Source organism: Manis pentadactyla, chromosome 10 (assembly GCF_030020395.1).
Source record: "Manis pentadactyla isolate mManPen7 chromosome 10, mManPen7.hap1, whole genome shotgun sequence".
NCBI lineage: Eukaryota > Metazoa > Chordata > Mammalia > Pholidota > Manidae > Manis > Manis pentadactyla.
Genome location: NC_080028.1, coordinates 61,173,137 through 61,245,225, shown reverse-complemented (window position 1 = coordinate 61,245,225; position 72,089 = coordinate 61,173,137). Strand labels below are relative to the sequence as shown.

The 72,089-nt window shown below is 37.0% G+C and overlaps 1 protein-coding gene across 4 annotated transcripts; it reads right to left on the bottom strand.

Annotated features, from left to right (window-relative positions):
* Positions 1-35,185: 35,185 nt before the first annotated feature.
* On the bottom strand, positions 35,186-61,839 carry CPSF6 (cleavage and polyadenylation specific factor 6). 4 transcript variants are annotated; one of them, XM_036899422.2, is made up of 11 exons: positions 61,682-61,839; positions 54,065-54,274; positions 52,698-52,801; positions 49,522-49,667; positions 48,487-48,660; positions 48,250-48,360; positions 47,318-47,822; positions 45,061-45,176; positions 44,417-44,570; positions 42,193-42,385; positions 35,186-35,608 (listed from the first exon to the last, which is right to left on the bottom strand). In XM_036899422.2, the coding sequence occupies exons 1-10, from the start codon at positions 61,739-61,741 to the stop codon at positions 42,196-42,198; spliced, it is 1,770 nt and encodes a 589-aa protein (XP_036755317.1). In that variant the 5' UTR covers positions 61,742-61,839; the 3' UTR covers positions 35,186-35,608; positions 42,193-42,195. The 4 variants fall into 4 exon arrangements, with proteins under 4 accessions (XP_036755317.1, XP_036755318.1, XP_036755319.1 ...); XM_036899423.2 differs by having other exon boundaries at positions 42,193-42,382; XM_036899424.2 differs by lacking the exon at positions 48,250-48,360.
* Between the last annotated feature and the right edge of the window lie 10,250 nt (positions 61,840-72,089).

The window sequence follows — 72,089 nt, the reverse complement described above, 5'->3', positions numbered from 1 at the left end:
CTTGTTTTAAGTGCAGATTGATGAGTATTGGCAAATGTAAACCCCTGATTAATCATCATCGTAATAAACATGTAAAATGTTTCCATCATCCCAAAGTTCCCTTTGCCCCTTCAAGTCAGTACCTTCAGATCCTGGCCCCACGTACCCACTGACCTGTGTTTGGTCACTATAGAAAGTTTTTCTTTTTTAGGATTTCCTAAAAGTGGAATCATACTGTGTATACTCTTGTGTCTGGACTTTTTAGTTTAGTTCAGCATGCTTTTGTGATTTACCCATGCTGATGAGCATATTAGTAGTTCATTACTTTATATTACTAAGCAGCAGCCTATTGTATGGATATACTAGAATTTGTCCATTTATCTATTGACGGACAGTTAGTTTCCATTTTTTAGTTATTATGAACAAATATGCTATGAAAATTTGTTTTCAAGTGTATGGGTGGATATGTTTCCATTCCCCTAGAAGGAGAATTGCTGGGTCATGTGTTAAGTGTACAACAGAGTACTGAACTGTTTTCCCAAGGGCTGTACACACCCAACAGCAGATTCAGCTCCATGCCACTTAATATTGACAGATTTTACAAATTTAGCCATTTTAGTGTATTACAGTATCACACTGTGGTTTTAATTTGCATTATCCTAATAACTAATGATGTTAAAAATCTTTTCATGTGCTTGTCATTATCTATCTTCTTTTGGGAAGTGCAAGTTTAAATATTTTGCCCACTTTAAAATTGGGATAATTACTATTAAGGTTTTAAAAATATATTTTAGATAATAGTCCTTTGCCAGATGTATGTATTGTGAATCTTTCAGCCTGTCTGCAGCTTGCCTTTTTGTTTTTTCAAATAGGGTCTTTCAAATAGAAGATGTTCTTAATTTTTATTAAGTCCAATTTATCAATATTTTCTTTCATGGTTTGTGTTTTCTGTGTCCTATTTAAGCTTATCTTAAAGTTGAAGAGATTTTTGGAGTTTTCTCCTAGAAGCTTTAGAGTTTTCATTTTTGTATCCAGGTCTAGGATATATTTCAACTTAATTTTTATGTATAGTGTGAGATGACAGCAGAGGTTCACTTTTTTCAGCAGGGATATCCTGTTACTCCAGGACCATTTATTGGAAATACTCTTTTTCTCACTGAATTACCTTGACACCTTTGTCAAAAAGCAATTGGCTATCTTGGTATGAATCTGTTTCTGACTTCTGTTTATTCCATTGATCTACATGTCCATTCTTATGACATTACCACACCATCTGATTATACTACATATTGAAATTAAGCATTATAGCATGTCCTGTACTAAGTACATCTTGAAATCAGGTAGGACAGTTCCCTGGTTGTTCACTGGCCAGCTCTAGCTTTACTCCACAAATGCATGGCTTGGTATTCAGCATAGTCTCAAGAAGAACCCTACTAAGATTTCTGGAACTGTTTTCCTGGGTACCACCATCTTCTGTGGAACTCTGATCTGCTTTTTGCTGCCTCAGTCTCCCAGATGTTCAATCTGCCACAACTCTGCTTGGGATCTCTCTACCTGCACTGCATCCAGAATGTGCCTCCAAGCAAAAACTGGGGCCACTACAGAGTTCACTTCACGTTTCCTTCTCACAGGGATCACAGTCCTGGGCTGCTTGTTGTCCAATGCCACAAAGTAGTCATTTAAAAACATTTGTCTCATTTTCTAGTTTTTTACGGATGGAGGGTAAATCCATATCCTGTTATTCCATTATGGACAAAACTGTATTGACTATTCTTACCTTAAAACTGAAGGACACATGACCTTAAATATAAGAGGTGCCATCTAAAGTCATCAACATGGAGACAGTAACTGAAATGCTGAAGTACATGAAATCACCTGGCGTGCAGAGCAGGGACAGGGGAATGAGTCAAGCTGTGAAGTGTGCCAGGTGGTAGAAGCTTTAGGATTTGGGGTAATTTTGTTTCTTTCTTTAAGGTGGAAGGAAAAATTAAGTGTGTGAGTTGAAAGACTGCTCTCAAAGCTTCAGAAGCTGATCTGAGTATGTAATTAAAATTTCAAATCAGTTTGAACATTAGCATCCTGTGGGCTCAATATGGCGATCATACATGCTTTGTTTGGCCAGTGGTGTTTGGTTTTTAAAATTTCAATTGGTCATGAAATTTTTAAAATCTGAGATTTCACATAAAATCTGACAGTTTTCATTTCTCTGGTTAGAACATGTACCATTACTGGGCTTTCATGTCTACAAAATAGACTTTTAGATGGAATATGTGCTCTCTACTTTGCCTGTCTCCATAATTCCTAGCTGGCTTGCTTCTCTCATTTATATCACCTGTTTGTCCCACAAACACATTTCAGTTTGTCTCATTTTTCCTCATGACTCGATTCAGGTTATGTACCTTTGTCAGGAATATTAAAAATATTAGGCTGAGTTCCCAGTGCATCCAATCAGATAGCACTTGATTTCCATTTGTCTTGTTACTGATGATACTCACTTTGATCACTTGATGAAGGTGGTGTCTATAAGACATCTTTACTGTAAAATTAATGTTTTCTCCTTTAGAATTAGTAAGTACTTTGTGGGGATATAGCTGAGACTATGCAAATATCCCATTACTCATTATTTCATCCATACCTTCAATTTGTTTATGTCTGTATAGGCTCATGCATTTTAGTTTTACAAGTGTTAAAATCTCTTATTACCACTTTTTGCAGTTTAACAAAACTGTGGTAAAATACACAACATAAAATTCAACCTCTTAACCATGTTTGAGTGTACAGTTCAGTAGTTATCTATATTCACATTGTTGTATAACAGATCTCTAGAACTTCATCTTGCAACTGAAAAACTGCAACTCTATGATCATTGAAAAGTGACTCTCCATTTCTCTCTCCCCCAAGATCCTTGCAAACACTATTCAACTTTCTGTTTCCATGATTTTGACTGGAAATTTGGAATCATGATTTTGACTGGTGACTACTCTAGACAGCTCATATAAAAGTAGAATCATATAATATTTGTCCTTTTGTGACTAGCTTATTTCACTCAGCATAATGTCCTCCAGGTCCCTCCATGTTGTAGCATGTGACAAGATTTCCCTTCTTTTTTTTAAGGCTGAATAATATTCCATTGTATGTCTATACCACATTTTCTTTAATCATATTGATAGGCATTTGGGCTGCTTCCACCTCTTGGATATCATGAATAATGCTGCAGGAACATGGGTGTGCAAGTGCTTCTTTTAAATCCTGTGTCAATCTTCTGGATATATATGGAAGTGGGATTGCCAGATCATGGCAATTCTATTTTCAGTTTTTTGAGGAACATCCATGCTAATTTCCATAGTGGTTGCACCAATTTACTTAAGTTCCTACCAGCAATGCACAAGGGTTCCTACTTCTCTATATCCTCACCAACTCTTGTTATTTATTTTTATAGTGGCCATTCTAATGGGCATGAAGTGATATTCCATTATTGCTTTGACTTCCATTTCTCTCATGAATAATGGTGCTGAGCATCTCCATTGGCTTGTTGACATTTGTATACCTTCTTTGGGAAAACGTCTATTTGGGTCCTTTGCTCATTCTCTAAATTGGGTCACTTGCTTTTTGTTGCTGTTAAGAGTTCTTTATACATTCTGGGCATTAACCCTGTATCACATATATGATTTACAATTTCCTCCCATTTTATAGATTGCCTTTTCATCCTGTTGTTTCATTTAATGTGCAGAATTTTTAGGTTCAATGTGGCCTCATGAATCTATTTTCACTTTTATTCCCTTTGCTTTTGGGGCCATATTAAAAAAAAAAAGGATCATTGCCAATCCAATGTTGTCAAATTTTTCTCCTATGTTTTCATCTAGCAGTTTTAGTTTTAAGTCTTACATTTAGGTGTCTAATCCATTTTGGGTTAAATTTTGCATATGGTGTAAGATCAGGGTTCAACTTTATTTTTTATTTTTGCATGTAGATATCCAGTTTTCCCAACACTATTGGTTATAAAGATGTCTTCTGCCACTGTGGTTTAGGAACCCTTGTTGAAGATCAGTCAACCATATATGCAAGGATTTATTTCTGGGCTATTCTGTTTCTTTGGTGTGTGTATGTGTGTGTATTATTACTTTCTTGTTGCCTCCCAAATTTGGCCAGTGGAGCACCCATTCCAGCTGGCTGGTGGGTCATTTTGATATGTCTCCATCAGTATTTGAGAACTTTCTTCCTTTCTGGCACAAATTTTGCTGTTTTCATTATTTGCTTTGCCTGTGCAGCCTCAAAATCAGTCATTTCTCTAAGGAGCCTTAATTCCTTTTAGTGGATATGACATTTAGAAGTAAAGATCTAGATGCTAGGTATCCTCATGGATATTAAAGTGTCACTGTTCCCAGGCCCTCTCAGTGGATAGAGATAGGAAATATTATTAGTGTGCATAAAACTGATTAAAAAAAACAAACCACAGGGTTCATTCTAGTTTTCACCCCTTCTGTATTTTTAACTCCCTTTTCAGACAATGAGAAACCTGTCTTCTATTTTCCTTTTTCCTGTTTGATCAGTTCCCCCATAGGTAAGCAATCCCCCAATTCCATTTCTACCCTTTTACCCACATAGATATCTCTTCTTCCTGCTTGGGCTCTGCCACTCCACACCAGGTGACCCTCCTGTAAGGACATCCTCTTCACACCTGCTTAGCCTCTGACTCCCCATGCTGGGTTATGCCCATGCAGATGCCGTCCATGCCCTACAGACTGTGGCAGTCCACAACAGGCCATCTTCACCTTACTCAGGCTCTGATTCCCCATGCTGCAGCCCAGCGTGTACCTGTTCCTCATGCACCTTAGGGTGTAATACTCTACAAGGGTGTTCTTCCATGTGGACACTTTGAACTCTAATCCCCAGCTCCCACCTCCCTGCACCACACACACACATACCTGCCCAGGCTACTCCTTCCACACAGACACCCTGCTCACGCCATCTGAGCTCTGATAGCCGATGTAAGGCTGCCCCCATGTGGGTAGCCTCATTATCCTGCTTGGGCTCTGACACCAGACAAAAGGCCAGCTACTTGAAAGGATTCCTTCTTTACCCTACTTAAGTGAAACCAGGTCACCCATTTCTATTCTCTGGAAGGTTCTATGTAATTGGTGTTATTTCTTCCTCAAAAGTTTTGAAGAATTCACTTGGTAGTTTTTTTGTGGGAATTAGGAAATCCAATCTCTTCAATAAAGGACTACTCACTTCTCATTACTTTGATAAGGTTTTGTCCATTGCATCCAAAATTTCAAGTTTATTAGCATAATTTGTTCATTAAATCCTCTTACCTTTTAAATTATGCAAAACTTGTATTAATTTCCCCCTTTTCATTCCTGATATTGGTTAGTTTTACCTTCTTCTCAATCTCTTTCTCTGTCAGTCTCATTAGGGCTTTATCCATTTTACTGTCCTTTCCAAGTTGGTTATGTTGATTCTGTTTACTATTTCCCTAATTTCTGTGTTTATATCTATAACTGCTTTTTTTTTTTCTGTTGTTTTAGCGTCTTATTGAGGTAGCTGCTTAGATTGGTGGATACCAAGCTTTTTTTTAAAGGACCAAATGATAAGTACTTCATGCTTTGGAATCCATACAGTATCTGGTGTTACTACACTGTGTAGAGTACAAGAACAGCCACAGACATGTGTATATAAATGAGCATGGCTGTGTTCCAACAAACCTTTATTTACCAAAACAGGCAGAGGGCCAGATTTAGCCTCTGGGCCATATGTTGCTGACCTCTGATTTAGATCACTAGATCCCTTACAGCCTGTTTCCACTGTCGGTGTTATTTCTCTTGGCTTTCATTCATGTATTGCCTTCTGGTAAGGCAGGTTATTTTTGATTGCATGCCAGAACTGCACTTGAAAAACAGTAGATAGTTTGAAGCTCTATATGAATTAATCTTCCCCCTGATAACTTACTTTTGCTTTTGCCAGACAGGTAGACTGAAGTCACTCGTAGTACCTTTAATCAAACAGAGATTGAGATACTTTGGATGAGCCCTTTGGGGTTCCAATGAAAACTATACTTTTTCCTTGCCATCTTCAAACTAAATTTTGTTCCTTCAGCCCCATGCAGCTGTTAAAAACTGTTTAGGTTCTAGACCTCTTGGCCCCTACTTTCAGGACTGGCTGAGAGGTGATCTCAAATGCAAGACTCATTTCCTTTACTAGATTTTAACCCCACAATTCCTCATGCATTGCTTGTTCTCTGATGCCTTCAAACAGATATATTTCTCCAGCTTTCCCAGGTGTTTTCAATGAGGAGGCCCAAGCCACCTATTCTGTCATTGCTGGAAATAGAATTCTTTGTATTAGCTGTTCTGGGTCAGTATTTCCCAGTACACAGTGTACTTTTTCCATGTATAGATTTGAGGCTTCAGTTCAAGAAATTGGCTCTCAATTTAGAACTTCCACTATGAATGTTAGACTTTTTTTATTTCTGTAATTTAAAAATTGGTTTTTAAAAGCAGTTCTTAAACATTTTAAAAAACATTTGTACTTTTATCTCACCGTGCTCCTTTCAATTTTATTTTCACTTCTGTTTTTGCTTTTCTTTTATCTCTTTCCTCAGTCTATCATTTCATATTTCAGCTTCTTTTGCTATCTGGCCATCTATATTCTTGTAATTTTGCATTGTTTTCATCCACCATAACAGTAATTGCCTCATTGTTGATTTTAATTCACGGCAAGTTCGGTGGGCCAACTCCTTACATTTTGCAGGGCCTGGGGCAAAAATAGAGGAGACTGACCAATATACCTAAATTCGAGTTATAAATCAAGCTTTAAAACTACCAAATAAAATATTTTCTAATCTTCTATCTTGACAAATATACTTTCAAAACAACAAAAAGATGTATAAAGCTGTGGTTTTTATGATTGAAATTCAGTCAATATCAGAAATAACTAAATTCAATTATTACTACACATCTAGGTGTTCTCTTGATGGACTGGCAATGTTTGCATACGAAAAAAGATGAGATCCATATTTCATAATTACTTATTCCATGAATTTTACTTTTTGCCTTTATTTCAGCACGATCACTAGTAATGCTGTTATACAATTTTCACATAATCTGCATTCCATTGACAGTAATGACCTATAGGATTACAAATTTAAACATAATTTTATTCAAAGTATACCAACTTTCTATAGAGGTATATAAAACTTTGGTACACTTTGAACACAGAAGAGAAAATCAATGCTTGGCACTTAGTGAGAAACAATGCTTTATTATGCAGGAATCTTTTGCATTTGTGCTGAGAGGAAGAATTTGACAAGTTAATTTGTCTTCTCTGTTTCCTAAAATGTCTGACACTGAACTCCTGCCAGCTCTAGGAAGCAATGTCAGGAGCAGTGCAGCCCAGACTTGAATGGCATTTGTACACAGTTGTCTTTTATTTTCAAGATACTGGGCAAAGGATTTGAGAAGCATTTCCTTAGGGCCTGAAGTTATTCACAAGAGCAGATGTTTAGAGCTGCTAAATGCACTGCACTGGCCCTGAGTATCAGATCTAATGGGATGGAGCTGCCTACTTGCTCTTTAACAAATTTGTGTGCCTATGATATGTGGGTCCCTCTGAAGTGTGGGACCCAGAGCAGGGGCCCTTTGTCTGGGTCTAAGGGTGGTACTAGTATTTGGTTATAATTTCCATCTTTCTATGAAATGTTTTCCTAGTGACCTTTTCTTTGTTCTGATGCCAAGTTTTACTGCTCTTCCATCACAGGTTGAACAGTGTCCCCCCCTTCTCCTCCTGCAAAAAGATATGAAGCTCTAACAACTAGTAACTCGGAGGAAGCAAGGATTGCCCTCGTTTTCAGGAGCATGGCCCTACCTACAGCTAGTAAGCCCCTGAACTGTGAATCAATAACTCATGGTTCCATGGTGCTCCACTGCAGCAGCACTAGGGCACTAACACACAGGGCACCCTTGTTGCTCTCTGGCTGGTTTCTAGGTGGAAGTAACTTTGGATCTAAGACGTCACCAGGTTCACTACCCACTACGCTTCATTTTAAGGAATTCAGTCACTAGATTTGCCTATGTGATTGCCCCGAAAAATGAACTTCCCCACAGTATAAGTGTAATTGCTTTTGAGATATAAGGCTTTTGTGTTCTTGTGAGTTTGTGTCCTTGCTAAGTGCTTGCATGGTTAGAAACAGAGGCAATAGATAGACATCAAGTTCTGGTAAAAGTCCATTATGTCCTCCAAGTCCCATATAAGACACAGGCTTACTGTTAGGCTGGAGGAAGGAAAAACAAGGACATGCAAACAGAACAGAGAGATGCCATAGGGGGAGAACAGACCAGACCTCAAAGTCCGTGCCGTATATGGAAAGGGGACAGCTCTTCCTGAATCCCATCCTGATGTGCCAACTAAGACCCAGATGTCAGCCTCCTCCCTCTTGGAAGGAAAAAAGTTTCTAGTTGACTATTATGTCACCTTTAGCTAATCATACCTCTCAACACCCCTTAGGATAGCTTGCCCACTCCTCCCCCTCCTAATCCCTTATAAGCGCCCCACCTCCCTGACTGAGTGTGACTTCTCCGGCTTGTAGTACCCAGGCCACGAGAACATCACCCGGGGGTATTTAAATAAAGTACCTGGTCCTTTGTTGCCTCTCTTTGCCTGCTTATTTCGGCTAGAATTTATCTTACATATGGTGCCGAAACCTGGGAGGAGTGTGAGCGCGAGGCCCTGACCGGCCACCGGCGGCCCTGCCCCCTCCCTCCCCCACCCGAGACCTCAGCCTGCTCTCTGCTGCGTAGATTATTTTCCGGTGAGTCCCTCAGTTTCCCCCGGTCTGCTTCCCTTCCTAACTCCGTTTCACCTGGTCCATCCAAAATCGTAGCTACATCCAGGTCTGGGCATTCAGCCCATCCACTGCGAGTATCCGGTATACTCACCCCTGGCCCTGCGGTGGGGGAGACATCCCTGACCCAGGCTCCCAGGCCGTTTCCCCTGACTTGGTGCACTTGGGACGCTGGGCGCTCCTCTCAGCGGGATGTTTTTTGGGAAGTGAGCGCAGACATGAGGAAACAGCCCGTGAAAGCAGAGGCTCAGACCCCGCTGCGGTGTCTCATTTCTAATCTGGCTACTCTGTTTGTCCTGGGAAATTCACAAATGGAAGTTAGTCTTCCTTTTCTCTGAGGCAGGGCCTCAGTATCCCTTGGACAACCAATCTCGCTGGCCCCCTGAGGGAACTTTTAATTTTAGCTTCCTCACTGACTTAACTAATTATTGCCACCGGAGCGGAAAGTAGAATGAAATCCCGTATGTGCAGGCTTTTTGGACTTTGCACTCCCGTCAAAACCTTTATGTTAAGTGTTCTATAACTCAGGTTCTCCTGGCCCGATCTCCAGTTAAAGATTGTCAGCCTCTTACTCTGCTCAGTCCATCCTTTTCAGATCCGCCAGAAAACCTCAGTCGCCCGCCTCCCTCAGCTCGCAATCCCCTCCCCCTCTCTCCACCACCATCTCTAAGTCCTTTGTCTTCCCACGTGTCACCTCCATCTTAAAGTCCTGCATTCTCAACCATGCCGTTGCCCTGCTCTCCTCTTCCGGTGAGCACCACCCCCTCCCCCTCTCCTTCCACCTTCCCCCCCTCTTCCCCCACCAGAACACGCTCCTCCCGCCCTCTGGTTCCAGAAGCCACAGACAAGAAGCTGAGAAGAGAGACGGCAATTAGATATCAGTAACTTAAGTCTTTGTATCGGTTTGTCTATCTGTGTATATGTTTTTATGAAAAAAGTGTTGCTGACTGTAGCTGTTGTATCTCAGTTCGTACGTTTGTGTGTCTAAGTGTATAAATGAAAAATATTTTATTTAAAAACAAGCACTTGTGAAGATTGAGCATTCTGGAACTTTCAGAGAATCTAGTAAAAAATGTTAAGCATGAATGCTAATTTGAGTTTAGCTGAGGCGGGCATGTCCTTGTTGTTATCAGCTGCCTAAGTTTACCTAAGGTCATTTAGGTCAATGTTATCTGCTAAATCTTTTAGGAGTAAAATGCTTAAAAGCTTAGCTTTGTCTAACATTCAGTAAAAGTTTTGTAAGTAATCTAGCATAGTTGCTAAAAATAAGTAAACAAGCCTAGCAAAGAAATATCTTAATAATAATAATACTGTATTAATGTATAACAGTATATATATATGCAAACAGCCTGAGAATTTTTGTAGTAAACAAAATTCTTAAAGTTTGCTAAGTTATATAGACATATTTTGTGCCTAATAAGAAATTGTGCTATAAAGCACATTTCCAAAAATGATAATATATGTTCATAAATGTATCAATCTGAAGAATGCTAGTGTAACAGTTTACAGTAGCCTATTTTTCAGTGTTCACTGAAGGTTAAAGTAATAGTTTTAAGTTATCAAAGCAGTTTCTTATGCTTAAAGTCTCAGTGAGTTGTCAGTCTTTAAGAAAATGAGATCTTAATATTAATTAGACTAAAAGCTAAACTTTGATAACAACTGTGTAACCTTTATTTGCCTTTGAAGTACTTTGTTGTCATTCTAGTTAATTAGCTAAGTGTTGCTTCGTAGCAACCTATGGTCCTATTTAAGCAAGTGTCTTAAAACTTTTAACAACTTCCCAAAATCAAATTTTAAAAAAGTGCTTTTGCCTCTAGTTCACTCTGATATTTTCCAGAGGGCCCCTGGAACATGTCAGAGAAATTTTTTCTCATTAGAGAAAGTATTTGGCTAATTTAGCTTATTTATCTGATATATAATTACCTGCTTAATTACCTAAGAAGCACTGTCAAAAAGAATAATGCTAAACTTTGTTACTGAATGTTTTGTATTACAGAAGTATCAGAATTTCCTTATGTCAACTGTCTTACAGTAAGCTCTCATCAGATCTTTAACCATTGTCATTTGTAAGTCTTTTATTATTTACAGTCACTGTTTTATTACTCTTAAGCTAGTAAAGAACTAGATTTCAGCAGAACAGGTATTGGTTACATAAGATTAAGTAAGCTAAAGAAGATGACTTTGTGACTTTTTGTTTCAAATGTTGTTGATAAAGTGTTTTAAGCTTTTTCTCTTAAGCTGACAACAGTTTAGTAAATGACTGCCTTTATAAGCAGAATTGAAACTTTATTTTTCTACCTGATCCCTCCAGAATTTAAAAACTCTCAGTAACTATTTTTATATTTCATGGCAGTATATTTATTTGCACAAGTTCAATAAGAATCTGCTTTCCTTGTAAGAGGACCAATTAAAAACACTGGTTATACTACCAAGGCTTTGACTGGAACGTCATACCTGAGAGACACGTGTGTAAACTCAGATATGAACAGACAGCTTTAAGGAACTAAGATTGCCTTTATGGAGCCAACAAAGCCCCTTAAAAAAACTGGCCTGGTACCTTGCTTACAAGAGTTCCCAGCAGCCTTACCAGGTGAGTAAAGAAGGTCACTTTCTGGCAGGTACAGGAACCTCAAGAAGAGAAAAATTCACCCAAATGTACAAGTACTGCAGGCACAACCTGATGGCAAGTCTGGCTTGGCTTTCTGGCCTCAAAAAGCCCTTAAAAGTTCAATCTGAAATTCCTTACAAAAAGTTCCAGCAAAGCACATTTAAAAGAGCCCATGTAATCAATTGCTCTTCTTGCTGCACTTATGCAAATAATCAAGCCAACTGTTAATTATTTTCTTAATCTAGCTACTTCTAATAAAAATAAGGGTGATTTTAGAGAAAAGTAGTGTTTCAATAATGCAGGCTTATCTATACTAAATCCTAATACTAGTCATTGAAATGTAAACTCGATCCAGAATTCCAGACCCTCATAACAGCCTGGCTAATGCCCTTACTGGGCACCTTAATAACAGTTTGTGGTTTACTCTTAGTTGCCCCTTGAGTCCTCAGGTTCCTCCAACAGCAGCTAACCCAGATGACCTGAGTCGCCACCAACCAGATGTTACTTCACCATTACGCACCTCTTCCCACTGAACCCCCTCCTTCGGCCTAACACCAGCCTCAAACCCCCACGATGTCCCTTGTCAGCCGGAAGTAGCCAGATTGAGTCGTCACCCATTATGACCAAAAGGCTGGAATGTTAGGCTGGAGAAAGGAAAAACAAGGACATGCAAACAGAACAGAGAGATGCCATAGGGGGAAAACAGACCAGACCCCAAAGTCTGTGCCATATATGGAAAGGGGACAGCTCTCCCTGAATTCCATCCTGATGTGCCAACTAAGACCCAGATGTCAGCCTCCTCCCTCTTGGAAGGAAAAAAGTTTCTAGTTGACTATTATGTCACCTTTAGCTAATCATACCTCTCAACACCCCTTAGGATAGCTTGCCCACTCCTCCCCCTCCTAATCCCTTATAAGCGCCCCACCTCCCTAACTGGGTGTGACTTCTCCGGCTTGTTGTACCCAGGCCGCAAGAACATCACCCGGGGGTATTTAAATAAATTACCTGGCCCTTTGTTGCCTCTCTTTGCCTACTTATTTCGGCTAGAATTTATCTTACACTTACTATGGGAGAAAAACAGCAAGCTCATTGTTAGGACCATGGAGGCCATCATGAGGTCACTATTCCAGACCGTTCTGTACTCCTGATATTCCCTGACCAACAGTAGCTCACTGCAGGGTGGCTACTCTGTGAAACTGTGCACTTTTTGGGGGCATCAACCTTATGTAAGGCAACAAGTGAAAAAGGGCCTTTCAAGTGCATCCTGGCCATTCTGACTAAATCACCATGACACCTAGTTTGTGCAACACCACACACATCCATTAATACTACCATCCCCTTCCAAACACTTTCCCATCTCCTTGCTCTTTACAGTACTTTCTAAAACACTATTTCCTTTCTTTCCTCCCATTCCCTTCTGAATTTACTCCAATCATCTTTTTCTCACCACTCCATTAAAATAGTACTAATCAAAGTCACCAAAGAATTCCAGAGAGTCAAAAACCATCAATTCCGTCTTCATTTCACTGAACCTACTCAGTAGTATGTGACACACCTCACTCCCTCTTTCGTGAAATTTGGCTTCTGAGACACCCTCCTATATTTTCCTTCCTGTCTTCTTCCCTCCCTCCCTTTCTTTCCTTCTTTTTTAGGCTCTTACCTCATAGCCCCTCTGTCTTCTTGGTTGCATAGCTCTATTTTCCTCATTTCTAGGCATAGGCATACCTATGGTTCAGTCTCCCAACCTTTTACCTGTAGCCATCATCATTCACACTGATCTCACCTGGCCCCACTGCTTTAAATACTATTTAGACACTGACAGCTCCCAGTTTCATCTCCAGCCCTGAAATTATCCCTGAGTTCCAGATGTGTATTTCAATAATTACTTGCTGTCTTCACTTGATGACTTAACAGTTTTGTCAAATTCAACAAACCCAATACAGTAGTTGATTCCCATTCCTACCAAATAAGTTCCCACCCCCTATACAGTCCTTGTTCCCAGTAGAAGACAACTCCATTTTTTTCTGTTTCTTAGGCCAAAAACATTGGAGGTATCTTTGATTTGCCTCTCACATTCACCTCTTTTCCACTGTCTCGCCTGAGGGGGATTTCAGCCCTGTGCAAGTTCACTTTGGATTCGCTGAGACTGAATAACAATGAGACGTTGGGGGGTGAGGTTCATACCGAGCTTTATTCTCATAATGGCAGGTCGAGTGCTAGTATCATGTCTGCCTCTGGCAAGTTTGCAATCCATCTCCATCTCTGCCTCTGCACAGTCCCTGGAGAGAGCACTGCACAGAGCTCCTTATATAGCAATACAACTATGGCTCACCACCAACAGATGTGCAAGCACGTGCCTGTGAGCACTGCACATGCACAGTGGGCAAGTAGATTTAGAGTCATGTGAGGATCCTAGCCATGGTAACTTCCATTTTCCCTACATCCATCAACAAATGGTAGAAGTTGGCTCTACCCTAAAATGTACTTAAAATCTTACTGCTTCTCCACTGCTATTACCTTAAGCTAAACCATGATCATTTTTCACCTACACTAATGCAAAATCATTCCTATGGTCTGCCTGCTTCCACAATTGCTACCTAATGGCCTATTCCTTAGAGAACCAGTGATAAATTGTAGGATTATGTCACTCCTCCGCTCATACCCTTCCAAGTTTCCCATCACACCATGAGTAAAGGCTAAAATCTTCACCATTCCCTGTAAAGCCATATACAATCATGCCAATTCTCCAAGTTGAAGAAAATGCATCCACTGCTTCATGGAAAATTAACTTTCAATTTCTTCACTAATCCTAAAATGAAAGCATTTTTTCACTTTGGTCCTAGAACACTGCCTGGTATCTAGTGAGCAATCTAGTGAGTAATTCCTGAATGAATGAATACACAGAACCCATTGGTAATTAAGGCCTTTAAAATATGACACTATTCACAGCCATCCCAATACCAGCTTCTCTAATGCAACTTGACTTGCCACCTACTGGTAATTACTTCCACACTAAGCTAAAGCCCATTTTGTCCCAGGAAGGTGCTGGTGACCTCCACCTTAAACCAATTTCTTCAGACTCCAATCCAAGTCTGTATTCCAAGGTTTGGAAGCTGTTAGCATAAACAGCTGTTTCTCAAACAGTATTTGAAAAAAAGGAGGCACCACATCACTATAAGAGCAGAAATGGTTTGGCACAGGTATATTACTGCTTAAATGCATAGGTGTTGGGCTGATACCGGCTCACCAGAATGGCTCCAGGAGGCATAAAATTCCAGAACAGTCTGCTCAAAGAGGGAGGATGGCTATCAGCTTACATCCAAGTACTTTACTTGTATTGATCGCTCCATCTAATCCAAGACAATTTTGTGTAGCCTCACATGCAACTTCAGAATGTTGATCTTGTTACTGACTGATCATTGTGAGTAACTGCACTTTCAACACCCAGTTCAGAACCCCATACACTAGTGAGCAGGTAGTTGGCTTCCTCCATGCAATACTGTGTGTAGACTAATCTTAAGGCTGTTCTGAATGTAGTGTCATGAGTTGACTTCTGATGAATATAAACCTTATGCTCTCCTTTGATGTTATTTGAAATAAAATGTATCAAAGAAATGGTAGTTTTAAAATATGTTCCTTCAAACTAAATATGCCCTTTCTATGTTGACAATCTGATAGTCTGTTTCTAACATCTATTTGCTCTCTTCATGCCCTCACTGGATTGTTACTACCCACTTCAAGCTGACTATACCAAAGACATTTTTTTTCGGATATGAATAGGAAATTGCTATAAAGTAATACTTAGGATGTTTTTAAGAAATACCACATTATCTCAAGTACTTGTATCATTTTCTAGGTATGCTGGTAGCTTGAATGGTCTAGTATTGTTAGAATCATACAACAAAAATTGTATTTGTCACAATTTTATTGTAAAACACATTAAAATGCATATTCCAAAATTCAAAAGTTTAAAACACATGGGTACCAACCATTCTGATGAACAAATACATTATGACATCTTAGGAGCCCTTTGTGGGGCCTTCCTTGATTGTACTCCTCCACCTCCCTACCCCCAGTACTATGCTGAATTTTGTTAATGATTACCTTGTATTACTCTTCTATTGTTTCCCTAATATAGGAGTCTACACTACATACATACTCACAGACTATATAAATGGAACACTGTGAATTCTTCTGTGACCTGCTTCTTCAAGTCAACACAATTTTTCTTTATTAGGGCATAACTGATACACAATCTTATGCTCAAGTTTCACATGAGCAACATTGTGGTTACTACATTCCCCCCATTATCAAGTCCCCACCACATACCCCATTAAAGTCATTGTCCATTAGCCTAGTAAGATGCTAGAGTCACTACTTGTCTTCTCTGTGCTATACTTCCTTCCCTGTGCCCCTCCTATATTATGTGGGCTAATCAAAATGCCCCTTAATCCTCTTATCCCTCCCTTCTCACCCCACCACCCCCAGTTCCTTTCCTTTTGGTAACTGTTAGTCCATTGGGTTCTGTGAGTCTGCTGCTCTTTGGTTTCTTCCGTTTTTGCTTTGCTGTTATATTTCGAAGATGAGTGAAATAATTTGATACTTGTCTTTCTCCACCTGCCTTATTTCACTGAGCATACCCTCTAGCCCCATCCATGTTGTTGCAAATGGTAGGATTTGTTTTCTTTCTATGGCTAAATAATATTTCATTATGTATATGTACCATATCTTCTTTATCCATTCATCTGCTGATGGACACTTAGGTTGTTTTCATATTTTGGCTATTGCAAATAGTGCTGCAATAAACATAGGGGTGCATATGTCTTTCTGAATCTGTGATCCTGTTTTCTTAGGGTAAATTCCTAGGAGTGGAATTCCTGGGTCAAATTTCTATTTTGAGTTTTTTGAGGAACCTCCATACTGCTTTCCACAATGGCTGAACTAATTTAAATTCCCACCAGCAGTGTAGGATGGTTCCCCATTCTCCACATCCTCACCAGCATGTGTTGTCGTCTTTTGGATGTTGGCCATCCTAACTGGTGTGAGGGGATATCTCATTGTGGTTTTAATTTGCATTTCTCTGATGATTAGTGGTGATGAGCATCTTTTCATGTGCCTGTTGCCCATCTGAATTTCTTCTTGGAGAAGTGTATTTAGATCCTCTGCCCATTTTTTAATTGCATTATTTGCTTCTTGGTTGTTGAGGTACATGAGTTCTTTATATATTTTGAATGTCAACCCTTTATCAGATATGTCACTTATGAAAATATTCTCCCATACTGTAGGATGCCTTTTTGTTCTACTGATGGTGTCCTTTGTGGTGCAGGCTTTTAGTTTGATATATCCTCACTTGTTCATTTTTGCTTTTGTTTTCCTTGCCTGAGAAGATAAGTTCATGAAAAAGTTGCTCATGTTTATATTCAAGAGACTTTTGCCTATCTTTTCTTCTAGGAGTTTTATGGTTTCATGACTTATATTTAGGTCTTTGATCCATTTCTAGTTTACTTTTGTGTATGGAGTTAGACAGTAATCCAGTTTCATTCTCTTACATGTACTGTCCAGTTTTGCCAACAGCAGCTGAAGAGACTGTCATTTCCCCAATTTTTAAATGTACAATATCTTGTCATCTGCAAACATTGACAGTTGAACTTCTTCTTACCAATCTGGATGCCTTTTACCTCTTTGTGTTGTTTGATTGCTGTGGCTGGGACCTCCAGGACTATGTTGAATAACAGTGGGGAGAGTGGGCATCCTTGTCTTGTTCCCAATCTTAGAGAAAAAGCTTTTAGCTTTTCACTGTTAAGTATGATGTTGGCTGTTAGTTTGTCATATATGGCCTTTATCATGTTGATGTACTTGCCCTCTATACCCATTTTGTTGACAGTTTTTATCATGAATGGGTGTTGAATTTTGTCAAATGCTTCTTTAGAATCTAGGGAGAGGATGATGTGATTTTTGTCCTTTTTATTGGTATAGTGGATGATGTTGATAGATTTTCTAATGTTGTACCATCCTTGCATCCCTGGGATGAATTCCACTTGTTAATGATGTATGATCCTTTTGATGTATTTTTGAATTCGGTTTGCTAATATTTTGTTGAGTATTTTTGCATCTATGTTCATCAGGGATATTGGCTTGTAGTTTTCTTTTTTTGTGGTGTCTTTGTCTGGTTTTGGTATTAGAGTGATGCTGGATTCATTGAATGAGTTTGGAAGTATTCTCTCCTCTTCTATCTTTTGAAAAACTTTAAGGACACTGGGTATTATGTCTTCTCTAAATGTCTGATAAAATTCAGTGGAGAAGCCATCTGGTCTGGGAGTTTTGTGCTTGGGTAGTTTTTTGATTACCAACTTAATTTTCATTGCTGGTAATTGGTCTGCTCAGATTTTCTGTTTTTTCCTTGGTCAGTCCTGGAAGGTTGTATTTTTCTAGAAAGTTGCCCATTTCTTCTAGGTTATCCAGTTTGTTAGCATATAAATTTTCATAGTATTCTCTAATAATTCCTTGTATTTCTGTGGTGTCTGTAGTGATTTTTCCTTTCTCATTCCTGATTCCCTTTATTTGTGTAGATTCCTTTTTTCTTGATAAGTCTGGCTAGGGGATTATCTATTTTGTTTATTTTCTCGAAGAACCAGCTCTTGGTTTCATTCATTTTTTTCTATTGTTTTGTTCTTCTCAATTTTATTTCTTCTCTGATCTTTATTATGTCCCTCCTTCTACTAACTTTGGGCCTCATTTGTTCTTCTTCCAGTTTCAGTAATTGTGAATTTAGACTGTTCATTTGGGATTGTTCTTCCGTCTTTAAATAGGACTGGACTGCTACACTTTCATCTTATAATTGCCTTCACTGTGTCTCACAGACGTCAGGGCATTGCACTGTTGTTTTCATGTGTCTCCATATATTGCTTGATCTGTTTTAATTTGTTCATTGATCCACCAATTATTTAGGAGCATGTTGGTAAGCCTCCATGTGTTTGTGAGCCTTTTTGGTTTCTTTGTACAATTTATTTCTAGTTTCATACCTTTGTGATCTGAGAAATTGGTACAATTTCAATCTTTGAATTTGCCGAGGATTTGTTGTGGCCAAGTATGTGATCTATTCTGGACAATGTCCATGTGCACTTGAGAAGAATGTGTATCCTGCTGCTTTTGAGTGGAGTGTTCTATAGATGTGTTAGGTCCGTCTGTTCTAATGTGTTGTTAAGTGCCTCTGCCTCCTTACTTATTTTCTGTCTGGTTGATCTGTCCTTTGGAGTTAGTGGTGTGTTAAAGTCTCCTAAAATGAATGCATTGCATTCTATTTCCCCCTTTAATTCTGTTAGCATTTGTTTCACATATGTAGGTACTCCTGTGTTGGTTGCATAGATATTTAAAGTGGTTATATCCTCTTGTTGGACAGACCCCTTTATCATTATGTAATATCCTTATCTCTTGTTACTTTCTTTGTTTTGAAGTCTATTTTGTCTGATACAAGTACTGTAACACCTGCTTTTTCTCGCTATTGCTTGCATGAAATATCATTTTTCACCCTTTCAGTCTGTGTATGTCTTGGGTTTGAAGTGAATGTCTTGTAGGAAGCATATAGATAGATGGGCCTTGCTTTTTTATCCATTCTTTAACTCTGTCTTTTGATTGGTGCATTCAGTCCATTTACATTTAGGGTGATTATTGATAGATATGTACTTATTACCATTGCAGGCTTTGGATTCGTGTTTACCAAAGGTTCAAGGTTAGCTTCTTTACTATCTGTCTAACTTAACTCACTTATTACACTATTATAAACACAGTCTGATGATTCTTTCTCTCCCTTCTTTTTCTTCCTCCTCTTTATCTGTTAGGTGTTTTATTCTGTAGTCTTTTGTGTTTCCCTTTACTGATTTTGTGGAGAGGTGACTTTATTTTGCATTTAGTTAGTATTTGGTTCATCTACTTTCTTTGCTGTCATTTTATTTTCTCTGGTGACATCTGTTTAGCCTTAGGAGTACTTCCATTTAGAGCGGTCCCTTTAAAATACACTGTAGAGTTGGTCTGTGGGAGGTAAATTCCCTCAACTTTTGCTTATCTGGGGATTGCTTAATCCCTTCTTCAAATTTAAATGATAATCTTGCTGGATACAGTATTCTTGGTTCGAGGCCCTTCTATTTCATTGTGTTAAATATATCATGCCATTCTCTTCTGGCCTGTAAGGTTTCTGCTGAGAAGTCTGATATCCTGGTAGGTTTTCCTTTGTAGGTGATCTTTATTCTCTCTGGCTGCTTTTAATACTGTCCTTGTCTTTGATCTTTGCCATTTTAATTATTGTATGTCTGGGTGTTTTCCTCCTTGGGTCCCTTTTGTTGGGAGATCTGTGAACTTCCATGGTCTGAGAGACTATTTCCTTCCCCAGATTGGGGAAGTTTTCAGCAATTTCTTCAAAGGCACTTTCTATCCCTTTTTCTCTCTTCTTCTGTACCCCTATAATGTGAATATTGTTCCATTTGGGTTGGTCACACAGTTAAGTCTTTCATTCCTGGAGATCCCTTTTTCTCTCTACCTCAGCTTTTGTATTCCTGTTCTCTAGTTTCTATTCCATTTACTGTCTCCTCTAACTCATCTAATCTGTTTTTAAATCCCTCCAGTTTCATTTCAGTTACTGTATTTTTTAAGATGTCTATCTCCCTCCTAGATTCATCCCTTAACTCTTGAATATTTTTTGTAGCTCCATTAGCATGTTTATGACTTTTATTTTTCATTCTTTTTCAGGAATATTGGTGATTTCAGTTGCACCAAGCCCTCATTCTGGTGTTTGAGGGATTTGGGATTGAACAAGGTTCTTCTGCCTTTTCATAGTCCTGGAGTGATGGGAGTGGTCACAGGTGAGTTGTGCAGGTACCAGCTGGGAGGACATAGTCCCTTCTTGCTTCCCTGTTGCAGTGCCTGTCTCCGCTGTCTGTGCCGGTTAACAGTGAACAGGGAGTGGCCTCTGGGTTAATTCCCTAAACTTCCATGAGTGGGGTGTCCCTTGGGATGGCCCAGGGTGATGGTAGGGGTAGCTGGTAAGTCATGCAGGTGTTTGCAGGGAGGGCAAAATCGAAATGCTTTCCAGTCATGATGCCTGTCTCCACCATCTGGGCTGGTTAGCAGTGCACAAGGAGAAGCCTCTGCATTAATCTGTGTAGTTGCTGTAGGTGGGGCTGCCCTCCAGCTGGTCTGCAGCAATGGCAGGGCCAGCAGGTTTGCATGCAGGTGTCGGCAGGAAGGAGCGGCAGGCTGCTTATTGTGGTGAGGGACCTCAGGACTGCATTGATAACCAGGGCAATAAGGCACCTGAAGCTCCTGAAAGTTCCCCATCTGCTGCACTGTGTACCAGCCTGATTTTGTCCACCTGCTCCTTCTCCTAAACCCCTGCCCCGTTAGCAGCTTTCTGACTGTTGGGAAGTCTTTCAAAGCGCCTGCTTTTCTTTTGTCCCAGGGCAGTGGTTATGGGAACCTGTTTGCAGTCTTAGTCTGACTTTGGTTTTCAGCTCCTCTAAACTCCAGATGACCATGCAATGTGGATCTGTACTCCTGGGGTAGATTTCTAGGGCTGGTTATTTAGCAGTCCTGTGCTTCCACTTTCTCCCTGCTCTGATTCTTTTCCTCCTGCCAGTGAGCTGGGGTAGGGGGAGTGCTTGGGTCCTGCTGGGTCATGGCTTTTTACCTTACCTTTTTCTGTGGGATGTTCACTTCTCCCAGATGTAGACTGGCCAGTGTACTCTTACTTCTGGTCCCTCTTTTGGTAATAGTTGTATTTGCTCTATTTTCAAAATATATATGGTTTTGGGAGATTTCTGCTACACTTCTCACACCGCCATCTTTTCTCCTTCCTCCCAGTCAACATAATTTTTAACATTCATTTAAATTGCTGTGTGCAACTTGAGTTCTGCATTTCCAGGCCATAGAGTATTTCATTATACAAATGTCTATATCTACCCTATTGATGGTGTACATCTGATCTGTTTCATTTTTTTGCCATTAATGTTGCTATAAACATTCTTGTAAATGCCTCCTAGTGCAGAGATGTTTCCCTAGTGTATATATGCACTGTGCAATGTAATGTTAAACTGCTTTTCAAAGTGGTTGTACCAATAAACACCCCTTCCAGCAGTATTTTTCATTGCACCTGTAATTTTAATACACTTCTTAAGATTACTAATCACTGAATTTATAATTTCATGTACTTATGGAATGTTTTTTCTGTGAAATGTCAGTTCATGTCTGTCGCTCATTTTTCTACTTGGTTTCTTTTGTTTTCTTACAGATCCATTAAGATTTTTATATTCTTGTTATTAGTCATTGTCAATTTTGTTTTTCAACTATCTCCTGGTTTAGGGGCTTCTTTTTTTTTCACTTTTTTTGGTGTTAAAAGTTCTTAATGTGTTTACATTTATCTATCTTTCCCTTTATGATTTGTACTTTGGTCTAATGTCATAAAATTATTTCCTATAGTTTCTTCTTATAACAGTTTAGCTTTGCTTCTTCCATTAAATCCACATTTGAGTCTCAAATAGGTATTTACATAAACATTAGGTGAAGATCCTGGTTCTTTCTTAATATAGTCCATAGCAATTTCCATTTTAGCATAAACTTAGTTTTCATATGTGTGGTTTTTGGTCCTGCTATACTGTTCCATGGACTGTTTATCTATTCCTGCACCAAGTCTGTACTACCTTATTAAAGGTCTTATATCTGACAGGGCAAGTCTTCCCTCCATCTCCTTCTTGGTTATTATTTGCCTTCACTTAATAGTGAAGTTTAGAAACAGAGTTACAAGTTCAATAACAGAGAAACGAATCTCTAGTGATTTTAACTGGATTTGCATTAATACTAGATCAATTTTGGGAGAACTGTCATTTAAAATACTCTTCCTATTAATGAACATGGTATGACTATTAATTTGGTTATGTATAATGTCTTCAAATAAAGGCTTAAGACTTTTTCCAAAGAAGGCTTGAACATCTTATATTTAATACTACCTACTTCGTATCTGGTTTCTTTATTAATTTTTGTTCAAAGAGCTTGCAAACCATTTAGTTTGTTTATCTGTATGTTTGCATTGTCTCATATCATCTGTAAATAATGACCCCCATGAAGGCCCACTGTCAGTCTCCAGGTTGGCTCTTCTGACTCCAAAGTAAAGTGTATTACTTCTTTGCTCCTGAATCTTTCTAAATTTATTTCACCTGTAAAATGAAACTTGCTGCTTACATGAAATAACACATGGGAAAGGCACTGGCATATATTAGTTCCTTCCTTTCTTGCAGACAGCACATTATTTTCTTTGTGTACTCCAAGTACTTTGCACATTTCAGTTATTTTGAGTATTTACTGAGTAGAAATTATTTCCTGGCTCCCAGAGAGCAGAAAAAATATTCCTTAGCTTATATCCCTTTCCTGGGTCCCAAAGTTAGCATAGAGTAGGCACTCAAATGCTAAAAAAGATATACTTTCATCTAGGGTTAAAAACAAAAACAAGTATTATATAACTAAGTAAAAACTAAGCCCTCTTAGAACTACCATGAGAATTCTATTCAGAGTGATGTTAGGATACCACACACTTCAAAGAAATATTAAATATATTCTCTAATTAATGATCTACGTATATTAAGTGCACAATATGCAGGTACAAAATACCCTCTCTTCAAACGATTCTTGTGTGCACGGAGTAAATTTAGAAATTTTCCAGTAGGATGGAAATAAAAAAGGTTCATTAAATGATTATTAACTGATTTCACCAGAATAATCAGGGTAATAACAAACTACATTCATTCTGACTTGGCTGTATGGCTGTGACTTAAAAGAGATGTTGGGTTAGAAAGTAATGTTTCAGATCTTTCTTAGATATTGGAGCTTGGCTTGGATCTTCCAGTTCTTGTGTTTGCCCTTTATTGGCTGTATTACCTTAGGCCTGAATGCATAAACTGAATTGCTTTCTCAACTGTAAAATAGAATTACTAAATCATGACTCACCCTTTTATTTCTTACATAAATCTACCACTAGATGGCAGCACACCAGCTTTTTAAAACATTAAAAAATACATAAGCCATTGTAAAAATCACAATTCTAACAAGATACCAGTTTTCACCCTAAAATTGTAATTTTTGAAAAGGATGTGGAGAAATACACACTTTTCACATACAGCCAGGGTGAAGGTGAGACAGGGACCATGGGTATAGTCAGAGTAGGTAGGGTGAGGGCCTCCAGAAAAAGACAGGATATTTGCAGTCAGAGCAATACAACTACATGCAAGGAAACCCCCCACTAAAACTCTTGTGTTAAAACATTCAGCTCTAGTCATTCTTCAGTGAGATCAGTTAATATACCCCAGATAAAGAATAGCATGTTTATATTATGCCAATCATTTATAATCATGTGTAAGATTCACTTTAACATGCTAAAAGGCCCAGGCCTATGTGCTGTCTTTCCTCCTTTAGATCTGATGATTTCAGTTTTGCAAACTGGGCAAACTAATTCAGCATGCAGGCCCAGCCATAAACAACATAGTAAAGGGCAAGAAGGATTCCACCTTAAAGATAAGATTGCATTTTAATACCCAAGAAGTTAAGGCATTAGAAATTCTTAATCTACTCTTTAGCAAACAATACCTCAGCCCACCTCCGGGGCTGAGCAGGTGGCCTTGTTTCCTATGCCCCCAGACTATCTCAGGAAGAAATCATCAGAGCAGGAAGTTGCTTGTGTTAATTCTAAATATTCTGGGACCACGTAAATCCACACCCCTAAGCTTTTTTACATGTTCTCAAAAATTCTCAACTGCCTATAAAACCCCTAGACAACACAACACCCCAAACTCTCTTGTCCCCTTCTGGTGTGAGCCAGGAGCTCTGTCCTTTCACTTTATCTCTAAATAAAAGCCTGTACACCTTGCTCTCCTACCTTGAGTGTTTGTGGAGCTCATTCTTAGGCTTCGTGAACAAGAATCCCAGCATCAAAGGTAAAGCAGAAGGCAACTTTAAGTGTCAAAAACCCAAATGTTCATCCTCAATCAATGAATCATTCATTCAATCCAAGAAACTACTTTATAGAAAATGGAAAAGTGTTTTCAGATTTACTTACATTCACTGCAGTATTCTTTGTACTAATTAAAAATCAAGTGAAAAAAAATTCAACCAATGACAAGAACTGATTAAAATGCCATGTAGCCTTTAAAAACAGTTTAAATTTTTGTTAATCTTCAGTGTGCATGTAAACCACTTGGTCCAAATGCAGATTCTAATTTCCTAGGCCCGGGGCGAGGCCACGGATTCAACAAGTTCCCAACCCAGGTCATGCTGGTATCAGTAGCCTGTAGACCACACTTTTCAGTAGCAAGTTTTCAGACTATTTAATAAGAAAATACTGGTACTATAAAGCATTCAAGTGCCTTCCACATAATCTACCTACGCATTTTCTCTTATAAACTAATTTACTCAATACATTTCTAAAAATTTCTGTTTACTAATTACATTTAATGAATGTCAGTTGTTTGTTCCTAAACTATACCAATATACTTTTTCCTGTGATCCTCATGACTCAGTATTATGAAAATCAATGAAAACTGGTTAAATACTTTGGAAAGACCCAATAAAGATGAGTCACTTTAAAAATCACAATGACAATGACATACTACTTCACACCCATTAAGTTGGCTATTATCAGAAAACAATATAACAGTGTTTGTTGGTCAGGAAGGTTCTGGAAACAAATTCTCATGCACTGCTGGTGGGAATGTAAAATGATGCAGTCACTTAGGACAAGTGTTAAGAGTTCCTCACAAAGTTAAAACATAGAATTATCATATGATTCAACGATTCTACTCCCAGGTATATACCCAAAAGAACAGCAAGAAGGGGGTCAGATACTTTTTAAACTGATGTTCATAACAGCATATAAACCACAGCCAAAAAGCGTTAACAACCCAAATGCCCATCAGCCAATGATATAAACAAAATGTATTTAAAATGGAGTATTAGTCATAAAAAGGAATGAATTCTGATACATGCTACAACACGGATGAACCTTGAAAACTATGCTAAGTGAAATAAACCAGTCACACAGGACCACATATTGTATAATTCCCTTTATAAGAAGTACCTAGAATAAGCAAGTTCATAGAAAGTAGAGATTGCCAGGGGCTGGGGGTGGGGCAGGAATGGGGAGTTACTATTGGATGGGTACAATGTTTGCTTGGATGATGAAATAGTTCTGGAAATGGATAGTGGTGATGGCTGCACATTGTGAATGGATTTAATGCCACTGAAATGTACATTCAAAATCACTAAAACGGCAACTTTGTGTTATATTTTACAACTTGAAAATGCTCTTGAATTAGCTCTTAACAATTGTAGTTATTATAGGTTTCCCCATATGAACGTAGAGGGGGTTCCTATGAAAACTTTTGTAAACCAAAATGCTGTAAAGTGAAGCATGACCTTGAATTTATATGGAAAAAATCCTGAGCACTTACAAGTCTAGAAGCAATTTTTCTTAGGTTTTTCTGACACTTTAGGACACAGCTTGCTAACAGACACACAAAATAAATCGAGACAAAGAACAGCTGCTCACATAGTTCAAAAAGCTATGATGGCCTGATGCTGTGTGTAGTTTCTGGGGAAGGCACTTGGTGGTCTAACTCTTGCTGCTCAGGGTATGAGCTGTGCCTCTACAACCACTTGATGCAAAACACTGAACACACTCTCACTTTTCACCTTTTCTCATACAATCATAAATCCTCTTCAGAATTCTTTTGACTAGTGTAAACAGCTCCTATTGTAGGTCTTGGGTAAAAGTGATGTGGCATAAACACAAACTTTAGAAAAGTGGGGGATACTTGAATAAACTAAAGGTAGAGTAGACATGCACATACAGGACACTCATTCAAGTATTTATTGAACATCTGTGCCACACACTGATGTAGGTATTTGGGACTTAGAAAATAAAACAAGATATTTGCTTTCATGGGCCTCGGTAGTCAAATGGACAACAAACATACCATGTACAATGCTAAGTAGTAACAAATTGTGTTAGGTAACAAACATTTGTAAAAACAATACAGCAGAGTAAGGGAGGTAGCAAGTTCCATTCTTCAATAAAAAGGTGAAAATAATTTTCATTAAGATGACACTGCCATGCAGATATCCAAAGCATCCATGCAGGGGAAACAGCCCATGCAGATTGTGCCAGGACTGTGCCTGGCCTGTCTGAAACACAAGGCCAGAGTGGCTGTAATGCAGTGACTGTGGTGGAGGGTACCAGGAGGTCATAGAGGCAATCAGGGTCGAATCATGTAGGAACCTTTCAAGGACTGAAGCTCTACTCTGATAGAAATGGGGAGCCAATGCAGGATTTTGAACAGAGACATGATAAAAACTCTGACAACTACCAAAAGGGCAGATGGTAGGGAGACCTATTAGGAATTACTGCAGTAATGTAAGCATGAAAGCAGTGAAAATAGTAGTAAGTGGTCAGATTCCAGGCATTTTCTGGTGGTAGACTTAAGATTTCCTGACGTATTGGATATGGAGTGTGGGAAGAGTCAAAGTTTTGGGCCTAAGCAATTTAAATGATGGTAGTGATATTAGCTGTTGAGGAAGACTGTGAGCTGAGCAGGTGCTGGGGGAGGAGGAGAGGGTAAAAGTTCAGTCTTGGCAAGTCTGAGATTCCTATTAGATATTGTAGGAAAATGTCCAGTAGGCACCTAAGTCTTCAATTTGGGGAAAAGGTCTGGATTGGAAACATAAATTTAGAAACTGACAGCCTATTAATACTTAAAGCCATTAGACAGGAAAAGAGCACCAAGGAATGCAGGGTGACTAAGCCTAAGAGTACCCCAAATTAAAAGGCTAAGGAAGAGAAACTGCAAAGCAGACTAAGGATGGAAGGAATAATGAATAATGAAAACTTAAATTAAAATCTTCACTTTCAACTCCTGCTGCACCTGCCTATTTATGCTAACTGATCAACTTCTGGTAAGAGGACATGTTCCACCCTCAAAATTTGCACAAAGTGGGACTAACAATTGGTAAAAGGTAACTTCTAGTAGATCACCACCCAAGTTCCTTCAATAGGGATGACAGGAATCATACCATTCATCTCCCCCTCTTTAGGGTCCATTCAGATACTCAGATGATTTAATAAGCTAAGGTCAACATAAAACAGATTGCTAAAAAGTTCATAGATAGGCAGTCTCCCAGCATACAGGCATACCTACAATGTTTGTAAGTAATGTGAAATATGAAACAGGGTAAGTTTATACACTTAGGGTAGAATGATTGCCAGCAATCCTGAAATAACTTCTGAATTCCATAAAAATGATTTCAACAAGTGTTTGCAATGGATACACTATTAATTGAAAAGCCAGCCATCACCAGATTCAGTCAGTAACTACTGGTTCTAGTATTTACATTCTGCAAATGGCTTTCTAATAAACTGAGTATGTTCTTAGGGTAGGAAGATTCCTACACTTTGTTTTTATTTAAGGTCATTTCCCCCCTACTTGGGGAAAGCTGAATAAAGAAGTAAAAATGACAACCAGTTTTGGGGAAAGAACTGAAGTGGCACACAGCGGTACTCAAGTTTTTACTACTGTACTGGGGCGGGATGCAATACCTGAGTCAACGCCAAGATTTCCACAATGCTAACATTCCCACAGATGTTAACCTATCTACCGTATCCAACAGGACAGCTATAGCAATTATGTAGGTAGAACCCGTGCCAGTATTTGCATGAGACTTTTAAAAATAAGATGCCAATAAGCTGCCATGGCCTAACATGTAAGCACCTGGCACAGTATCTTGTAGAGTAGGTATGCTTGATATTTGTGGAAATGAACATGTACAACATATTCCTAAATGCTAACAGTTCAGGTATTTAGATAAAGCTTTTTAAGTTCACAGGGTATTAGGGGCTTAGTTTGCTGACATTAAAAAACTGTGAAAAATGCCGATTTGGAACCAAAAACCCATTCTAACCTCAACTCACCATTCTATTAGTCATGATCCCTGAGTCTACTGGCTTACTTGTACAAGAATATTAATCTAAAACAATGATTTAATAAGTCTGAGAAAATAACAGCAATGTTTTAAAGTGCTGATGGGCAGACCCTCACCCTGCCAAAACCAACTGAGGTTCTGTTCTGCTACTGGGTTGACAACCATTAAATTGAAGGCAGTTATTAATGCCTTCTTCATCCCACAGCTTGATCCAACTACCTACCTTCTCCTAGATGACTGGATGTTAGTAAGTGGACAGCTGCTACAAAAATGGACATCACCCTCAGCTGCATTAACCATGACCCAACAACTCTTCTACATTATTAATATCAATTCACACTGTCTTCAGCCATGAGCCACTGCACAATGCCCTGAATTCTTTGAAAGTCACTAGACAGGAATGTCTTAAAATTTCTACTACCCCACCTACAACCCACAAATTCCCATTTTTGTCTATTCACATCTTCCCTCCTGAGGGTGTTTATCTTCAGTCCAAAGCTAGTTCTTCTCACAATATTGATCCCAATGGGCATGTACCAGTTCAACTCAAGTTGTACCAGACCCTCACCTTCCCTTTTCCCACTCTCCATTCTCCCCATATTTAAATGGTTTTAACTGTTACTAAGTTATCGCTTTAACCCACGTATCTTCTAAACTCCAAAACCATACAGCCAAATGACTTAATTGCTATTTCTTTGACCTCAAAGGCACTTAATTCAGCCTACACATCTTCTGCAGTTTCCCATCACAGTCAATGGCATACATACCATTACACAAGGTTTAAGGGTCATCCTCCCACCCAAACTTCCACTAAGTATTATCGTCTCCTAAATCTTTTGCTAAATAAATTTTTCCCTACCTGTTATCCCCACTATCTCCTTGTAGTAAAACACTTGTAGATAGTTCCGCTGGTTTGCCTCATGTATTCTTTTCATTATTCTGCAAGTAAAACACTTTCTGAAATGTGAAATCTACTTGTGACACTGCACACAATTCAATGATTCCACATTATTCTTGGGACAATCTTTAGCGTGATTTACAAAGTCTTGGCCCTTGACTATTTCTTGAGCCCCATACACAGGCTATGCTCCTTGTGCTCTACTTCTGCCAAACTGTCATCCTCCCAATTCCTAATATGCTGCTTTCTGCCAAAAAGGCCTTTTGTGCAATCCCCTTTTTGCCTAGAGGGTATTTTCCCTTCCCTCTTTACCAAGTTCACTCTTACTCCTCCTTCAGGTCTCAATTTAATATTAGCATGAAAATCCAAGAACTCTGTTGAGAATCGAAAGGAGATGAAGATGCATGTTGGAAACCATTTGCAGTAACATTTCTTGTTTCATGGTAATATTTAGGAAGTAAGACTAGGAGCTAGGAACCTGGGAAAATTCTGCCTACAAATTTTTTATCAAAAAGCCCCCTTTTCACTGTATCAGGCTTTGACTGACTCCTATGGAATTTTGTGTGGCATCTGGTTAAAAGATGTTCCTAACAATCTTTTCTTTGAGTCAAACACTCAAATACTCTCTGCAAGTATCAATTAACTCAATGAACACCACCTTCCTTAAAATGTAAACATATTAACAGAGGAACAGGGAAACAAAACCTGAACCACAATTTTAACATGGGCATAAAAAAGATTCCTAGTTAATCCTGTTTATCTAAACTGTTTAGTAATGTTACCTTCACCATACTTTAAAGTGTATAGGTGGGGCCTGATGCAATATCTGGCACACAAATCCTCCTTGAAATCACCATTATTTACTGTTTTAAAAGTACTCTATAGTTTCCAAGGTAGCTGGTGAAGTATTTTTGCTGCAAACTAGACATTTTTATTTGATTAGTCTAGTAAGATTAGTAATTTCCTAAAACTACACAAATGTTTTCTGAATCATTATTTTAAGAGTAAGACAGCCTAAGTATAGCACGGAGAGGACAAGTAGTAATTCTATAGCGTTTTACTAAGCTGATGGACAGTGACTGCAATGGGGTGTGTGTGTTGGGGGGACTTGAATATGGGTGAATATGGGTTAATGTAGTAATAACAATGTTGCTCATGTGAAACCTTCTTAAGAATGTGTATCAATGATACCTTAATAAGAAAAATGTCACACACAAAAAAAGAGCCTAGAAATCTTTTAAGTTTTTAAATCCTAATTTTAGCCAGACATCAATTGCTTTAAAAGACAATCAAAATGTCAATACAGAAGAAAATAACCACAACCTAGAAGGCTGGCTTAAAGACAAAATACAGACAACAGTCCAATTTGTTATACTGCATATAGCCAATAGACATTCAATCCATATACAATGGTTAACAAATTATGAATCAAACAAAAGGACAAACAGCAAAATATTATCAAAACTGTATTTTATTTTCAATACAAGATAAATACCATGCTTGTTACTAGTGCAGTTTAAGGCCAACAGTGGCCAGTATAGCAAACTGCTCAACAGTCACCTAAATGCTAAAGAAAGAAAAGACAGAAAGTAAACATTTAAACACAAAATTGCAATACAAACATTTTAATAAAAGGGAATGAGCTTTTTAATAGAAGCTAATATGGAAGTCTAGTTGCCATGGACACCAAAAAGATGTCTATTTGATCAAATATCACCTTACCTTTTGCACAGGTATCTTATTGTGAAGTCACCACAGAGTCAATAGCTAAAGTTTTAAGACTTTCTTTGGCCATCTGGTATTAGACAAATTATTTACAAATGATTCAGTAATTCATGGATACTGGTAATATGATACAGTTTTTTTTTTTGTTAAGGGCTTTCCATTAAAAATTGTAAAACAACTTTGTAAGGCTGTACAAGGCTGTAAACTACTTTGCTAATATACCATGGGATGAAGGGTAAGGAATAATAAGAATATAACTTTTTTTTAAGGCTAAAGTCACCAATGTTATAGATGCATTCCTTAGAATACATTATGATTAACCCCAAAAGGATCCTTTCCCATTAAATACCACCTGAGTACTACAATTTTCAAAGTAAAAAAATAAACACGAATTCACCATTGTATTTTAAAATTATTTAACTTACAGAATGCTGAGAAGTGTTACCCAGTAACAGTGCAACAGAAAGAACACAACTTCAAATGAAATGCTTTTACTCAATGCAGGGTCTATCCAATTATGAAATTCATGTAGAACATCTGCACCCATGGCAGAGTTTTAAGATACTCCCACATGAAAAACTTTCCATAATATTTACTATCTGCAGATACCATTTCAAGATTTATTTGTGTGACTTCAATTAAACTATACCTAACATTTCAAAAGACTCCCATTATAATGTTAATTAATATATCAAGAAGTCTTTAAAACATTAAAAACTGTCTATACCTAAACAAGTATTTATACGTCCCATACAAAAAACATAGGAGCTGCACACTCAGAGTTAATGCCAACAACCTGAAACTTTAAAGAAACATTGGTTAAGACAATCAATCAATCTGAACAGGACACAATTGCCTCAATATTCTGAATATTAATAATTCATACTGCTTCTTTCTAATGCCAAGAAAGAAGAGTACAAGAACTTCCTCCCAGAAGCCTAGACATTTTCTATTTCAACTTACAATGAAGTTTTAATCCTCTTGATTTCTCCAAAAATATCACATTATAAACACAAGGAACGCTATATGTAAGGCCACATCTTAATAAATTTATACTTTTTGGTTGAATATTTATTTAAAAAATTAGTCTAAGGCTTCTAGGAGTCAAGTTGCTAAAAAATTAAATACTCCAGTGTTTCAACTGAAGGTTAAAGTGAAGTAACACGAACATACACACACACACACAGAAAGAACAGAAAAACAGGATGCTTTGCTACAAAAATCTCACTTAATATATTTTAGCACAAAAATGTCTAATATGTACAAATGATAAGCGTGCACTGAAATACAACTGCAGGAAACATTTACAGATGGCCATGGGATGCAAATGATCTTAATTAAATTCAAAAGGCAGTTTTCTGTAAAACAGCAAGAATCTCAATACTGTATTCTCAGTAAAGAATGAGAATGTGAACTCCCCCTTAAAATGGCAAGTTGAAGCTTAAAACACAAAATTGGAGCATCTTAAGAAGATACAGAAAAATGCAATGGTCATTCAGGTATGAAAACCAAAATGCTGAAAGTATGCCAACAGAAAGCCTTGCAGTAGCATCTCATTGTATAAAGCCTTATGTATGTAGGTTATTGGCACACTTAAATACACAGGGAAAGAGTCTCTACCCTTCTAACAATTTCCCCCTTTTACTATAAAATGTTATACAATTATTAAAACCTCCATGTTTAAGAGCTGACCTTAAACTAGTAAAAAACAAAGGAATATTCTCCACGGGAGAATTAAATGAAAATAATACCTTATGCTATAATCCACTAAGTTATTTGTGAACTCCAAATTCTATTTAACTACTTAAGAATGTTCTAGGTAAGGGGCCATTAAGCAGCTAAACTATGATCAACAGCCACTGCAACTTAACTCCAACTCTTGCAAATGAAAATCAACAAAATAAGCATTTCCAAATTTACAGTGAAATATCCCTTCCACGAATATGTCCTTTAACTAAAACCAGCACATCAAAATGTCGCTTCAGAAGCAATACCACTCAGGTGCTGTATAAATCATTCCTAACTTTAATAGCTGAAAGGAATGTGACTGCATAGCACTAAAAAATGCTATGGTTTAAAATTAAACTCATTGGCTTTTATATCCACTACTACAATTATTATTATTATTATTTTAAGAAATGAAAAAGTCTCTGGAACTCTTTTCTTTCCTTTCTCTTTTTGGTGTCTGTGTAAAGAGTTATTTCTTTGGATTGTTTTTACACATTAAAAAAAAAAGGAGTTTTCAAAAAACATCAGTCCATAAATGACAGAAGGAGTATGAAGAATAAAACAAGGCTTGCAATTTTCACCTTTACCACCCTACATTCATGTTACCAGGTAGAGAAAGACTGCAAAAATTAATAGGTCAAACAGAAAAGTTATTTCTGACAACATTTAAAAATAATGGACTAGCAGCAAACAGTTCTAGTACACTCACATTGTCTTCAACAAAAATCATGTAATGAGATCAGCCAGCTAGGGAGAAGAGTGATATAGAATGAGCAATTAAGGAGTCCCACTGATAAAAAATGAAAAGGTAAAGGATTTAATTAGTACAAAATTTCCAGCTTCATTTCAAGTTCAAGCTCAGATTTTTATGATTCCATTTTAAAATTGTTCAGAGAAAAATTTATTCTCATGGACATTTACTTACCTTTTAAGCTTACTATTAACTAATTTCCCTTGTAATGTATTTATGTCCATACTTCTTCACATTAGGGCATTGTAATCAAAGTATTAAAAAGCTAAGAAATGACAAAAACAACACCTATACACAAAACAAGAAAACTGATTTTGATACAACTCTCAAATAATGTTAAAAAAGCAACTGCATTTTCAACAAGACAGAACAGTTAAAAAATTTGAGAGCAAATAGTTCTGATAAACACCAATGATCCCGTGCACACTCTAGTCACAAAACATTTTAAAAACAAAACTGTCAATAATATGGATGATTTAAAGCAGCTAATTTTGTAATTAGTGTGAGAGTACACAAGATGAAAGTGAAGCGCTGCAGTGTAGGTCTCTGGAGGGCTTCCACAGCTGAACATGACATTAATATATGGGGTGCCTAAATACTTTAAGCATTGTCCTAAAATTTGGTCATACTTTTTAAAAGCCTATATGTATTACCAGAAGTTATCTCACAGATAATTAGATCTTAAAAACATTAAAAACAAATTAACTTGAAGGATTTTTACCTCAAATTTCTGAAACAGTGATTCAGAATGACTTTCCTGTAAAAATTTCTAATCAAGTTGAGGCTCTGCCTATGCTGATTTTGCAATTAACAACACATGCTAGCCAGGTGCTTTTAATGTGGACCTATATGCAAGGCAGGTTTGAAAAAAACCTTTTAAGTAACTCTAGCATGAATCAATTGGTTGGTGAACATACAAAATATTCCTAAAGTGTGGAGATAGAGTACACCTATACTCTCCCATTACACACACAGGAGAATATAACCTGATAATAAACATCACACCTTTCAGAAATCTATAATAACTGTAAAATAAATCTAAGGCTGTCTTTACTCACATTTGTCTGCTTCACGGCTGTATTTACACTGCCCATGGCTTCAAAAATAAACCATAAGCATGATCAATATAAAACAGCAAATAACTGCCGCCTCAAATCAGAATTGTCAAAATACTTCAATGCTAGCAGTTTACAATTAAGCGTTTCAGTACATCTGTGTTATAATTAAGCTGCATCACTATAGCAAATAAAGTATGGGTTTTTACTAAAGTGTTAAAACCACAGAATTTTGACCCCTAACACATTGACTGGATTGCTATGTCCGTGAAATTTCAGTTTTTACAAGATAACATACCATTCAGCAAAATCACAAGCTAACTAGGTAAAAACAGCTAGAAAAGCAGAATATAGACATAGTAAATATCCATGTTATCACCTATTCTAATATCAAAATCAAGGGCAAGAGATACTTAGTATGTTTAATTCACTGAACGCCAAGATTATAGACTGATGCATATCCAAAAATGCTATTGCAATGCTTTTTTAAAGGACAGTATAAATGTCAGAGTAACATTATCGTTTAGATATTGCTGAACACAAGACTTTCCCTGAGGTGTAAACATCAAATAACTTGAACAGCTTTACACATCAGCCCCATTAAACAGTTTATTACAACACTACATCTATTGTAATCAAAGTGGTGCTGTTTACAGACATTATCATATGAACATTTTTAACAAGAACAAACTACTATAAAAACAAGCATTTACTTGACATTTTGTTCCAATTGCTTGCACATTATAATGGTCAAATGTATATAACCAGTAATAAAGTTGCAAAAGCTATAACTTTTTAAATCACACAGGTTTCCTTCAAATAGAACAGTTAAGCAACATAAAAAATAAAAGTAGAGCTACTGGTTACCATTTATGCAGATTTGCTTTATTCAGATCTATTCCTGTTCATTTTATCCATGAATCCTTACAGGTTCAGTTCAATCACAAGAAGCAAACTGCTGGACAAGCATCATTTTCCCCCATGAAGACTGTCTTGGAAGGTGTTCCTCTTCCTTCAGCTGTAATGTGTCAAAATTTGTGATGTAGATTTTGCTATTCCCCACAGTACACAGAAAAACGCTGGCTTAACTATACATACACAAGTCGTGCATCTACTTCACTGTACGTACTCTAACACAAAATAAGAATTAACTGAAACAGTAGCTGCCCTTTGTGGTGGAGAAATGCTCCCAATTTACGTGATTAAACCTCAGACATTCTGATTTTATTCTTCTTAAATATTTGCCTTATTAATTTAATGAGGGAAACAAATGAAATATAGCAACTACTGTTTCTGCGATGATGAAAACATTTATAAGTCATTTTCTAAAGTATGCTTACTACAAAAATAAATAGAAATATGCTTGATTTTAATGTAAATATTTTTCCTTCACTCACATATCAATTCTATATATAACTCATTAACAATTAAATGAGAAATCAATATAAAATGCAAAAAGTTATTTTACAAATTAGTTGTATTTATTTGACAGCATACAGGAACTTCTGCAAACGTTATAAACCAAATGGTGCTCCATGTTACAAAATTTATAAATATATAGTTCAGTATGCACATTTAATAAATATGACATCCACATACAAATCTTGACATAATACAAATTTAAAACATTTACTTTACTTTCATTCTATTCCACCTGTATTGAAATAGCTAATGTAACGTATCAACTAACCAGAAGAGCTCAATAGGAATCTACAATGATAAATTTCACTGAAAACTGACATTAAAAAAAAAACCAATAAATGTAATAAACTAAAATTTCAAAAATACATAAATATACAAACTTCAGGTAGAGGTTCACAAAAGAAACATTCAATTTAACTTGTATATAAGTGATCACTGAAACACCAGTATTTAAAATGTAAATTCCAAGAGGGCATTTCAATAAGATGTTGTAATAAGGGGCAAAAGGGCATAATATTTAATGATATTAAAAATAATAGAAATATCCCTTTTTCTCTGTAATTAAGAGTAATCAATATTCTCTCACAACTACGAACTTTGTCTTTTCCTCCCCAACTAGGCTGTAATAATCTTAAGAACATCAATACACATATGTATTCACATTGCCTAGAAGCAAAAATCTAACTTTTACAACTGCTAAAGATAAAAACAGATGTTATAATCCTGGACTTTTTCTTTTAAATGAGTAATTTCAATTTGCCCAGATTTTTCAAAGACATACTTAAGGTAATGTTACCTTCTATTGTACATTTATCTCACACTGATGGAGCTTTAAGTGGAATTAGTTCATGAAAAAGAATCTAAAAAGGTAGCTTTCACATGCTTTATTTTTATTATTTGCAATGCACTTTTAAAAACTGGTATTAAAAGGTGTTAAAGAGAGACAAAGAATATGTTCTAATCTGAAAAATAAGTTACTGGATCATAAATCTAATTGCAAAAGAATGCTATCCCCTAACTTTTTTGTAATGCTAGGAGGGATGAAAAAGAGAGATCAGGACATTAAGAGGGAAGAATTATTTAAAGGCACAGCGAGCCAAACAAAAATACCCAACCCTTCCAAAACACCTAATGGCATATACTGCAACTTTATATATTCATCACTCAATGGAGAGTTTTATACTTTTTTATGTAGAGCCTATTTATTAAGTTATAACATACATCTTTATCAAGGAAAATACACTCATCTTTTTCTTGATTGTATTTATAGATAGATGTTTACTAATAAGTCTCATTTTCACCATACAGACATAAAATCTAAAGGAGAGTCTGACAGACTATTTCTAAACACTTTACATATATCCATTTGGAAATACAAATTTTACAATCTCAAACGGAAGCGAATTTGAAGGCAATAGAACCCATTTCCAGTAATCCAAATCCATATTTTATAGTCTCAAATTTCTAAGTAGACATCTCCATAAACAAAGATAGCAAAAAGAAGCTTAAAAGTGACAAATACATTCAATGCTCATATTTTCAGAATACCATTTGGTCAAATCTGTGTCAAAGCCACAAAATTACTTGGGTTAGCTATCAGTTATAAAAGGAAGATATGTGGAAACAGTTAAAAGAATAAGAGGATAAATGGAATCTACAGCTCTTTAATCAAGTCTGTAAAGTGAGCACTGAGAAATTTCAATACAAAGAAGCACCTGCATTTTGAGATAATAATGTGAGATCAAGCCAATACTAACAACTCAAATTATGAGTGTTAGAAACTCATTTAAGCAAATCTGTTAGCATAAGTATTTCTAAACTCATGGAAAATTCATCTTTCAAGTACAAGATTAAAATATACATCAGATATGGCTCTTTTATAGGTATCACATTAATATACTGAATTAATGGATTCTATATAATTTTAGAGACTTTTTTTATTAACTCAGTGAAACAAAATTCACTTTTATATGAAAATCCTTAATGAGAGGAATGGAGATGGTATGGACAAAAGAAACAAGTATCTAAATATAAGCCAACCCTTTCTTGTGTTGACTAGAGCATATCACACAAAATTGTTTACTGTAGGTATTCATCAAAAAATTCCCTTACTACTACCAAAACATATTTTCATTTTTCTACCTCTGGAGATGGTACTTACCTCATTTTAACTAAAGCTTTTTATTACACTATAATACACGTAAGACTGTTACTCTAGGCAATTCACTAAATAGTAGAAATAAACTTTGCCACAAAGAAAACTCAGCTTTGCCCCAAAATTTCACAAAAATGGACATTGCAAAATAAGCTGTTTATGTGACTTAGAATTCACTGTAAGTTAAAACATGCTACCATAGTTGACTAATTTGCATTGCATATATGACACCCTTAACCCCTTTTTGGTTATTAGGTTTTCTTTAAAAAACGCTAACTAAATATTCATTCAAAACATTATTTATTCAAAACAATGTAATTTACAAACTAGAACAATGGTAGTAAATTTCACACTGAGATGAAGGTGAGAGAGCAAGGTGACTCACACTGGCACTGAGGTTTTTTTTTTTTGAACAGGGAACATTAATCATTTGTAAACAAAACCATATTCTTAAACCACAGTGAGCAAAAAATACACTATACATACACTCAAGGAATCACTTTCTACCCTCCTGTCACTTTAATCAAGATAACTGTGTATATAGTCAGACAAGTTTGCAAATAAGAGTAAAAGCAAGGAAAATTACAGTAGAGGTGAGAGCTAGCATACCCAGATGAAGCAGAGCAGTTAGGATTTATGGGAAAACACAAAGAAATACAGGCAGGGCTGGACAGTAATAGGCAGATTTCAGATGACTTAAGAGTTGCAGAAATAATTTTTAAATATCATCACTAGTATCATTCATCATATAACTAAGAGTTATTTAATTTTCACATAACCTTCAAAGTAATTCTAAATCTTAAAGAGATGAAACATTTTAACATAAGAACTTTTTATTCTTTTGGCTTTGTTTTTCCCAAATGGAAAGCTATAAACTGAATGAAGAATTCAAAGACCCCTAAATCTTGTGCAGTAACAATAACATCTATGATCATGAAATTCATGGTAGAAGAAAAGCAGTACAACAGAGGAAAGAGTAGTTATTTAATCCACATCCCACACGATACTTAAAAATTCTACCAAAGAAATGGGCAGTGATTTGAGAATATGTAAAACCTCCTATTTCAGGGAGAGGAAAAGCATGAACAGAGAGTATTTGAAAAAATAATTTGGTTCGTTATTCTATAGTACACAAAGAAAAACTGAATTGTTACAGAAATGTGCTAAGTAGCATTGTTCTAAACAAGTAATAAGAGGAACACAATCTAAAAGAAAACAAACTCAACTATGAAAAGTAAAATTATTTCTGTAAGAAGTGTACAATCTGAAAACACTCTACTACTTTTGTTTTGCTCAGAGTGGTCTGAGAATACAGGCAGAAATTACAGAAGATGAAACAATGTGTTTACATGCTGAAAATTTACAATACTGATAATCCCATTCAAATATTATCTATTTGAACTTAGAATACTGAATGCTCTTAGAAAAACTAATACATTTTTTAAATGAGAGAATGCAATTAACATTACCAACAGTTCAAACACAAAAAATTAAGATGGGACAGACATTAACAGCTTGCCAACATCATTAAGTTTCCAGTTAAGAACTTGCCCCTTTAGTCATTCATCATCACTTTAATAATAGATTACATTATTGTTTTATTTGTATACAGACTTACTGACATTCACTTTAACTTCCAAGTTACTCTCATTCCATTCAGTCCACTTAAGATTTACATGAAAGCTCAAAAGGACTCATATTTTAAAACTCCTAAAAAGGTCAACAGACCTTATTTGATGTGATTAAATGTGCAGATAGTTTTTTGTTTAAATTTTTTACTTGGATTGACCCAGTCCCCACCCCGTTATGTACATCTATATTCACAATAAATACTGTTTGGTATAGCAAAGGTACAAATAGTCCAGGGTAACAGAATTTTTTGCACTAGAAATGCTTATGTAAAATTTTGCTTGGATGAAAGCACATAACAATATTACAACTCAATTCTGATTAATGTACAAACAAAACATGGGCATTTTGGTATGGTACACATCAGTGGTTAAGAAAAAGCGTCAACAATAGTTTGCAAGTTAGGAATTCATAGTTAATATCTGAATGTAATAAAACTCAAGCCATGATATAAGTTAGGTGTACCCATTACAGGAATGTAATGCAATGTTAGTCAATTCAAAGTATTTAAAATTGACAGTGGGCTTTTCAAGGAGTTAACCTGGTTGACTGTGCTAGTTTAAAACCAGTAAGAAAATTCATTAATTAATTTTGGGCACAAACTGGTTCAGAAGCCCCTTGATGGGCACATTCAATTTTGGGGATGCCTGAAAATGTATGTGAGTTTTGTTATCACGCCTTCCTCAGTTACTAGAAGCTGGCTGATAACTGACAAAGACTAAGTAAAAATATAACATGTACGACCTTACTATAAATGAAATGGCTGATACAGTTAGGCATTTCAAGTAGTAAACTGGCCACAATTCACCTTAAGGAACTCATGGACGCTGAGAATTTTTTCAAAAGATGGGATCAAGATGTGTTCAACCTAGGGGTGAGGGCTGGGGGATGAGGTGGGCAGCTATATCTTCAAAATTTAGTATTTAGATTTACATGACACAACATTCTTACTTATATCCAAAAATAGTATCAGTTTCAATAAGCTTAGTCTTTTAAAAGTGAAAACTGTCTTGCCTCATGTTAAAAAAATGTTTTGAGATTTACATTAAGTTCTGTAATACAATACATGGAGAACTTTATATTAGTTTTGATAAATATTCAAGATGCATTATTTGAAATGCAAGGAAAAGTATTAAAATTGGCCTTTTCTCTTCAAAAAGCCCTTAAAACTATAATCTCATTTGTGTACCATAAAAGTAAGACTTTACATTTTACTTATTTTCTAAATAGTATTATTCAAAAAGGATCTCACTTGCTTAAAGAAACTGCTATTCTGCCACAGAATTACATATACTTGAGAAAGTCTTTGATTTTACCCATAACAATTTAAATACGGATAATTACCATGATTGAATTTTCAATGCTTCCCATGATTATGGAAAATCATCATCTAAATAGTTACAAGGGGTTTGTTTTAGCCTAATTTGGATATGCCATCAACATGTAAAGAAAAAATTTTTTACAGAATAAACTGTCACATGCATAAATCTTATACTGCCCTCCCCCACTTTTCACATGAATAAATGCTGTTCACAAATATAAAAAAAATTACACGTGAAAATGAAGTATAAACAGACAACTCTTCCCGTTTTATGATAAATGTACACAAGAAATAGTTTTAAAATACAGAAAAAAGACACAATGATTATGGTTTATGAATGAAAGGTCAAAGAAAATCATTTCAAAGTTATCCTAACCTGGGATGTGTGATCTGATACAACTTTTAGATATAGAGTACCCTGAACCCATTTTAATAAAGTTTTGTATCTTCTTTGCAAATTAAAGGATACTGTTTCTTTTATAAAAACAAAACCCAAATGCTAGGAAAAGTGTCTTTTCTTAAAAACTTTTTAATAGAAAAGCCTTTCAATGCTGAGAAAAAACATCCTCCTGTATTGTAAGCTATTATACTGGCAGTTAGATATTCTTCAAGTTTTAGGGATAAATATAAGTTAGTTTACGGAGAGAAACTTTCAATTTAATTTAAAAGTCCAAGCACATTGTGTGTGTGTGTGTGTGTGTATATGAATCAACTTCCTGTATTTTTTATTTTAAATAATATGAAAACTGTGTATGTGATGAAGACAATTTCAATTTTCAGATGTTAGAAGTAGACAATGAGTTCTCTTATTTTCCTGCTTTCTTAATACCATTAAACAATCTAAAACCTAAAAGTCATTAACTCAGCAATACAATAGTCAAGGATAAGAAGTCACGTTTTTTTACCTGTCATTACTTACCAATCATTTTTCTCAGATGTTTCTGGAAGATTAAATTCAGAACAAGTAGTCGGACCATTTAAAATGCAGGTATATACTGTATAAACAATAGCCTTGGAGTTACAATTACTATTAATAATACATGTGCTAAGTACAACAGGAACAAGGAGTACCCACCTTCTAACGATGACGATACTCGCGCTCTCGGTCACGTTCTCGGTCTCGGTCCCGGTCCCGGTCCCGATGTCTCTCTCGTTCTCTGCTTCTCTCTCTATAATAATCATCATGACGATCTCTACTACGGGATTTATGACGCCGACTCTTTTCTCGTGATCTACTATGGTCCCTCTCTCTTGATCGTTCACGTCTTCTAAAAGAAATTACTGAATTAATGCTCTCCATAAATGGACAGCTTAAAAAGATTCAGTACTTTTTAACACCAAAATTCTTTATAAATCTAGTTTAGACCTATGATATTCTGAACTGCAATGATCTACCAACCTACCTACATACATGAACTATGAATTGCATCTTAAAAAATATTCACCTAAAAATTGGGAACCAGGCACACCAGGGCAATATATCATAGCATCTATTACATCTATTATAACTAGCAGCCTAATACAGACATGTAGTGTTTACTGAATGAAAAACAGGTAAAAGAGGGAAAATTTCAAAAGACTTGTGTTACAAACTAAAGACCATACTTATAAAATGTTGTTTTTTAAGATATAAAATTCTTAAAGTCATTCAATATACAATGAGACTTACAAACATAAAAATTACCACCTATCAATATAGGTTACCTAAACCTATATATAAATATCAATTTTACATTTATAACTAACCAAAACTTTATCATGAGTGGTACTCCACCAAGAAACTTTCTAATAACATACACGTTTGCTAGAAGGGTTGGGGGTCCATGATGGGGAGCAGAGAGACCTAGTAATTATGATCTCTAGAAAAACCTGGGATACTATTCACATTGTTATTAAATAAAGAGAAATGTGTTAAGAGCTGTCTTAAAAACAAACAAAAAAAGAGGTAATTTAACCGAAGCATATTGCCTAAAACACTGCTAGAAATTCTAAATTCCATAATTCACAATAAGGAAGTAACAACTGCCTATTAATTTAAATCTCCATTTTTGCATCAGACAGCTAGATTTAGCAAACATCGTTAAGTGCCAAGTTCCTTGATGAAGGCAGAAGTTCTTACTTTGGACTTAAAAAGAATATGTAAGATATAGTCATTAGCAGCGAAGCACAGAGAAGACAAGTGGTGACTCTGTGGCATCTTACACACTGATGGACACTGACTGCAATGGGGTATGGGGGGGACCTCGATAATATGGGTGAATGTAGTAACCATATTGTTTTTCTTGTGAAACCTTCATTAAGAGTATCAATGATACTTTAATAATAAAGAGAACGATATGGTCATTAGCTATGAAAAATTTGTTCAGATACAAAGATCCTTACATTGAGCCAGAAATAATAATTATAAAGTTGGGGCCTGTGACAAAGACAAGCTCATTTGTCTTAACTTAATGAAGAAGATTATACCGCCAGATAAAGTATACTAAAGACAGACCTAAGATTATCTTGTGAAGAATAAAGATCTACTTTTCAAAAACAGGTAAAACTTCAAAGTTAGCAGTAATGTTAAAATAAGGAATTTAATTAAAAAACTAGGAATGGATTGATCATTTATTCATTAACTCCCCTGTTCAAAAGATATTTATTTAGCATCCATTCTGCACCAAGCACCGTTCAGCCATTAGAAATATTGTAGTGAACAAGATAAGACCCACCTCTTCTACCTTTCAACGTGTATTGTGGTGAAAAGAAAGGGCATTAATATTGAGAACAGATAATGGCAAAATGAAAGAAACAAAAGAATGACAGAATAACCTGGGAGAAGATCCCTCCTAGGAAGTTACACTGAGTTGAGACAAGAGCCAGCTATATTAAGAGCCAGGGAAATGGGCTCCCAGCAGAAAGAATATCAAGTACAGAAACAGGTGGGTCAAGTACTTAATGTACCAGGAGGAAGAGAAAGGAATCCAATATGGCTAGATAACAGTGAGTAATGGGAGAGGTATAAGATGCAGCTGAAAAAGATAGGCAGGGGCTACAGTCTATACTATACAGTGCCTCAATATTATTTACTATTCATTTAGTCTTACTCTAAGAGTCACTGGTAGCCTTTGAAGGGTTTTAAGCAAGTGAACACCTGACATTTAATTTAGAGTTTAAAACAAAACAAACATCACTCTAGTTGCTGAAAAAACAGTAGTAAGTAAAATCAAAGTCCTATTTTAAAGCCCCAAACAGAGTATTTTTTCTATTTGTAGAGTAGCAGTTTTTAAATAGACACAAGACAGGAAGAGTTTTACCTTGATCCAGAACCATAAGACTTGGATTCAATTCCATGAAGGCAATCTTGCAAAGAGCTAATAAGAACTTTGCAACGATCATCAGCAGATACTTTGGACTGTTTAATTAAAGAAATTGCAGTTACCAATGTCTCAATAGCACTCCCATAATCACCTGAGAGAGGAAGGAGATGGGTTAAAATTAAATCTGGTTTTCAAAATACCATCCACCACTTGAGGTAATTATAATATGCACTTTAAAATGACTACATTAGATGTCTTAATTTTTTTTAGTGTTTCAACTATTTGGAAAAGGCTTTTTTATGTGAATGTCAGCACAACTTGTTATTTTGCTTATTTTATGAATACATATAAGTTCTTATTTGTAAATATAGGAATAAATGAACTGCCTTAAAGCTCCTAAACCATTAAATGCCAGGGCTAGTACTTAAATCTAGACCTAAAAAATTTAAATTAAGGATCTTTCCACTACACTGTGACATACAGCTTCCTTCAATGCCTTTTAAACAGACTACAGGTAACAATTTGGAATACAAACATAACTACCACATATAAATAACCAAACTTCAACACTGTAGTAAAAGTTTTAGGTCATTCCTAATAACATAAATAAGAAATGTTAACACTGGAAGAAATGTACAAACCAGCGCTTGCATCAGACACAGCTCTTGAAATAGCACTGCTTGAGATTGCCCTATTTCTATTCATGATTTCTTCAAACTCAGCTTCACTCAATGGTGTTCTTGCAGTATCCATTTCCCTATAAAATCAAAATAAACCTTAGCCTGTATTCAACAGATTTTCTAAGTTAGTCATAGCAATATAAAACAATTCATTATTAATTGATTCTAACAAGTGCCTCTGAGCTGGTTGTTACTTTTTTACATCAAAGCATGTTCTTTTCTCTTATAAAAGAGCAAGTCTAAGCAAAACACTCTTACACCAGGGTCTTCCAGCTGAAATAAACTAGCACCTTAGAAACCTAGTCTTCCTGGAGGCCAGAAATGATATATTTACATATCTACAATAAATATTTTTTAGAATTATACAGAAACAGACACAATAAATTGCACTGATGCAATGTATTATATAGCACACGGTTATGTATGAATATATATTTATGTATATGTAAAAAAAAAAAAAAGCAAAGAATATAACCCTACACAATCAAGGGCAGGAATTTGTTTTATGTTCAGATCCTCTATGCACAGGGCCCAACTCACATTACAAGGATAATAAATGTTTATGAATAGAATTTCAGGCAAGAGAACATTTTAGACTATCTTGTTTGCTACTAAATACCTAAGAAAAGTATCTGGTAAATAAAGGTTATTTATTTAAGTGTATGTATCTGTTGAAAAAAATTGTAATAAAATGCCAAGACTTTCTAAAGGTGCTTGACGACTCTGAAAATTATATATGTGTAGTAGAAGAAAAGTCAAAATTTTTGCCATCTTAGATACTAGGGTAGGACACTGAATTGAGGCAAGAAGTAGTTCATTGCAATGCAATGAGGAAATAGCTGATCTATCCTTTTGTATCATTTTAAGGCATTATTGTTATTACTATTATTCCCAAAACTTTATATACATCCTGACACCAAATTACAAGTTGTTCAAAAACCCATGTATGATTTCAGCTTAAGTGCTGAGACTTGTGCCCATTCTATCCCCGCTTAAAAAAAAAAAATCCCATGGAAGATAATGAGTTCTCAGTAAGTTTGATAAAACACTAATCAACAGTAATCCCTCTTCCCATTTTTGAAAACCTGATACTGCACAAATTCTATAATGTTAGGAAAAGGATATGAGACTCAAATTTTAAACTGTCTAACCAAGATACCTAACCCACTCTTACACACTTAGGGTAAGTAATTGATAGGCAGTTGCTCACTGGACTTAAAGTGAACAGAAGTTATACTAACTTGGAAGTTTACCACTTTCTAAAGAAAACAAAGTATTTTTGGCAGTCAAAAAGATGCAACTTCTATGGATAGGTAGCTGTCAATAGACTTTGTTTACAATATCAAATTAACTGCTGTGGGTGGGCACAATTGTACGGAATTAGGCAGATGCTCATAACCATTCCTGCAGTACATTACCAGACAAACTGAAATACAAAGTTGCTTAATAATTATCATTAAAAAAAACAAAATCAAATGATAAACTCAAAAGAAAGTGAAGGAGGCAAATCAAATCCAGAGAGTTCTTGGGGATTATAAACATAGTTCTCCGAATTATGGCTTGAGTATGGATAATTTTAAATTACTTTGAAAGGGAGCTAAGAGATTACTTAGTTTCAACAGTGGTGTCCCCCCAGTCTTTTCTCTAAGAATCGCCATTAACTTCCACAAAGCCTGTGTTTTACAAGCACTTGCCCACCCAAATATATTTGCAAATTATTAAATGTTCCCGTTTTAATTAAAAGTTAGTAGTTTACTGCTCAGGACTCTGGATCAGCACGACATAATCAATAGTAACCATCTAACAAACTTACCTAGTTTCTAAAACAATGAAAAATCTTTAATGTTGTGTGTAGTTAGTGCCATCAATGGTAAATGAGAGATTCTGAAATCTTAACACTAGCTTAATAATCCCATTTGCTTACTTGAATCATCTTTATTAACCACTTTCAACTTGAAAAATGATGCAAATGAATCCTCAGGATTTAGTGACTTACCCTAAATCACATGGATAAGTAAGTGGCAGAGTTGAATAATTTCCAACCCTGTTCAGTTTTTTACCCTACAATACTGCCTCTTCTAACAAGAAGACAATACAGAAAATTGAGTGTCTGAGGAAAAGGCTGTAATTAAAAAAAAAAACCTCAGTGATGGAGCGTAGACTATTGTTTACTGAACAGAAAAATCAAGACTATTGTCACAGATACATACTAACTCACCTTCCAGGTGGCCCATAGTCACCCCTATCATATGGTGGAGGTCGGCCATAGGGATCTGTTGGTGGTGGACCCCGGCTGTCTGATGTAGGCATGCCGCTGTTAGTTGGTGGAGGAAAGAAAGCCGGGTTCACATGTGGAGCTGGTGGTGGGGCACCTGGAGGTGGTCCAGGAAGATGCGGAGGAGGAGCAAGTGTAAGGGGTGGCCCAAGAGGGCCAGGTGGGCGAGGTGGAAAGGGGCCTGGAGGTGGAGGTGGTCCCTGTTGTGGAGGTGGTGGACCAGGAGGTGGGCCGTAGCCTGGAACTGGAGGTGGAGGGCCAGGAGGAAGCGGACCCAATGGAGGCTGCCCAAAAGGTTGTCCAGGAAAAAGAACTGGTGGTGGAGGGCGATCTCCTCGATTAGGAGGCCCAGCTAAAGGAGGAGGCAGAACCTGACCAGGAGGTGGAGGACCTGGTGGACCAGGTGGGCCCGGAGGACCTAAGGGTGGACGTGGTGGAGTCTGTCCAGCTAAAGAATAAAGGAGAGAGAGAAAAAAAAAATACTTCAATAAGGTATTTTAACTTTTATGCCAAAATTATACTTTTAAAGCATAATTCACAGACCAAGATTCTTTCTCTTTAAATAAAACCTATATGGTAAATGCTACACTAGCAATTACAAAGGTGAAGTATATTCTTACAAATTTAACTAGCTCAATTTATGCTTAAGAAAAATTTCTAAAACATTTATGAAAGATTACAATGCTTAGTATCCATCTTTCAGTGCACACACGCTTCTTACAATGAAATCACCCACCTTATATTCTACTCTGATGCCAAGCTAGAAAGTGAAACAAGGAAAAATGGTCTTGAAAGGATTTTTTAAGAAGTAAGAAAATAAGACTGATGTAAATATTCTATATATAAGTCAAGCAAGTTTGGAGAAAAATAAAGACCTTTTAGGCCAAAAATGGGTATTTCCTCTATGCTGTGCCCCATATGCCATGGAATCCTAGTTTCCAGGAACAAAGGCCGAGTTCCTTTAACAAGATGCTTGATCAAATTTCCTGGATTCCAAAAATAGCATAACAAGGAGAGTAAGTCACATTAATAATGCATTACTTGAAAAAGAGAGAAAAGGAAGAGGTATTAGGTAGACACATTTTATCCTTGGTAATTAAAAAAAACTTTACCTGGAAAAGGTGGGGGTGGCCCTCCTGGTCCTGCTGGTCCAGGAAATCTGTCCCCACCTGGGACAGCCCCTGGAAAACGGCCCCGTCCTCTACCACCTTGTGGAAATGCTGCACGTGAACTGCCTCCTGGAGGACCAGCTTTACCTTCCCCAGACATTTGTCCTGATTGTGTAGCTGCAAATATCCAAATACTCATAAATAGCATTTATTAAAATAGTTCTCTGAAATGTAACCACTGTAATTAGAAAACCCTACATCAAAGTTCATTTACACTATATACTAATTTGCAGGTGATTGGGCCTGTCCAAGTAACATTCACATCTATTTAATTCTGAAGTCTCAAAGCATCCAGACTTAAACATATTTCCAACAATTAAGTATGAGTTACTTTCAAAATACTAGTACTCTGCAGCAGCCAAGACCAAAATTCTCCAATAGAAATAAGATTTTCACTAAGCATACATCATTTAAATTTTCTCACAGTCTTTAGTTAAGTCTTATGTGCTAAAACATTCAAAGAAAAATTGCCACTTGAATTTGTTAATTATATGACCATCTACTTTACCTCTTTAAGTGATACCATTCCTAAGTGTATAATGGCAAACCTTTTCTATATTCACTTTACGAAGTGGTGAAAGGTCTTGGTGCCAAGTAGAAAATAAACGAGTGTTTTCTGGTTATCATTGGTTTCTCCCCCACCACAACATACACCCACATAACTTTCCTTCTATCTAAGGATTAGAATGTAGTTTCTTCTTTTCTCTAGGATGCAAATGACAGGACAAGAATGGCAGGACTAGAGAACTTGTACACCTATATAATACTTAGCCTGTGACAATTAGGGAAAAATGGGAGGTTTCTAGTACATGGGACCACAGTCATAATCAACCATTAAATTCAAAGCAAGGACTTTCTAAAATGGATTCTTCAAGGAACTAAATATTAAGACAGTATCTCTAGAATAACATCTGGCAAATGCTAGTAACAGTGGTTAAAATGCACATCTTTAATAAAAGCCTCTGAGGAATTGCTTACTTTTCCTGGACTGCATTTCAAATTGACTCAGGAACTGTTTATTGCATGGAGTTACAACAGGATTCTGACCATGAAGTTCTCTTTTAGGCAACAGATCCATCAACTTTTTTGAGGATGCTTCAGATCCAACACCAACAAGGGCAAACCTGTATGTTTATATGTTTAAAGAGGTGAGGGTAGAAAGGAAGGAGGGATTCGTGTTACTGTCATTAAAAAGGAAATGCCTGAATTTACTCTTATCTAAGAAAACCGAAAGTAAGTTTTAAATCTATACAAGCTCACATTTTCATCTATAACTTTTCAAAATAACAACATACCATATAATTTACTGATTTAAAGTGCACAATTCAGTAATTTTTAATATATTCAGTTTTATAACCATCACCACAATCAATTTTAGAACATTTTCATTACCCCAAAATAAACCCCCAAAGCCATTAGCTGTCACTCCATTTCTTCCCCTCGCCCAACCCTAAGGAACCACTAATCCATTTTCTGTCTCTATGTATTTGTTCATGTAAAAAGAATCACAGTATGTTTTTTTGTGACTGGCTTCTTTTACTTAGCATGACGTTTTCAAGGTTTTTGTCAGTATTTAATTTCTTTTTATGGCTGAATAATATTTCATTAAATACTACATCTTTAAAAATCCATTTATCAGTTGATGCATGTTTGGGCTGTTTCCACTTTTTGTTTATTATGAAAAGATGCTCAACATCTTTAACCATCAGGGAAAGGTTAATCAAAACCACAAAAAAAATGAGATACCATTCTACATGCACTAGGATGGCTATAATAAAAAGAACAGTTAACAAGTGTTGTGAGGCTGTGAAGGATCTGGAACCCTCATACACGGCTGATGGTACTGTAACATGTGCTAGCCACTTTGACAATCTGGCAGTTCCTCAGAAGGTTAAATATAGAGCTAACATACAATCCAATAATTCCATTCCTAGGGGTATACATACACCTAACAGAATTGAGAATATATGTTGATACAAAACCAGTACATGAATATTCACTGGGGATTATTTGTAACAGCAAAAGTATAAACAACCCCAAAGTCCATCAAATGGTGGATGTATAAAAAGATGTCTATCCATGTACTGGAGTATTATTTAACCATAAAAATAATTAAGTACTGATATATGCTACAACATGGATAAAAACAAGCTAAGTGAAAGAAGTCAGCTACATGGTACCACATATTATATGATTCCATTTATATGAAGTGCTCCGAATAGGCAAATCCACAGAGGCAGATTGCTAATGAGTATGAGTTTTCTTTTTGGGGAGATGAAATGTTCTGGAATTAGTGATAATTGTTACACGGTATGTAAATACACTAAAAACCACTGAATTGACACTTCAAAGTGTGAATTTTATGGTATGTATGTAAACTATATCTCAATTAAGAAACAAATTAAAAAACAGAAACAAAACAAATGACTGCAATTTTGTACAGCTGAAGATACTCCAGGTTATTTCCAGCAGGGCTCTTAAAAGCTTAGAACTTTCCTCTCCCTAATGTTCAAAATGGCCTAGATCCCTTATTATAATTAACAAATTCTGCTGTTTGATCCAAGATTATCTTGGGTCACAGCATTTGGAAGAAATTTAATGAATTCATTAATTTAAAAAATGTTTTTTGAGCACCACCTAATGCATGCCAGGCACATTTAGTGCCAGGGATACAACAGTGAACAACAACAAAAATCTGCTCTTGTGGAGCTTCCGATCTAGCTGGAGACAAGATAATAAACAAGTAAAATGTAAGGAAACAGAGTGATGGGAGTGGTGCTATTCTGCATGGGAGGCCAGAGAAGGTAACTCCTAAAACAGAGTTCTAAATGAAGTGAAAGAGAGATCCATGTGGATAACTAGGGGAAAGTCAACCAAGAAACGGCTCAGATTCTAAGTAGCAATGTGCTTGAGGAAGAGCAAAGAGACTAATGGGGCTGAAACAGCATAAGAAGGCAAAGAATGCTAGGAAGTAATAGAGGTGGTGGGAAACATTACATAGGGCCTTCAGGCCACAGTCTGGCTTTACTCTGAGAGGGGAAGCCTCAGTAGATTCTGAGCAAATATTGATGTTACTCTAGTCCATCTTCTACTGTGTGTGGTGTGGTAGTACAGAGTAAGAGATTAGGGTGAAAGCAGGAACACCAGGAGGCTATTGCAAAAGTTCAAGAGACCAGTAGCTTGGACCAGGTAGTAGAAGTGAATTTTGTTAGAAGTGGTCAGATTCTGCACACATTTGAAAAAATTCTTTGAAAATAAAGGTTTAACTGTCACACTGGGCAATGTAAAATAAGCATATTTTGACTTATTTACTTTATCATTCTGCTTCTAGCAATTTATCCTATTAAAAAAAATCCAGAATCTGCACTTAAAGATTTATATAAAATGATGCCAGCCACAACATTATTTATAATAGCAAAAACTGTAAACCCAAATAACCAAAAATAAGAATGGTAAAATAAATTACAGTAGCATACAAGGTATGATGGGAAGAATTAGACATTAGAGAGGACGTGTTTATTGATAAATATTTGCTTTACTCCTTGTATCAAACGTTATAAAACATGAATTGTAATTCTGTAATCCTGTTCATTTTTTTTTCCAATAAGAATATGATATAAGCACTTGGATAAAACCTGTAAGTATATTCACTAAACTGTTAAGGGTGATCATCTATACATGGTGAGATTGCAGCTTTTCATTTTTTTACTTTTGGCTTATCTGTATTTCATGTTCCTATAATAATCCTACTTCATTTGTACAGTTTAGTGAAAATAAAGTTTAAAGAAGTAAAGCAAAATATCTATTTTATGCACATTATTTTCCAGTTGCCCATCTTTCCCTATCACTCAATCAAAGGGATAGTAACATTTATTCAGACTACCATTTCAATAACCATTTCAACAAAAACTGGGAAAAACTCAGGAAAATTAAATAAACCTGACCTGTCTACACCTCCAGCTCTATTAGTTTTAGTGAGCTAGATCATAGATAAGTGAAATGAATACAAATCTTTGTCCAAGAACCTTCTGACAATTGAATAATAGTATCATGTGTATAATTAACATTAACTGTAAGGAAAGTTACCCCCAAAATTTTAGTCACTACCTACTAGTATACACTAGAAGAAATAAAGATTAAGACAAAACTCTTACCCCTTTGACTGGCCATTTGCCCGATTTTCAAAAAATTTTATCTCCAAAATATCATTTACTCCCAAAGAATGAACTGCTTCAGTTAAGTCTTCATCTGTTGTCCACTGTAAGACATTTCCCCCTCATTAGCCATTGAAATAAATCCAAGATTTAATAGTTTCATTAGCTTTTAAGAGTAAATTCACAATAAAAAGAAAAATCAATGCTCAGTGCAAATGTAGGTACAGTCACTGCCAGTGACTTCCATTTCAGTGCCAAAGCCTCCCATTTTAAATAGCACCCGAGGCTATAACTTCAACTCTTAATGAGGGCTTCAGAAATGAGAAAGTGTATAACCCTTAAAGATAAATTTCTTTTTAAATCTTCAAGAATTTCTGGTGTGTCAGCTTTAGACTGCTATTATTTTAAATTTTCAATAAAAGGAATCTCAATTGTCACTTCTCCTTAAAGGAACTTGTTTAGGGAAATAAATTCCATCTTATGTTTGAATATAAGAAGAAAAAAACTAACAGGTATTGAGTATTTACTATGTACTTTATGTTAAATATTTAACTCTTAAAACAACCCCTTAAGTCCTATTATTATTCTTATTTTACACATGATGCAATACAGAGGCTAAAGAGCTTCTCCAAGGTCACAAAAGTAAAAGGTGGAGAAGATAAGATTCAGTCTTACAACCACTTTTTATAACTACACTGGTACTATCTCCAATATTACAAAATTGCTCAGACTAAGTGGTTGGAGATTGATCAATTACTTACTTAAAAATGTAAACATTTTAAAATAAAATACTATTAAGGAAGGGGAAGGGTGACAAGTTTTGATTTCCAGACAATTTTTAAACTTTCAAGTATATGTAATAAATGTTTCTAAGTAGAGATGTAAAAATTCTACAGGACAGTTACAGTGAATATTTAAGTTTTAATGCTAATAAAATTATAGATACAATGAACATCCAGTTAATGAGACTCCCAACTAATATAATCTCATGAACAATACTGTAGCAGTATTTCCCTAAATCAGATTTCAAATATAAGAGCAGAAATGAAACTCAGCAAAGTCTATAGTATGAATTAGATAGTGAAAACTTTTTAAAACCAGGAGTTGTACTGTGTCTCTTTCTTTCTTTCTTTCCACAGTTCTAAATTCTGATTTAAGATCTTATGTGAGCATTTTCTTTGTAAAATTGAGATGGCTAAGTAGTAAGTTAAGATGTTTAATGCTATCTGTATTTCCCTCTTCAATGCATAAGCAAGCATACAGAACCAACCTATTAACTTCACTTATTTTATACAAATGGAGAAAAACATTATTAGAACAGTTCAAACTTAATTACCAAATTTAATTCATTTGTTAAGTTTACTTACCCATGTTAGATTTCCAATATATAATGCAATTCTCTTTCCAGTATATGTATAGACTACATTTGGTGCAGCTCCTTTCCCCACATCATCACCAACAGTTGGTGGCAGAGTATCCATATAATCCCGGTCTTCTGGGGCATCTCCATTATTTGCAGATGGAGAGATGACATCATCATACAAATCTATTTGATCATGCCCACCATATTCAGCTTCCTGAGATACAGAAATAATGCTCTACATTATAAAATAGTCAGACTACTACTAGACTTGAATACAAATTCATCACCTATTTTGTTTTAAAAATATGGTAGAAAATAGAAAAAGGCCCAAAGATCTCAGTACAAATCTTCTCTTACTTTATGTCACAGATGTGTTCTTGAACGGTGCGATGCCTACCAAGTGAATTTCTATACAATGAATCCTATTTCCCAGTGATATTTACTAGAACATAGGAAATAACGTTCCCCTGGGAAAAGAACAACACGTAGACAAAATAAAACTTTCCTTGGAAAAAAAATACTTTTAAAACAATACATAGATACAAATAGATGTACCTAAAGAAAAATGACACAAAATATCACAAACAAAAATCACAGCCATTGCAAGTATTATTTTTATGGTATTTTAGGATTTTGTTTCCCAACCCTGTGAAAGCTATTAGTTTTAGAAAAGAGCATAGCGGGCTAAGCCAGAGGGAAGAGAAGAAGAAATGTGGTATGTAAATAATTCCAAATGTCAAAACAAATGAACAAGGGAAACAATACATACAACTCTCCAAAAATTAGTATCTAGCAAGTTTTATTTTTCTCAGTCAACAAAGAGTTAATGCTTACCTGACTTCTGAGAAATCTAGTCAATTAGCAAGAGATGTCTAGTCAATTAGCAAGAGAAAAGTGGTATGAACAAAAATCTAGGAAAGCTTTGACATTAAGAGTCACCAGCAGAATTAATAGCAATGCTAGTGGACGCCACTAGCATGCCTAAATATAAAGCAAAGAGGCAAATGAAAAGGAAATAGGTATGTAACAGAAAAGGAGAAAAATCAAAGAGGAGGGTTCAATTCATAAATAAGCACAAGAAAAATGAAATGCAGTTATTGGCACAACACTCAACACCATTTCAATTGCCTTTGGTAAAAACATTACTGGGCCACAGGCTTCATTAGACAGAATCAGAAGAAAAACTGTATTTATCTTCCTCTCTTTCCACCACCAAGTATTTAAATTGATGTGAACTATTTTATCCTTATGAAATAGAAAGAATATTTGAGATAATAAAGAGGCAATTACAATTACAAAAAACAAACTTAAAGAGTTCAGACATAATTCGTATCCTCTCCTATTAAAACAACTTATTAAGGACAAACTGTTACACTAATGGCATATGGGAAGGAGCTAAGTTTGAGGGATTACTATTATATGGATAATAATTGAGGATTATTACATGGATAGAGAATGACCCAGAGAAAAGCATCTACAAAATGACTGTAAACAGATCAACAAAATATTGTAATTATAGACCCCCCAAAATCATAGCTATTGCTTTTTATTCAGAAGCGAGCCAGGGTAAGATTTTTTTTTTTAATGAGAAAAAGAAGAAAAAAGCTAGAAGGGGAAATGTTTCTACACATAGCCAAAGGGACCTGAAATTTGTAGTCATCTTCAGGCCATCTTCTGCATAACTGAGTTAACCAGTTTACTAAGTATATAACAGAATTTTTACATAACAATTTGTTACAAGGCAAAATGTCTATAAGACTTATTTAATAAGGGACCCAAGATCTCATGGGAAGTCAGAGAACAAAGCCATCTTTAGCAATGGGTAGAAACTAAGACCACGAGTCGCTGAATAATGCCATAATTTTATTTTGTTTATAGAGCAATACCAAAATAATCTTTCAGAACCAAGTTTTTGTTAAACAAAGTAACATGCTCAAACTGCAGCTGACAGTGAAAATTATAAAAAGGAGAGTAAGTTTTGTTATGAAGTTTCAGTGTAGCTGAAGCTTCAGGTGGCCTGTTTGCAGCAATGGTTCCATACATTTAAGATACTAAAAAGCTTCCCGCAAGGGGTAGTGGACACTTTAAACTCTTGCAATCCAATTCAGTACATCAAGTAGAATTATTATTATCTTTATTCAAAGGGAGCTGTGTTTCCATCCTCCTCAGCAGAGACTATAATCACAATATATGGTCTGAGGGAGAGTAAAAAAGAATGCAAGGATTATTAATAGTATGACTAAAATAAAAGTATTGGCGTTTACACTTTCACAAAATTGGTTAACATATTACTTGATTTTTCATTAGCTGTAAATCTAAGAAAATGTTTACATAAGTAGACAGTAATTTGCAAGCATAATTGCAGCTACACTAACCTGGTGAACCACAATCACTTACTATTTTTGTCCGTCCATGAATTCCTATGTTGACACCAACCAATTTTCCATATTGATATGATTCTACCAAATATTAAGGATCGGCCATTTTGTCTGGTAGTTGGACTGCTTCCAATTGTTTGAAGTATGATGCTAATTGAGACCATGGTCCTGGGGTTTGATCTCCATGTGGACTAGTTAGCTTCGCTCTGTTCCAAAGCCACAGCCTGTATGTACTTCTAGCCCCAACGGTATGCATTTGGATGTGGTGAAAAAATATTAATGAATCTGAATACATTTGCTGCCATTACTCAAATGTAACCCAAAGCACACACTCTTTTTTTGTATTATCAGTCAGTAATCTTCCTTTTCAGCTTCAGCATATCACACCTATCCTCCACATTAAAAAAAAAAAAGAAAAAACATCCTTTCTGTTCCACTTTAAAATGGAGGAAAACACCCATATTCTGAAATTATGCAAAACATCTATCAAAGGTCATACAAAAGCAAGCTCTGAAAGTCTACTGAACAAAGAAAATGGCTTCTGCTTTGTCAAAGAGAAATTGGTCAACAGAGTCAAGTTTTACCATGTAGCCTTTTCAATTATTACCTTTAGGAAAGTTTAATGGCATTCAGAAACAAAAAAATAACAACAGTGCCCCTCCAATTATTTTCAACACCAAATGCTGCCCACTCCTAACTACTTTTCACAGTAGCTAAATACCAGTGGAGCTGCACATTATATGTAACTTCCAGTAAGCAACAGCTCTTGGGGTTTGTTAAAAAAAAAAATCCACTAAGTAATTTTTTTCATTCCCTACATTCTAAATCATTACAATCATTCTAAAGGTAAGGTAGCCTTACAAGATTTTACATTCCAAGATTATTCTACGATATGCAAGTAGCTGTTGCCAAGGCAGAGAAAACACTTAAAAACAACATGGATAGCAAAATAGCCAAAATTCTATTATTTCCTTTTTAAAGGCAATGTTTCTCAACCTTTTTTTTCATTATCATGGTCCCCCTTCCCTTCAAGGAGTTGTTTTTAGACATATTTTCCCTCATCACCCCCATAAAATTGTAATACCACAGATATACTGTATACCGTTATTGGAATGACAGTCTCATTCTGACGGGCCCAAAATGGTAGTCCTAGAACTGTAATTCCATACCAGAATTATAAGATACTACCAGTAATGAATGGCTCAGCAAAGGCCACCTGTTTCATAGCCCCTCTATTAAAATTTTTTTTTAATTTAATAATCATTTCATTTAGAAAAATGTAAGTGGGGGGAAGCTACATTTTTACATTTACAAAATTTATTCTATACCAAGGAAGGAAAAAGCTAGCACCAAAATCCAATAGCAGATAATCTAATATGTATATATCTTTTTAAGAAAATTTATCATTTTCTAATTTTATCTAATCACGTTCTGAGTTGAGATATTAAAATTAGTTTGTAAAAAACTCAATTAATGGTAAGGAAGCCAACTTGGTACTAAAAATATGCCATATAAACCACAAAGCAGACAATTTATAGGTAGGTGAATGAACTACACTCACAAATAATGAAACTGAGAAGAGCTCTAGCTTCCCTAAACACTTCTACCCAAATTTCTGAATGAATCTCTACCCACCTCATTCTTGACCTTACAGACTTATCTCAGAGGGTTTTCTATTAAACATACATTTACTGGAAATCAGTTTTCACTGATATTTGTCTAATAAACTTATTTTCCAAATTGGCTAAACAACTGGCCAGAGTAGATATACAGTAACTAATATAAAGTATAGTAACTCACAAAATAAAGGCAAGTTGACTTATGAGGATGTCTGGGTCCATAACTTCTAAATGAATTTTTTTCTGGCCACTACCTACATACATTTTCATTTTAAAGCTGGGTAGTCAAATTACTTAATCAGCACTGCTGTCATTCCCAGGCCAGTAACTAAATTCTAAATTAAGAACTTCTGGTCCCCGAACAAGCAAAATACCTATTACTTCAATGCACACAGTATAAACTTTGCGGGAGTTCACAGAATTTTTGACTTTCCATTTCCCCACCAACAAAACTTCTACAGATAAAGACAACCCATAAAGGATGGGTTCCTCAATACAAGACTTGTCAGTGTTGTCTCTCACTCCTACTAGAGTGCACTCTAAGGGTAGAGACTATCTAAATTTTGAATTCCTCCTTGTTGGCGTACGACAGCTCCTCAGAAATGTATTTTGAATAACTGAATTTTAAAATGTTTAACTTACTTTTTGTTAAAATTTAAAAATCTATAATCATTAAATATTAGGCTAATAACTATTACATTTGAATACAAATCCCAGTTTAAACTGAACTAATACACATTATAGAGGCTGAAACAGAACTGCTTTCTTCTCAATTCCGAATTCAAGTAATGTAGAAATTTGGAAGTAGTTCAAATTAGTCTTCCCCGGGAGCAACTGTTCTCAATTTGGTTACATCCAAAAACCTTCAATTTAAGATTAAACAGCACCCATAAAGAATAGCAGAGTCCCTTCTGCCTCCTTCCCTTCAACTTTATTCTCCATCCTTAAATTCATCTGGTGAAAAAAGGAACTCTATAGTTTCACTAACTATTCTTGCCCATCCCCAAATTAAAGTTTAAGACATGTGAACATCTCACACGGTTTGAAATAGCTTTACACCGTGCTTAGCCAAAATACATACATGAAAAAAAGCTTCATTAAAGTAGGACCATTTAAAACAGAAGAAAATGGAAAATACAAAGGCTACAGAGAATTTCAAAGGACACAAATGCAATTAAGACTGCAGCGCACACTTTAGAACAAAGATTTTTAAAATGTTTACAGCAGTTTAGAAACCAAAATAAGTCGAGTGGTTATACCTGGTAGAACATTTTACTCAATTCCAATAAAATAACAGCCAAAGTTTATTACAGCAACCAGTAGAAGGTCAATACAATATATCAATAACATTTTAAAACCTGGATGAACCTTAAAAACGAACAACTATCCTTTTGTGGCCGTATTTCATACAGTAATTACCACAGCAAGCAGAAGATTACAAAGGCCAATGATAGCAAAATAACAAAGTCTCTATTTAATCCATTAATCTATTCAAAAGTATAAAGATCTCATGATAAAATCCTACAAATATGCGTGAAATAAAATGCAATAGGTGAAAGTCAAACAAAAAGTTACATTTTAAAAAGAACCCTACGAAGTAGTTCCTCGTGCTACAAAATTTTAATCTCTTACCTCCTGCCTAGTTACTATACAGCACTAGTTACTGTACAGAGACAGAAAGTATGACCCCATCCAGCTATACGGTTAGATAAATGCCAAACCCAAATTAAGTACGTGAAAGACTAAAAAATATTTCATGAAACAGTCCTTAAGAAAGCTCAAAATTGTATCCCAACTCTCCTTTATTGTGAGTAGAAAAGCAAAGCAAATATATTTTCTTCTAAGAAAAGCTAATGAAGACAAGTCTTCAACACTTAATCATTCCTTTACGTGGTTATGTCCCTCTTTTTGGCTAGAATGATAAAAGGAAAATTTCCTAGAGGTCTTTATTTACTGACCTTAAAAGCATTAGAATTAGCGCTTAAGTTAATTTTCTAATTTGTCATTGAGGCATACAAGTCAGGCATATATCCAAACGTAAGCACAATGAAATAACAAAGATATTAAAACAACGTTTGATTACAATGGGTTGTATTTAAACATATCCAGTCTTTAACGCACTAGGAAAGAAACATTCACAACTAACTGGAAAATTTTTTTCTTTTCTAATAATATTTAAATCAAGGGTACAGATTCCCTGGGGAAAAAAAAAAAAAAAAGCTAACAATTTCTAGCTTTCCCTATTAAAAAAAAAATCTTCAACCACTAGTCACAAACAAGATGCTTACTGGGGGGCGGGGCGAGGGAGGGACACACAAACATTAACCAATAGAATTTTATTAAGCTTCTCAAACGGACCTGGAAAATATAAAAAAAATAAAGCTTTTAGTTGCACTGCGGTTAGGCACAATTCGGTTTTAAAAACTGTTACTACGTAAGAGGCAGTAAAAATGTGAACGGCAGGCTTAGGCTTAAACGTCACTACTCTAGTACAAGCGAGATCTTTTGCGAGGATGCCCAACAACAGACATCCCAGCTCCGCAGCTAATTCTTCTTAGGCAACTGTGGCGGAAGATACCGGATAAACCTTCATTCTCACTTTCTCCAACCTTTCACAACGTAAAGGATATCCTTCTGAGGGCATTTAACATTACGCTCTAAAAAATGGGTCACATTTACAACCCTTTATGTTTAAACTACACCATGGCAATTTCGGGTGGACGGTTTTTATTTTAATCACTCCTCTGATCTCTCGGTGAGCTACCGTTTTTTTTGTTCCATCCAACCACCGCGCTTCCAGTCTTCCTTTGGGCCCTGCCACCTATCTTCACAGGTTATTTTCATCACAGGCCAAGAACGAGTGGGCCTCAAAGGCACTGCAAGTCCCCGACACAGAGGCAGGGCCAGCGCACCGACTCTGAACGCGATTTCTGATCCCAAAGTCAAAGGACTTATTGCGAATGTGCCCACAACCTAAGCCGCCTTGGGAAAGTGTGAAGGGAGCAGGAGGAAGGCGCCAGGCCAAAACCTGGCGCAAACGCGGGCAGGAGAGCACAGAAAACTGGGCGCGCGGGATACAAAGGGCCGTGAGCGCGGCCTTCCATGAGGCGACCGCGCATCGACAGAGGCACAAAATGGAGCGAAGCGAGGCAGCGGAGCCCGAGCGGGAAGGTCAGGAAGCGGCGGGCGGCCGGCGCGCGCTCCGCCGGCCTTCCTCCCCGACGCGGCGGCGGGGGAGGGGAGAGGAGGGGCGCGGGCGGCCAGTTCTCTCCCCGCGCACACGCGGCCCGCGGCCCACCGCCCGGCCTAGCGCGGCGGGAAGCGCCCGCCCGCCGCCGCCAACAATGGGGAGCGAGGCGGCCTCGAGGGAGGAGCCGGCGACGGCTGCACGGCGGCGGGCGGTCGCGCTCCGGGCCCCGCGCAGGCCGTAGGGCCCGCGGCCTGCGAAACGACACCGTAGAACGAGCGGCGAGGAGGCGCCGCGCTGGGGTCGGCGGGCGGCCCGCAGGAGGCACAGGCGCACTGTCTGCAGCCGCGCCGGCTTGCGGCCCGCGGCGGGCCCGGGTCAGCGCCTCAGCCACAGCGCCGCCCGCTTCAGCGGCGAGCGCCCGGGCCCTTACGTACCTGGTTGAACTCTTCGCCCACATCCGCGTAAATGTCTATGTGGTCCACGCCGTCCGCCATCTTCCCTCGGCCTCGGCCGCCGCCGCCGCCGCCGCCTCCTGCAGGTTTGCCCGCCGCGGCAGCAGCGGCGGATCCAGCGGCGGAGGCGGAGCGTCCTGCGTCACTTCCGCGGCCCCAGGGGCCAGGCGGGGGCGACCGGGGCGGCGGTCGCTGGCAGCCCCGCGGCGCGGCGGGCTGAGAAGCGGAGCGGGGTCTCTGAGGGCAGAGGCGGTTCTCTTTTTGTGTCTGCTTAGGCCAGGCCTGGGGTGTCCCATTTGTTGCAAGACTATTTTCGCGTTGCCTCTGCTACACTCAGACGTTTGTAGTATTTTCATTTCTCAGTTTTTCTTATATTTCTCACAGCCAGGCTCCTAGAGAGGTGGAAGGTATGTGTCCGCCGGTTGAATACAAAGTGTAACCCAGCCTTTTGTGAGCGCCTTGAGCGAGAGAACAGTGTCTCACTCTGCATCCGCAAAGACATGCCTCGTGAACGCTTGACACCCGTTGATGGTTATCTTGAGTTATTTGCAGCCGACTTATGTTATTTGCATGCTTCTTATGTTTCCGTCTCTATATTTTGTCTTCTTCTTTCATCTCGTCCTCTTCGTTCCTTGCCCATCACTTTTTCCGCTTAGATCTGCAGTTGGTTTTCTCTGAAATAGTTCAGATGCCTCTAACTTGAATTCAGTCATCCTAGAACCCACCCAACCCAAAGGTGGGAGGCATCTTCAAGTTAGGGGCTTCTTTATGAATCAGAGAATGTCCCAGCAGGAAGAGAATTGGAAAAGGTGTCATAAGGTCCAGATATCTCATTTTGCAGATAAGGAAACTGATGCCTAAGAGACTCATTCATACATTACATAGTCATACACTGATAAGCCAAGCAATAGCTGTACTTGGTGTGGTGGAAAAAGCTTGATTGGAGTAATAGAGACCAATCCGGTGATGTGGCTACAAATAGCTAATCAGACACTTCACCAGCTAGATGAACCTCAGTCAAGTTACCTAGTTCAATCTCAGATCTTTAAAACTGGGATAAAAATATTTTCCTCACCAAGGTTAAAGGTTGGTGGTGGCTTAAATACTGATTTCCTTTTCTCCATGGGGCTTTGTAGAAGAAAAGAGCCACTTACATAAGGGGTGAGAGCATTTTTTATATTGGTAATGTGGCAGGCACAATAATGGCCCAGCATAGATGTCCACATCCCAATCCCCAGAACCTCTGAATATGTTATATTGCAGATGGGACTTGCAGACATAATTAAGGATCTTGTGATAGGGAGATTATCTTTGATTTCTTGTAGGCCCAAAGTAATCACAAGGGTCCTTATATGTGAAAAAGGAAGGCAAGAGAATCAGAGGAGATGTGATGACAGAAGCAGTTTATGTTCTTTCAGTAGGTACACTTAAAAATCATTGCAAGATTCTGATTTCTCTTGTTAGCTGTGAAAAGTCAGCTGTCAGTGTGGCTGTTCCGTTGAATGTCATTGGATTTTTTTCTCCCTGGCTGCTTTTAAGGTAATGTTCACTTTGATTTTCTGCTCTTACTATGTATGTTTAGAAATATGTTTCTTTTTATTTGTGGTTCTTTTTTTTTTATGATGTACTGGTCTCTTGAATACATTGATTGTTGCCTTTCATGAGTTCTGGAAGATCCTTAACCATTATTACCTCTTCAAATATTACTTCTGCCCTACTCTTCTCTCTTTCTATAAGTCCAGTTAAATGTATGTTAGAGGTTCTCTTTCTACTATTTTCTTGCCAACTTTTCTTAAATTTTCCATCCTTTTATTTTGCCATGCTTCATTTTGAATAACTTTTTTTCTGATGTATTTTCTAGATTATGAATTCTCTCTCCTATGGTGTTAAGGAGAGAGAGCTATTTATTTTGTTTTTTGGGGGTAGTGTTTTGTTTAGCAATGTTAGCTTCTAGAATTTATTTTTAATTCTTTTAAAAACATGTTAGGTTCATTTTTATAGTATTTAATTCATTGTCAAAATGGTTAATCTTGGCTTTTATCTCTTTGAATATAGTAGGCATCATGGGTGTATTATCTGAGTCTGATAACTGCAGCATCTGGAGTCTCGTTGGATTTATTGTTAGTTCTTTGTTCTAGTTATTTGTTATGAATTGTTTATACTGGTTCTCGCTCATGTTGTCTTATTACCTGACTATCTTTTTATATGCAGAACATCATAATTGAAACACTTGAAAAAATAACATGAAGCCTTTGATGATTTTTTTTTTCCATGGATTTGTTTTCTTCTGGTGGACATCTTGGGGGACCAACAAACATAATCACCCTAATCCAGATGACTGAGAGGCTTTGGGAGACTAATTCAGTCTGGTTTGCCCTTACCTCCGAGGGTGCTGTCCAAACATGGTTTACCAGAGTCACCACTCTTAACAGTTCCTAGATTCCATATTTTGTTCCCCTAGCTGTCCAAAATACAGTTCAACCACTCAGCCATCTCTTTTGAATATAAAACATGCTCACCAGGAAAACTGAATAGCCAAGTAACATTACCTCAAGTGCTCCATGAAGGCCCCTCTCCGTTCTGAAATTCAATTATTCAAATCTACATAGAATTGAAAGTCCAAGGTGCCTTGGGAGGAGAGTTGACAATGGCATGTTAAAAATTGCAGAGGAATTCCTTCTAGCCCAGCTGCAGTAGTTTCCTATGGCTGTTGTAACAAATTACCAGAAATTTAGTGACTTGAAACAACACAAATTTATTATCTTGTAGTCTGAAGCTCAGAAGTCTAAAATGGGTCTGAGTGGGCTAAAATCAAGGTGATTGCAAGGCTGCGTTCCATCTCCAGGCTCTAGAGGAGAACCCATTTTCTTACCTTTTCCCTATTCTAGAGGCTGCCCACATTCTTTGGCTGTGGCTCCCTTCCCACAATTGCATGCTCCAACAATATAAACAATATAAAATCAAAATATTTAAGAAGAGTAGCAAAGAGGTTGGAAAGGAGATATATAATGTTCTAAATTTCTCTGTACATCTGCTTCCTCGCTGTATAGAACTTACTCCTTTTCCATGCACATGGCTCTGCAATGGCAACCTCAGCTCTAGAGTTCCAATAACCACCATTCAAGATGGCCATCTGTCTTCGGTTCAGTTACAAAATACAAGGAGAAAGACACTGATTAGCTCAGCTATTATGGGCATCTACCCCAACTCCAATCAGGTTTCTTTAAGGGGGTGGGGATCACAGAGTGAAAACAGGGCTTCAACTTCTACTCTGTGAGTTAGGAAAGGATTAAATATTGTCAGTGAAAGACTGTTTCTTTAAGCTAAGCAGACACCTTAAAGGCTGTCTAACACATTCCACCTAATGGATTATAATACATAGACAAAAGCTTAATGGTTGGGGAAGGCAAATCTGAATCCAAAAATATTTAGCACATGCTATCATTCCTACTCCAACTAAAAAAATGCCATAATGTCTATAGGAACATGATTTTAGTTCTAACATACTACAGGCCATAGTTTTGCCATGTGGTCCACAAACTTTTAAAAGTACTCGCCCCCAGTAGGAATTAAAGATGGCAGCGTGAGAGGTGAGACAGAGGCTTCCTCCTAAAACTGCAGGTAATATGAAAATATAATTAATACAACTAATCCTGAAAGAGCAACAAGAAAGAGGACTGTGCCAGACTGCATACACCTGGAGAAAAGAGCAGACCTCATGGAACAGGGTAACCAAAGCTGTGGCCCAGCGGGACCCAAGCCCTTCCCCAATCCCAAATCACTGGTGGGAGGAAGAGAAACAGGGTGGGGGGGGAGTGGAGGCCTGGGACTGCTGAATACCTAACTCCGGAGATCTACTCTGGGATCACAAACCTACATTTCATGGTGCTTACATGATACTCTCATGATTAGGGAATTGGAAAGTTAAGACAGGCAGAATTCCTGGAGAGACAGATTCCAGCTGCTTGTGGAAAGCAGGGATCCATATCCAGCTTCTCTGGGACAAAAGACAGGCAGTCTGAGAGACTTCCTAACAAGGTAGCCCTTAGCAAGAGGACTGCTAAAGGGGCAAGGATTTCACAGAGCTTACTGCTCAGGAGAAAGGACAGGTAGACAAAATTGTCTGGGTGCACTCTGCCCAGCAAGTTGAGAGCTTTCACAATGCTCAGGTGCTCCAGCTCCCTGGCTGGCTACACAGCTCCAAGGACCCCCTCCATGATATGCAGCCTACTGCACCTTTCTCCTGACCAGCCCCACCTGGCTCACAAACCGGCAAACCCTACCCTGGTGTTAGGCCAGCCAAAGGGAAGATCTGTCTACAGCAACTACAAACACAAAGCATAGAGGCTTATACCTGTGTGCTTGGACCACTGATTCAGGCAATGGAGACAGGCATAGCAGCCAGGAAGCAGGAAACAGCTCTTTCCTCCCCCCAGGCACCAATACCACTCCCCTGTGACCCCCGACATTGCTTCAGGGACAGAGCAGCTCCAGAGAGTAGAGCTTCTGGACACTAGAGGGCACCATATACAAATATGAAATGCCAAAGGAACCTGGTTCAAAGTAAAATTAATACAACTCCTGAGAAAGATGACATTGACGTCATGAATCTTCCTGAAAGGGATTTCAAAATAAAAATCATTAACATACTCATGGAGGTTTGGAAAGATATTCAAGAACTCAGGAATGAATTCCAGTTAGAGATCCAATTGTTGAAGAACACAATGGAGGGTATTAAAAGCAGATTAGATATGGTGGAGGAGAGGATAAATGAAATAAAAACTAGAGAAGAGGAATACAAAGAAGCTGAGGCACAGAGAAGAAAAAAGGATCTCTAAGAATGAAAGAATATTGAGAGAACTGTGTGACCAATCCAAACAGAACAATATTTGCCTTATAGGGGTACCAGAAGAAGAAGAGAGAGAAAAAGGGTTAGAAAGTGTCTTTGAGGATGTAATTGCTGAATACTTCCCTAATCTGGGGAAGGAGATAGTCTCTCAGGCCATGGAGATCCACAGATCTCCCAACACAAGGGACCCAAGGAACACAACACCAAGACATATAGTAATTAAAACGACAAAGATCAATGATAAGGACAGACTACTAAAAGCAGCCAGAGAGAGAGAAATAAGATCACATACAAAGGAAAGCCCATCAAGCTGTCATCAGACTTCTCAGCAGAAACATTACAGGCCAGAAGGGAGTGGCATGATGTATTTAATGCAATGAAGCAGAAGGGCCTTGAACCAAGATTACTTTATCCGGCAAGGTTATCATTTAAGTTTGAAGGAGGGATTAAACAATTTCCAGATAGCAAAAGCTGAGAGAATTTACCTCCCACAAACCATCTCTATAGTCTATTTTGGAGGGGCTACTATAGATGGAAGTGTTCCTAAGGTTTAATAGCTGTCACCAGAGGAAATAAAACCACAGTAAAGAAAGTAGAACAGCTAATTACTAAGCAAATACAAAATTAAATTAACTATCCAAAGTCAATCAAGGGATAGACAGAGAGTACAGAATATGATACCTAATATATAAAGAATGGAGGAGGAAGAAAAAGAAAAGAAACTTTAGATTGTGTTTGTAATAGCATATTAAGTGAGTTAAGTTAGACCCTTAGATAGTAAGGGAGTTAACATTGAACCTTTGGTAACCACGAATCTAAAGCCTGCAATGGCAATAAGTACATACCTATCGATAATCACCCTAAATGTAAATGGATTGAATGCACCAATCAAAAGACATAGAGTCACTGAATGGATAAAAAAACAAGACCCACCCATATGCTGCCTACAAGAGGCTCACTTTAAACGCAAAGACATACATAGACTAAAAGTGAAGGGATGAAAAAAGATATTTCATGCAACTAATAGGGCAAAAAAGCAGGAGTTGCAGTACTTGTATCAGACCAAATAGACTTCAAAACAAAGAAAGTCACAAGAGACAAAGAAGAACACTACATAATGATAAAGGGGTCAATCCAACAAGAAGATATAACCATTATAAATAAATATGGGCCAAACACAGGAGTACCTACATATGTGAAACAAATACTAATAGAACTAAAAGGGGAAATAGAATGCAATGAATTCATTCTAGGAGACTGCAACACTCCATTCACTCTGAAGGACAGATCAACCAGACAGAAAATAAGTAAGGTGAAAGAAGCACTGAACAACACATTAGAACAGGTGGACCTAACAGACATCTACAGAACTCTACACCCAAAAGCAGCAGAATACACATTCTTCTCAAGTGCACATGGAACATATTCAAGAATAGATCATATGCTAGGCCACAAAAAGAGCCTCAGTAAATTCAAAAAGATTGAAATTGTACCAACCAGTTTCTCAGACCACAAAGGAATGAAACTAGAAATAAATTATGCAAAGAAACTGAAAAATCCAACAAACACATGGCGGCTTCACAACATGCTCCTGAATAACCAATGGATCAGTGACCAAATAAAAACAGAGATCAAGCAATATATGGAGACAAATGACAACAATAAATCCACACTGCAAAATCAGTGGGACGCAGCCAAGGCCATGCTAAGAGGAAAGTATATGGCAATAGAGGCCTCCCTCAGGAAAGAAGAACAATCCCATATTGCAGTCTAGACTCACAATTAATGAAACTAGAAAAAGAACAACAAATGAGGCCCAAAGTCAGTTGAAGGAGAGACATAATAAAGATTAGAGCAGAAATAAATAAAATTGAGAAGAATAAAGCAATAAAAAGAATCAGTGAAAGCAAGAGCTGGTTCATTGAGAAAATAAACAAAATAGATAAACCTCTAGCCAAACTTATCAAGAAAAAAGGAGAGTTTACGCACATAAACATAATCAGAAATGAGAAAGGAAAAGTCACTACGGACACCACAGAAATACAAAGAATTAGAGAATACTATGAAAAATTATATGCTAACAAACTGGATAACCTAGAAGAAATGGACAACTTTCTAGAAAAATACAACCTTCCAAGGTGACCAAGGAAGAAACAGAAAATCTGAACAGACCAATTACCAGCAATGAAATTGAACTGGTAATGAAAAAAGTACCTAAGAACAAAAGCCATGAACCAGATGGCTTCACTGCTGAAGTTTACCAAACACTTAGTGAAGACCTAAATCCCATCCTCCTTAAAGTTTTCCAAAGAATAGAAGAAGGAATACTTCCAAACTTATTCTATGAGGCCAGCATCACTCTAATACCAAAACCAGGCAAAGACACCACACACACAAAAAAATTACAGACCAATATCCCTGATGAACATAGATGTAAAAATACTCAACAAAATATTACCAAACCGAATTCAAAAATACATCAAAAAGATCATCCATCATGATCAAGTAGGATTTATTCCAGGGATGCAAGGATGCTACAACATTTGAAAATCCATCAACATCATCCACCACATCAACAAAAAGGACAAAAACCACATGATCATCTCCATAGATGCTGAAAAAGCATTTGACAAAATTCAACATCCATTCATGATAAAAATTCTAATAAAATGGGTATAGAGGGCAAGTACTTCAACATAATAAAGGCCATATATGACAAACCCACAGCCAACATTATGCTTAACAGCGAGAAGCTGAAAGCTTTTCCTTTAAGATTGGGAACAAGACAAGCATGCCCACTCTCCCCACTTCTATTCAACAAAGTACTGGAGGTCCTAGCCATGGCAATCAGACAAAACAAAGAAATACAAGGCATGCAGATTGGCAAGGGAGAAGTTAAACCGTCCCTGTTTGCAGATGACATGATATTGTACAGAAAAAAACCCTAAAGAATCCATTCCAAAACTACTAGGTCTAATATCTGAATTCAGCAAAGTTGCAGGATACAAAATTAATACACAGAACTATGTGGCATTCTTATACACTAACAATGAACTAGCAGAGAGAGAAATCAGGAAAACAATTCCATTCACAATTGCATCAAAAAGAAAAAAATTACCTAGGAATAAACCTAACCAAGGAAGTGAAAAACCTATAGTCTGAAAACTACAAGACACTCATGAGAGAAATTAAAGAAGATACCAATAAATGGAAACACATCTTGTGCTCATGGATAGGAAGAATTGATATTGTCAAAATAGCCATCCTGCCTAAAGCAATCTACAGATTCAATACAATTCCTATCAAAATACCAACAGCATTCTTCAGCAAACTAGAGAAAATCGTTCTAAAATTCATATGGTACCACAAAAAAGCCTGACTAGCCAAAGCAGTCCTGAGAAGGAAGAATAAAGGTGGGGGCATTATGCTCCCCAACTTCAAGCTCTACTACAAAGCCACAGTAATCAAGACAATTTGGTACTGGCACATGACAGACCCATAGACCAATGGAACAGACTAGAGAGCCCTGATATAAACCCAACCATATATGGTCAATTAATATTCAATAAAGGAGCCATGGACATACAATGGGGAAATGACAGCCTCTTCAACAGCTAGTGTTGGAAAAAGTGGACAGCTACATGCAAGAGAATGAAACTGGATCATTGTTTAACCCCATACACAAAAGTAAACTCAAAATGGATCAAAGACTTGAATGTAAGTCATGAAACCATAAAACTCTTAGAAGACAACATAGGCAAAAATCTCCTGAATATAAGCATGAGCAACCTCTTCCTGAATGCATCTCCTTGACAAAGGGAAACAAAAGCAAAAATGAATTTATGGGACTACATCAAACTAAAAAGTTTTGTATGGCAAAGGACACCGTCAAGAGAACAAAAAGGCACTGTACAGTATAGGAGAATTTATTTGTAAATGACACCTGACAAGGGGTTAACATCCAAAATATATAAAGAACTCAAATGCCTCAACACCCAAAAAAGCAAATAGCCTGATTAACAAATGGGCAGAGGATATGAAGAGACAGTTCTGCAAAGAAGAAATTCAGATGGCCAACAGACACATAAAAAGATGCTCCACATCACTAATCATCAGGGAAATGCAAATTAAAACCACAGTGACATATCACCTCACACCAATAAGGATGGCCATCATCAAAAAGACTAAGAACAACCAATGCTGGCAAGGATGCGGAGAAAGGGGAACCCTCCTTCACTGCTGGTGGGAATGTAAGCTAATTCAACCATTGTGTAAAGCAATGTGGAGGTTCCTCAAAAAACTAAAAATAGAAATATCATTTGACCCGGGAATCCCACTCCTTGGAATTTACCCAAAGAATACAACTTCTCAGATTCAAAAAGACATATGCACTCCTATGTTTATTGGAGCACTTTTTACAATAGCCAAGATACAGAAGCAACCCAAGTGTCCATCAGTAGATGAATGGATAAAGAAGAGGTGGTACATATACACAATGGAATATTATTCAGCCATAAGAAAGAAACAAATCCTACTATTTGCAACAACATGGATGGAGCTTGAGAACATTATGCTCAGTGAAATAAGCCAGGCAGAGAAAGACAAGTGCCAAATGATTTCCTTCATTTGTGGACTGTAACAACGATGCAAAACTGAAGGGACAAAATGGCAGCAGACTCAGAGACTCCAAGAAGGAACTAGTGGTTACCAAAGGGGAGGGCTGTGTGAGGGTGGTGGGGAGGGAGGGAGAAGGGGATTGAGGGGTATTATGTTTAGTATTTATGGTGTGGGGGATCACAGGGAGAGCAGTGTAGCACAACTGCATTGGGGTATGGGTGGGGACTTGATAATATGGGTAAATATAGTAACCACATTGTTTTTTCATGTGAAACCTTCATAAGAGTGTATATCAATAATAACTTAATAAAAAAAATTTTTTTAATTACTTGTCCCCCTCTACAAGTATAACATTTTTAATCATGCAGCTGAAATACTTGTATTATTTTAGTAAGGCATTTTTTATTAACATTTTTACATCAGGAACACCCATATAAATATAAAATGTTAGAGGATGAAATAAACTAGAGTTTTAAATGTCTTGCTAATCATAATGGCTTCATATTATCATTAGTGGATGTAAATCCATATTTCAAATAGTCTTCTTGAGATTTTGTGGCCTACACTTGTCAAATATGATTACATCATCATTGTTTTCATTTCATGGAGCTGACAAGAACTCACCAGGAGTAGACAAGGGATGGCTCTGCTATTTTCTTACCTTTTCCCTGTACTTTCATAACTGTACTAGCTTTTGACTTTTCTTTAGAAAAATCAGTCTAAAGAGACATGCAAAATTGTAAGTGGAAGATTTGGTTCTCTTTAATGCCTAGACTAAAGGGAAGTCTCCACTGGCAAAAATACATTAAATAATGAGGCATATAAAATTATTAACTCACTGTGCATTTCTTTCCCTTTATGAGAAAATCACATGGCATTGGATTTCCTGTGTTTCTTTTCTTCTTCTAAGTTAACATTTTGCCT

What these genes read in the sequence shown, in the direction of transcription:
- CPSF6 (XM_036899422.2), bottom strand. Translation starts at nt 61,741, where the DNA reads ATGGCGGACGGCGTGGACCACATAGACATTTACGCGGATGTGGGCGAA. An exon ending in GCAAATGGCCAGTCAAAGGG is followed by an intron (nt 49,668 to 52,697) that starts GTAAGAGTTTTG and finishes ATAAACATACAG; the next exon opens with GTTTGCCCTTGTTGGTGTTG. An exon ending in ACCCATTTTTGGCCTAAAAG is followed by an intron (nt 47,823 to 48,249) that starts GTCTTTATTTTT and finishes TTTATTCTTTAG; the next exon opens with CTGGACAGACTCCACCACGT.